At 40.9% G+C, this 54,443-nt stretch overlaps 1 protein-coding gene across 1 annotated transcript; it reads left to right on the top strand.

Annotated features, from left to right (window-relative positions):
• Positions 1-11,561: 11,561 nt before the first annotated feature.
• On the top strand, positions 11,562-47,581 carry MTMR12 (myotubularin related protein 12). Its single transcript, XM_075725946.1, has 16 exons — positions 11,562-11,621; positions 20,771-20,825; positions 22,034-22,173; positions 24,001-24,073; positions 25,284-25,414; positions 26,033-26,126; positions 28,797-28,920; positions 30,136-30,211; positions 32,002-32,108; positions 34,286-34,410; positions 38,658-38,736; positions 40,395-40,465; positions 41,529-41,701; positions 42,461-42,628; positions 43,574-43,735; positions 44,767-47,581. The coding sequence occupies exons 1-16, from the start codon at positions 11,562-11,564 to the stop codon at positions 45,340-45,342; spliced, it is 2,214 nt and encodes a 737-aa protein (XP_075582061.1). The 3' UTR covers positions 45,343-47,581.
• Positions 47,582-54,443: the final 6,862 nt, after the last annotated feature.

The raw sequence follows: 54,443 nt of genomic DNA, 5'->3' as shown, positions 1-54,443 counted from the left end.
ATGTGCATATATATTCCTAGTACTAAGAGAATTTTGCTGTTGCTCATTGAACTGCTTTCTGATGTTTTACAATTTGCATTTTAAGAAATGCTGCCCCGATAATATTTGGCAAGCATGAAGTTCCTAACAGGGTAAAGGTAATTGTTTTTCATGGGTACATTGGCAGCTATTGCTGGGGATTTTTATCCTGCACAGTGCACACTTTCCCATTTAAAGTAGCCTTAACCTGTCTGCGTTGGCAAAGTTAATCATTGAGGGTTGTCTTCTTTAATAGGTGTGTTTTCTTAAACTGTTTTGCAAAGCCATGGCCATTAATATTTATTCTGAAGCCAGTGATTTATTTATTGCAGGGTAGTTTAAAGCCTATCAGGTTTTAGAGGCTCAGCCTTACTTAAATATTTTCATATATATTCTGGAACCTCTGTGGATTTTCAAAGTTTTCTATATTTAAAAATCTAAGATTGCAGAAATGGAATAGCTGACCATGAGAAAATAAATTGCTTTTTCTACAGTAAAAGGTTACTTTAACACTAAAAGGGAGACAAAAAGCCTCTTGTTTTTACATGGGAATCACAAACCTTGCTCCTTATGTAAGCTCTTTCCTTTTCTGCATGCTGCATTGTGTTTCTATTAATTGTATGTGCATATGACTAGGAAGTTCTGCCCAGGGTATGTAAGACAGCCTTATTGTCTGGCATACATTTAAATTTGCCAGTAATGTGCTGGTTATACAAGTTAATGTTTTCTTACTAAGACAGTAAGCTGAGCTGTATTGGTAACAATGCAAGTCAGAACAATATGGGAGAGATGAAGGTGCCTGAATATAGGGGTTTACTGTCATTTTACATGCTGCCAGGGTATGTCCTGCTCCAAAAGGGGACAGATGTCTCGGAGGTCCAGGCCCACAGCTGCCAGCCCCATATGGGTACTCCAGTATGCCTTATGACATCTAGAATGGCATTGTTTAGGTAACTACCATGTTTTTACATGTGTGAGAGAAAAGTGCAGGTACTTTTAAGAATTGGAGCCAGTGTGATCCAGAGTGTTGCCAATATAGTCACGTGAAACTGCAACTTCAAGAAGGTGGGATAATCATGAAGGAAGCATTGTGGTATCAGCAGCAGAGTGTGCTTGTCACAGTAAAGTGCCTGTGATAATTAAATGCCATCCCAATTTCTCCCAGTAACTTCAATAATTTTTTTAGTGTGTTTTGTAAGTGGTGCAGGAATGGAATAGAATATTTTCAGTTGGAAGGGACCTACAACGATCACCTAGTCCGACTGCCTGACCGCTTCAGGGCTGACCAAAAGTTAAATCATGTTATTAAGGGCACCGTCCAAATGACTCTTAAGCACTGACAGGCCTGGGGCATCGACCATCTCTCTAGGAAGCCTGTTCTAGCGTTTGACCACCCTCTTGGGAAAGAAATGCTTCCTAATGCCCACTGTAACCCTCCCCTTGTGCAGCTTTGAACCATTCCCATGTGTCCTATCACTGGATACCAGGGAGAAGAGACCACCACCTCCCTCTCCACATCCCCTCCTCAAAAAAGCCTCCTTTTCTCCCAACCAGACAAGCCCCAAGCCCTCAGCCGCTCCTCACAGGACATGCCCTCCAGCCCTTCCACCAGCTTTGCTGCCCTCCTCTGGAAGCGTTCAAGGACCTTCACATCCTCCTTAAATTGTGGGGCCCAGACCTGCACACAGCGCCCAAGCTGGGGCCGCACCAGTGCTGAATACAGCGGGATGATCACCTCTCTTGACCGGCTGGGCATGCTGTGTCGGATGCACCCCAGGACGCGGTTTGCCCTCTGGGCTGCCAGGGCACGCTGCCGACTCACATTGAGCCTGCTGTCGACCAGCACCCCCAGATCCCTTCCCGCAGGGCTGCTCTCCAGCCACTCCTCTCCCAGTCTATACTTATGTCTGGCATTATTCCACCCCAGGTGCAGAATCCAGCGTTTGTTGTTAAATGTCACGCCATTAATCACTGCCCAATGCTCCAATCTATAGATCCCCCTGCAAGGCCTCTTGTCCCGCAAGAGTCAACAGCACCTTCCAGTTTGGATCAGCAGCAACCTTGCTAACAGTGCATTCAACTCCTGCATCCAGATCACTGATAAATACATTGAACATTACAGTATGTACATGCCTTTCCTCTTATTTCTCGTATGGAGCAACGAGCTTTCTACCCCCATAAGTACCAAGAATGTCACCCAACACATTTTCAGTCCCAAATGTATTGTTGCTGATACAGTATCATTATGTTTCGAGTTCGTTATAATTTTGGTGGTCTTTCACAGAACCAAAGGCACACACATTTTAGCAGGAAAATGTCTCTTCCTAGCCTTTTTCCCTTTGGTGGTCAATCACCTCAATAGCTGCATTTTTCCAGTGAAAAGAAGTAGTCTTTGGGTGAATTATGACTTTGAGAAGAGAGAAGAAAGGGAAAAAAAAAAAAGAAAAATGGTATCAGAAAGAAGAACAGAACTGATCAAATGGATCCAACTGAAGAAATAAAATGAGGAAGGCCGTTAGAGAGCTACAAATCAAAGGTAAATTAAAAATGAAAGAAAAGTTACATCAAGTAATGAAACAGTCAACTACAAACTACAAAAATAGTGTGGGAAAATGAAGAGAAAGGCTCTGTTTTGTGCAGAGAGAGGGCCTAGTCCAGTACGTGATTTGCCACCCATGTGGCAACAGCAGTGCTCCACAAAAACATAGCAGAAAAAAAGAAATGCCAGGTGATTGAGGAGGTTGAGACTGAAATGGTTTAGGCCAGCCAAGCTGAGGTGTTAATAAGCGTTACATGAGATGTCACTGCAAATGAGAAAAGGTGAAGGGAAAAATGAGGAGGAGGGACTGATCTTTCATGCGTCTACCCTACTTCACAGACAAAACTACATCCAGTGTCCACGCCTTGCTCCCTTACAGGCCAATGAAGAGGAGAGTGTTGGGGATTGTGTGAGCACACTTCTCCAAACACTTGGAGAACAAAATGAATGCTGCACAGCCAACAAAATATATGCAGTGTTATGCAGCAAATCAACAGGCTCAGCTGGACTCAGTTGCAACGTCCCTGTGTGCTTAGAGCAGCAGAGAGCGCTGTGTTGTTAGCAGCAGCTTCCGTTTGGAAAGGCAGAGTTGATTTTCACCTTGCTGTGACAAGCGCAAGGCGAAAACTGTGAGGTTTCACCTACTCCAGCATTCCTCGCTATTGCCAAAGAATGCATTTTTAAAAAATTTAAAAATAAATTAAAACCAAGATCCGGCAAAGTTTCCATAGCAGCAAAATCCCATATAAAATCTCTGCTTAGTGCGTAAGAAGAGAGCAGTGGTTAGAAACACAATCAGGACTATCTCATGAATAAATTAGAAGAGAATACTTTTGGGGGTAAAGAAATGAACCATTTCAGAGTAGGCACAGGAGAGGGGAGAAGAGATATTCAATTTGTCCAGAGTTACTGGAGGGCTGCAAAGAAGAAATGAGCTGTAGAAGTTCTCCCAGGTAAGGATTCCCACTGAGGCGACCTGAGAAAGAGTTTATAAAGGAATACTTGAGAGAATATGTGTCAGAAGAGTATATCTGGCAAATCATTGAGAATAGGAGGAGAGGGACATTTCAGATGCAATTCTTGTGTGAGGAGATAGTGTGCATTTTTGCTTTCTTGCATCCATTTCTTAAGAAACTTCTTGCAGCTGCTGCCAGGGGAGATTTCAGGGCAATAGATTCAGAATAAGCATTCCTCATGTGGCAGTGGTAAATCATAAACCAGGATTCTGGATGCTTTAACTAATGTCCCCAGCACGTTCTCCAGCATGTCCAAAGCATAAGATGTGTGAATTTACAAGCTGTGTGACCGGTTCAGAGCTGCAATTACAGGGATAGCCAGGACTGAAGTGTTTCCCAAGGAGCAGCGAAGCACAGTGAGAGAAAACAGACCTGAAAGCCAAGGGCTTGGAACAAAGTCCACGCAAGAAACTTCCACCGACGTTCTGCTGGTTTATATATTCTCCCTGAGGAACAGTCCCTCTACAAATGTCACCCATGCATCAGAAAAGAATAGAAGATTTAAAATAACTTATTCCCTTGGAAAAACCTTCTGGACTTCTGGAAGTGCAGGTGGGTTCTGGAGTCCCTGAGACAAATGTTTCCAAATACCCAGCTGACATTCAGGCATGCCAAACTCCCATGCAGACATCAGCATGAATATGTTTCAATTCCAGAAAGTTTGGTCAAGAAACTTTCCAAAGGCCCAGAGCTGAAAACCACAGCAATTCTGGAGAAAAATGTTCTAGCAAATCAAAGACAGTTGCTAGCAGGGAGAAATACGTAGTTTTATGAGATTTCTTTTACAAGATTTGCTGCTTCTACAATGTTTGCAGCTTCAGAGAGTGGTTTGTCTTAGCCAAATAAAGGCTTACCTTGCTTGGACAAAAGCCTTTTCAGAGCCTTTGGGAAGCTAGAGCCAGCCTCTACACTCACGTTTGTGTTTTACCATTAGTTTCTGCTTAAAAGCATGTAGCTTTCCTTAAGGGGTAGGTTTGTCCCTGTTTCTTAAATTATCTGGGCTGGAATTTTTAGTTACAGCAGCTGTACGGGAGCTGGGGACGACAGCATGAACATTTAGCTGGATGGCTTCTGTCAATACCCGACATCCATGATTAGTGACTCACACATGCATTTTTCATTAGGAAATCAAAGCCAGGAGTATGTCAAGGGCCTAGTAGGTAAAATAAAGCAAGCACATTTACTGCAGTCACGTGCTAGATAAAATTTTCACTGCTAAAGGAAAGACCAGAAGAGACAGGACACAGCTAGCAAAAGCTTCAAGTCTCTATGTGTGCTTCACAAAGAGAAGAGGCTTCTGCCTCTGCCTAATACCGGGTATTTCTCCCTATGGATATGCTGGAACCTGCCTGTCCCGTACCCTGTGACTTGGATTCTGGACAGTTCTCACTAGCTTCTCTTCTCACAGAGCAGGAGTCCTCATGCCCAGCAGGAAGAGTTATAGGAACAGTTATTTAACTAGATGGACCAGATGCTCAGCTGGTGATGGATAGCTGGAAATCTTCCCCAAGGACTTTCCATCTGCATTGTGTTTGGAGAAGTTACTTGGGCAGAAAGAAGTGGGACCACCCAGTAACTCCAGCAAGGACCCCTTGGCAGCTTTCTCCACCACCCAGCTCAGAGACTGGCATCCAAACTGGGAGCTGAATGTTGCTCTTTTCTTTCCTGGGGTTCATTCCAAGACAAAAGAGTCAGTTCAAGCTCTTTGATATCAGGAGGACCATATAGCTATCATTCTTGTTTTCTAAGAGCTCATGATCCTTAGCACCTCCCTTTGGACTGCAGGTTGAGAAGAACTGAGGGGGAGAGGTGAGGCCGGATTTAATTCTGTCTCGCATCCAGCCGTGGTGTAGGCTTTCTCCTGATATGGATGGGCTTTGGCTCACGCTATGGGTACTGTTAAGGAGAAGAAGTCTCCAGCTGAAGTAATTTGGATTCACAGCCTTTTGGAGAATAAAAGGAAGACATTCGCCACAAAACAAAGCAGCCTGTGTGTGCCCATGAACAAGTAATTGTGCTTGCTTTCAAGAGAGCTAAAATAAGGTGGGGAACTTGCCTAGCTCCTGTGTTCTTGTTTCTGATACCCATGCTTCCTTGGGTAAGTAGAGTTATTAGTTACTCACTTCCTCTTCTGCCACCTCTAGCTGAGAAAGGGAGGTGGTTATGCTATTAGATGTGAGGTGCTTTGTTTCCTCAATTTTCACAGCTCTCATAGCAATACTTTGTTTTCCATCCTCAAGTTTAAAACATGTAATTCCCAGCTGCGTCTCTATGACTAACATAAACACTCTGGTCCAGGGTGTGTTCACAGCAGTTAATGCCTTTGTCCTACTTTTCATTATCTACTTATTAATTTAGTTTTGCACTCTCCTGCATTCATGTTTTGGCACTATATGCCCCAAATGGCAAATGAACCTTTCTGCTAAGTGGTGGGATGCCCCCACAGCTCGTCTTTACAGCCTTTTACTGTCTAGATTATCACTTGACCAAGCCTTAAAATTTCAGTTTGCTCGTCAGCTCTGGAAGGCCCTTGTAGAACAAAATCATTCAGTATTTAGGGGATGGACACAAAATTGCAATGGTCTGTATTGCTACCGCTGAAGGAACTGCTGTTCGCTGTCTGAGTCATGAACTGGCCATATGGGACCTCCATCCTAAAGATGGCTTTACTTAAGAAATAAAATGCATCTCTTCAACCACCTTCAGGGAGGCACTGGGCGCATTGTTTCCCAGGACTGAGACACAGGATGGTGCAGGAGTCAGAGCTGGAGGTTTCAGCTGATGAAAGCAGGTACAGAGCTGCTTTCCCTTTACTAGGGGAGATTCACACAAAACCTCACCAAAGAAATTATGTACTCACAACAATGAATAGAAAATGCTTAAAAAATTGAAACACAGAGTACAGTCAGTAAAGAAAGAACACTGCAACAAAGGTAAAAGATAAAGAATTCATATAGGACAGCATTACACAATCTCTGACCATATACTTAGTAAATGAGAATGGAAACAAATGGTTATATTCCACAGCTCTAAACATTACCTTGGAGTTCACCATGAAGGTGTCAGACTGTAAAGGATGAAATCTGAACCAAGTTTGGAAACTATCTCCCAAAGGACACCTGAAAGTACCGGCAGATGAAAATGTCAGTGTGAATCCAGTGCTAAAAGTGTGATCTTAGAGTACAACCCTTCTTTTATCTTCTTCTTTTTTTTATAGAATTGTCTTAATTTGCATAAAGCTAACATACATGACTTTTAGTAGGAAATTATCTTAACCTGTGTAAAGCAGAGATAGCTGCTGGCTGTTTATAGGCAGGCTAATTTGCTGACTGTTCCCCAAAGGACATCACAGTACATTCCTCATTTCCAATTTTTTCTTTGATAGTTTCCAGTAATCTGACTTCCAGCTTAGTCTTAACTGTTCTACATTTCTTGAATACTGATTTCAGCTACTTTAATGTGGTCTCATGCTGTTTAATATACTAAGCCCTAAACTGAGTTATTTAATCGAACAATACAAATAGGGAGTATCAGACCCAGCATGCACGGTCAACCTCTGTATACTCAGGGTAAATCCAACACTTTGGGGACACCTCCTGCCTTCTGAGCATGTACAGCCATATGTGAGGCTCTGGGAAGTGTCAGACTAATTATGCATATACTACAGAAATTTCCAGATTTCTACACCTGAAGGGCAATTGTTCTGGTAATGCCCAGGCAAGTGTAAAGCAAGAAAAATCTTCAAATTCTACCCAGGTAGCTTTTCTGGATAGAAAAAGAGGATCAGGAAGCCTTGACAAATGGTAACTATGGAATTTTCTTTCCAGCTGCTACTTCAAAATCTTTACCGATGTCACCATTGGCAGTGCATTTACTAAAAGCAGCCTCCAGACCTGGATCCAGCTGTGGTGTGGGGTCAAAGGGGGAGCACAACTGCAGAGTCCTGCCAGTGATTTACCACTCTGAATGGAAACTCTGCATGCAGCTGTGCCTTTGCAGATCTATGGCAGGGCAAAGCCTCCCTTTATTTTCTTCAAAATGAGGAAATAGGGAGTAGAAATTCAGATGTAATCATGCCAGTTTGCTCAACACTCAGGAATGTCTTTTAACACTTAATTAGTTACACCTGCCCAACCTACACCAAAGCGCTCACAACACACAGTGATTTGCACCCCTGCCATCCAGCACCCTTGGGACTCCCCAAGGCACTGAGGTTTACAAAGCCCCAGGCTCAGGAAAGCTGAAATGCGGTATAGCGCCATATTCAGTGATCTTTGCCAACTGCACTCCAGATATTGCTGAGGATAATGCCTCATCCAGGCTACTCATTTCCCAGAGCCAACGCAATCCTGATGAGAAGGACTGCGACAAAGGAAAATATGAGATACAACTTGTTGTAGTTAAGAGGATCGCTGAAAGAAAACTGATAGGAAAGCTGCAAACAGCTCCTTTGTAGCTCCCCTTTATCAGCTGTTCCCACCGAGCCTGGGCACAGCTGAGAATTCAGCCCAAAGAATTACTCAAATTTATGGCATGTAAGATTTTTAAACAAAGCAATCTCTGTTCATGGGAAGAGCAGAGCTGGTCTGTGAGTTTCCCTCCTGCAGACAGCTTTAAAGGTAAATAACACGATTATATTTTTAGAAAGAATGCAAAATATCAGGATAAAATGGGGGCAGTGAAATGCCATATGTTCTTCACTCACCACAGGAAAACTAGAGCTTGACTTTTTTAAAGAGTTTTACTCTTCTACATTTGCACGACTGTCATTGACATACATCTAAAATGGAACAAAATTAAATGGCAGGATTTTATAAGCTTTTTTTTTTTTTTTTAATGGACAGAAAGTCATTGGCAGCATGGAACAAGACTTCCCATTTAGAAGTAATGTGGGAAGACAGATCCTCTTAATACACCATCCCAGGAACTTCAGTTTGTTGCAGAAATTACTTTTTAAAAAGTCTTCCCTAGTGATGAGAACAATCCTGAATGATACAACACTGAACCATCTTATTTCTGCATGGGGAGGGAGTGATACAGAAAAACACTACAGAGTGAAAATGCTGGAGGGAGGGGACACATGAAAATGACAGAGAAGTTAATATACAAATACATAAATGAGAGGCAGTAGATGACTACAGGGGGAGCATAAAGACGAGGTGGGGAAGGGGGATGCTCAGAAAAGCCAACTTCAGCCTGCCCAAGCTGATTTCCTGAGGTACCCTGAGCACTGGACAGTCTCGAGGGGCTGTTTCTGAACAAGGAGTTTATTTAGTTACCCCCACTGCCTTCGGAAGGAGCCTATTTCCCTCCACTCTCTGCAGGAGAAACCTACAGAGATTAGGTGGCTGGGCTGAAGTTGGCTTTTGTGAGTACTCCTCACAGGCACTCAGGATTTTGAAAGAGGAAGGAGACTGCACAGAGGTCTTTCTGGGGAAAGGGAAGATAAGCAAAGTCCTTGGTGCTCTGTAATCTGTTGGGGCACAGTGTCTGTGGGTCACAGCTGGCCTTTCCAGATGCAAATGTACTTTTCGGAGGTAAGTTGTGTGTGTGATAGCTTTGTTTCGTCCTTTCCAGAAAAGATGAACACACTGACTGAGTAAGTGGGGATCCGAATCTGGCCCTCAATTCCAGTAAAAGGGCTTCAATCCCTTCTGCAATGGGATCAGCCTGGCACATTTGGCAGCCTGGGGAGCAAACGCCAGGAAGGAGCACTCCCTGTCCATTACCAGGGACAGGACATGGGACTATGTGGGTATTTTGCTGATGCAGAATAGCTATTACATTATGATTTTTGGGATGTAGGGCTTTTTTTTGATGAGATTTTGGAGAATGAATTCCCATGTGCTATGTGGGAATTAAAGGTCCTTTTGCACTTCCCATCAGAGCTAAGACTCTGGCCTGGTGTCAAAACATCCCTTCCTCTCTGATGTGTGCTATGCCAGCAAGTAGCTGCTTTTTGCCTTACTCTGCTGTAAACTTCAGGGCATGCTTGGAGGTAATACTACTGTTGCCACTGTAGATTCAGTTGCTTATAGTGCTGTTCTCTTTCTTTGTGTATTTTAATACACTAGAGAGCATGGAAGTGCTGTCCCAGTTTTCCCCTCACCCTAGATTTACACCAATGTAATCTCATGGGCTGTACTTTTGACCTACACAGCTGAGGTCAGATGCAATGTAAAGGAATGATGTGGAAGCAGCTGTGGAGTGAAACGTGAGAGCTGTTCTGCGTGGGATCCCACACCAGAATAGCCTCTGTTGTAAAATTATTAATGAAACCTAATCTCTGAGTTTTTTTTGTTTGTTTTTTTGTTTTTTTTTCAGGCAGAAGATGATTAAATCCAAAAGACTTCTTGTTCCTTGAGTTTGAGACTGAAAACAGGGAAATTAATTTACTTCTGAATCAAAACAGTCACTCTGTTTTATTTTTATAAATGCTGTTTTACCACTCCGTATACCTCTTTTACCTTTCTCCTTTAGTTTTCCTAAGTCTGGGTTTGGAGCAAGGTAAATAAAGTGAAGTATTACAACAAAAAGAGGGAGAGCAATAGGGAAAGTGCTTATCATTAATATCTGAAGGAGCTATTGATTTTCACATCCAATGGTCTACTGAAGTTTGTAAAGCATGTTTTATTTTTGTAAAAATATTTCCTGAAAGTCTACTCTGTATGCAAATTTTCGCCTGGGTTATCATTCATCATTTAAATTGCTGGGTAGTCCTGCTGCATTACCACGGGCAGTTCACAGTATTTGTATTGTTCTGTATCTGCACAAAAGTTAAGCTTTTAAAAGTAACCTAGACACCTGGTAAACCTGGTGTTTATTTACAGCTCTGATTATACAGTGCCCAAAGATGACATTCCAGGGAGGCTGTGGCTGTAACACTTAATAGACTGTAACACTTAATAGTCATTGGGCAGAGGACTTCTTGGGGTCTAGCAGCAGTCAGGTTTTAGAGGATTGCTAAAAAACTCAGAGGATTTTTAGAGGATTATTGTAATGGAGAGCCCGTTTAATGCCATTTTTCTTGCACGTCTCCTGCCGTAAGTAAAACTCAGCATCTCAAGGCTTTGCTTATTAACACCGAGTTTCCCTACGAGCGCGCATGGATGCAACACGGGCATTCCGCAGCTGAGCGCGCGACAGCGCGATGGGCAATTCAGACAAAGGGACAACTCGCCCAAAGAACGGGCAAGCGCGGGCGGTTCTGGCAGCGTTGCAAAAAGGTCGCGCTTACCCTGAAATGGGAAAAACTCAGCGGGAGCCGCGGGCCAGAGGAAGCGGCCGCACGCAGGCAGCCGGCGGCAGGCAAAGCGGCGGGGCTGCGTCCCCCCCCCCCGTCCCCCCCGCCCGCTCACGTTGCGGCGGCCACCCTGCGCGGGCAGGAAGCGCCGAGGAGCGGGTGGCTCACCACCTGCGCAGGCACGGGCGCTTGCAGCAGCAGCCGATGCCGCGGGGCGCTGCTCCCGGGCCTGCGGCAGCCGCCCCGGCCCGCTGCCGGCTCCAGGCCCGGCTCCAGGCCCGGCTCCAGGCCCGGCTCCCCGGGACGCGACGCGCCCCGCCCCGCCCCGCCGCACTGCGGGCCGCAGGAACAGCGCCCCCCGGCGGCCGGGGCCGCGCCCCCGTTGGCCTCCCCCTCCTCCGGCAGCCCCCCCGCCTCCGCCATGCACGCCCCCTCGCGGCCAATGAGAGGAGGGCGCGCCCACGACTGACAGCGGCTATGCCCAATGAGAACGGGCGCGGCGGGGGAGGTGGTGCCCTAGAAATGGCCGGCGGCGGGGCGGGCGGGCAGCGGGCTGGGCGCGGAGATGGGCGGGGTGAATTACGTGTGCCGGATACCGCGGCCCGCGCTGCTGCCGCCGCCGCCTCCTCCGTCTCGCCGCGGCCGCCCCGAGGAGGGGCCCTGGCAGGCGGAGTCCTGGGAGGTGGTGCCGCCGCCGGCCGGTGCTGCCGCGGGCTCCAGGGGCAGACGGGAGGCGGCCGGAGCCATGTTGGGCAGCGGGGCCAAGGCGGCCAAGCCCTCCTTCGTCTCCTACATCAGCCCGGAGGTGCGGGGCGGGCGCGGCCGCCCGGTCGGAGGGGCGGCGGGAGGGGCGGGCGGGGGAAGCTGTCAGGCTGCCGCAGCCCCGGCCCGGAGGGCGGCGGGGGGAGCGCTCCGCGCCCCGGAGCGGGCCCGGCCGGGGGTCTCCTCAGGGAGCCGCCGTGCGCGGCCGGGGCGGGCGGGGCTGCGCGGCTCCTGCCGAGCTGCCGTTCCCCTCGCACCGCTCTCGGGTTTCGCAGCGGGAGCTTTCCGCGGGGAGGGAGTTGTGGAGAGCTTCGTGGTGCGCCTGTGGGACGGGGACGGGGACGGGGATGCGGCTGGAGCAGGGCTGGTGCGGGCGCTGCTAGGTGCGCGGTTTCGGGGGCTGCGAGCGGGAGGGGAAGCATCTCGCTTGTTCCTTCTCGAGAAAGCTTAAAAAATGTCGTTGGCCGGTCAGCTTTAAGCTGATTGATTGTTTTTTTCTGCTGCTTCACTTGACTTCTTTTTTGGAAGCAGTGACCAGATGTCAGGCTGTCACTGTGACTGTTCAGCTTCTAAGGTGGGACTTTCCCAGCCTGTTTTTCTTAACATCGCTCCCAGTGTGTGTGCTCTGTCTTTGCAAACTCCTTGTTTGCAGTTCTGTCGCTGTAAAGCCCTGGGTCTCGTTCCCTAACAGCTCGATGTTGAACTCTTGGCCGTGCATATCTTTCATATGGTTTTTCCTGTTGTCCTTTCACTTATTTATTGAAACTTCTGTTGGCAGTTTGACTGCAGTGGCTTTAGACTCAGTTACTGAGGTCATGTTGTTAGTGGATGGTATTAGATCAGTATTGTTATTAAGTATTCCTTAATTCTTACTCTTGGTGAACAGCTGTTTTGTAGGAAGACCAATCTTCATGAAAACTAGCCATTTGTGGATTTTTTTTTTTTCTTTCCCTCTCCACAGGTCTTTGTAAGCTGTGTCAAACTGATAGTTCTTAATTGTTCAATTCTCTTGATAGCCTCTTAAGGAAGAGGTTTTTTTGTCTATCTGGCTAATTAGTACAGAGTTTGTCACTGATAGGACCTTGGAGAATCCACTGTTTTCATTTTTCACTGAATCTGAAATAACAATGTAGGGTTTTTATGGCTTAAGGCAGCTGTGCTGTTTAAAACTTATGTCCTTATTTTGTAGTAGCAACACTGTTTTTATATGTTGTTTAGCCCTGATGACTTGTAGTTTCATCAGTTTACTTTAAAAGCTTTCTATCTTCCTTGTATTTCCCAGTGAAAATGGAGGTATTTTATTGGCCAGAGAGGTGGTTGATGCCTCGTTCCTGGAAACATTCAAGGTCAGGCTGGATGGGGCTCTGAGCAGCCTGATCTAGTTGAAGATGTCCCTGCTCACTGCAGGGGGTTGGACTATGTGACCTTTAAAGGTCCCTTCCAACCCAAACTATTCTATGATTTTTGTGATCTCTGTGTGAAGTCAGTCTTTCACCTTAGGAAAGTACAAACAGAAAAAAGCATGCTCTCAAGGAACTGAATTTTGTGAAGGTAAGAACTTCACTTACTGAAAAAAGCTTCACCATTTAAACAAGCATGCTGGATTACTGAAGCTTGCTGGAAACAATGGCAAGTGGGAAAAGATACAAGTCAAATATATGTAGGACAGTAAGATACCAAATAATAGAGTCCTTTAACTTGATTATAACTACAGTAACGTAACACTTCAAATACGATCCTGATGGCTGCAGGAAGAATGACAAAGGTATTTAATATTGGAAGATGAAGCTGTTAATGAAATATGCTGATGCACCAGAGCTTGCAGTCATTTACTCTTTATTTATTCATGCTGCTTTTAACCACCTCCTTGCTGCACTTAAATTTCAGAATTTCATGGGCTCTTGCAGCAGAAGCTTTGAAATATAAACCTGACTTCTGCCATAGAATTGGTATCTCTTTTGCAGTTTCAAAAGCTCAGTGAAACCCAGGTCTGATTCCAGTAGCAAGTAAAGCAAGTTTAACTCTTTGCTCTGTTGGGTATTGCTGTCTTTTTGACGGCCTATGACTGCCTTAATGGGGTGGTTACACAGGAAGCTGAAGACTTTAGTGGTTTTTATAAGGATTTAAAATACAACTTCAGATATATGATGAAAAGTGTGAGGCTATTTGGGGATCTGGAAGAAGCATGTTGATTAGATATTCTAAAACAAGTAGAAGTGAGCATGTCTCAAGGAACTATATTCTATCTGTATGTGAGAAAAATAACATTCTGAACACAAATTTCCTGTACCTGGTAACTTTCATGTAGTTGAGTTTTAAAATTGGGGCTAGACTGATAGAACAGTGGAAATACTTCGATCCCTCTTACATGGAAAATGGTTTGGTCAACTGGGAACTTTCCTTTCAACGAGACAGTGTAACTGCCATACTAGGGTGGACTAAGATTCTGTCTCTTTCAGTAGCAGATGCTTGGGGAAGAGCATAGGCAACAGGTATGTTCAGTGTGATGCTTCCTCTGGTAGACCCTGTCAAAAGGTGTGCAACAGCAGTTCAGGGACTTCAGGAGCTTGAGGTTACATTTAGATAGCATTTGAGTTAATGACGGACTTGTCTGTGAACTTACAGAGCCTTGCCTTGAATCTGTGCTTGTCCTTGTTTGCCTGGAAAGTTGGTTGAGACCTTAAGCTGCTGCTTCTATGTTAGGGGAGCCCTACAATAAGAAAAACAATAGGCAGAGCTGAGTTTTGTTCAAGCCCCAGCTTGTTTAGTCCATCCTCAAATACCTGAGTGACACACTAGGTAATGTTCAGAAAAATAAAATGAAGTTAGCTTTAAACTGCTTTTGGAATTTGTTTGTTTGAATATGAAAAGAAACAGGAACTCTTTTCATGTTAGTATATGGCAAGATAGAAGTAAGGAGTGAACAGAAAATGCTGTTTATTAAAGGAACAGAAGTTATTTCCGCTGTGAAACCCCAGAATGTCTGGAAAAGCAGTGTTTTTGACATCTGACATATAACCTAGTTATGCTCTGCTATATGGAACCACAGATCAATCAATGGTCTGTTGAGAGCGAGACTGTAGGATGTTGATATTAATGACACACTTCCCCTCAGGACAGACTTGGCTACCCTGCAGGAAGTGGGGTGAATACTAGGGTATAAAGTCAATGTTTTGACATGTCTGATTGTAGACTAGCAGTATTTGTCTATGGAGACATAGAAACAAGAACCAGTGAACTATTTCATGATTTCTAACTACAATATTTCAAAACTGAAAGCATTTACAAGGCTAACAAGCTGGATCATGTTTTCCTTAAAAATCTTAACTTGTATAAGAATGTAGATACTAAACTTGATTTGAAGCTTAATGTTACTTTTTGTGCATGCATTCTTAAAAGTGAAATCCTTCATGTTAATCCCTGTAGGATATTAGTTCTTGTATTAGTCCTTATCAGAGAGTTTGTTCTGCTTTATCCTGCTTGTCCCTGAAATCTGGAGTGCACCTCAGGCTGCTGAGTGTGAGGGTAACTTTCATACCTCTTGTGCTTTGTCTCTTAAATCATACACTGCTGTTAGCTCATAACCACTACAAAAACTTATTGCTTTTAAATCTTGGGACAATATTGTGTGTTCTGTAGTGATCGCTTCTAAAATAGGATGGTGCTCCTTCTAAATTGTAGTGATGGAATTGAAGAGTGGCATAAGGAACAGGAGTTACAAAAGTGGACAGCTGGGTTCTGGGCTGACGTGGGGGAAGCTGGGCATTGAAGTCAGAGGAGACGAACAGGACAATGTGAGGAAAGAGGAAAGGATAGAAGATGAAATGGACGTGGAAAACATGCGCTATGATCTAATGGACTATAGGATAATGGAGCTGTGAAAGGAAGGAAAACAGGCATTTAGAGATTATTTTCAGCACTGTCATATAATTAAAGTCTAGTAAGTATCTCCTCTTGACTGTATGACATACAACATGGGATTAGGCTTGTTTGACCAAGAAATAGTATTTCAGAAAGTACCAGGTATGTATTCTGGTTCATTTCGGAACACAAAGTATATGCTAAGCATGCGCACAGGTATTTCCTCTTTTGCGTGAAATTCCAGTGGAACCATTAGACATAAGTTTGATTTATTTTACTCAGGAATACTGTATTCAGTTGTTGGAGCACCACAATTAACTTGCAAATATTTTGGTATACAGTTTGACTTTTACAGTAAAACAGATAAAGATAAATGCATAGTTAAGAAAGCTATCTCAGCCCTCTGTTAGTCTTTTAGTGAAGTATAAGTAAATAGGAAAAAATGGACATTCACAGCAAGCCTAACCATGATGTAGAGCTTTCCTGTGGAGAGATTACTTGTGGAAAACTATATAACAACATTAAAATAGCCTGTGTTCTAACAGTGCTGCTATTTGCTGTCAGCCTTGCAAGAATGTATGTTTCAGCCAGTGCTCTTGAAACCCTGGAAGTGATAACTGGTTCCTTCATTCCTTGAATCTAAACAGCAATGTTTTTCCCGGTATGTTTACTAAAAATCTTGTTTTCCATTGCTGGGATTACCTCTAGCACAAATGTTCTGGTATGGATAAATGGAAACATTACCATGGGGTAAGGTAGGTTCAGAGTTTACAACATATAATTTGCAGCAGCAGACTGTACGCACGGTCTCTCTACTGAGAGTGATGAGCAACATCCACTATCAATAGGTCTATCTACATATTTTGCAATAGCGATTAAAAAAAAAAAAAAATTCTCTGACGAGATCAGGGTAATCTGGATTCTAGCATGCAGGGCATGTTTTTCACTTTTTACTCATTTTCTCTCCTCCCTTGTGGGGTGGGAGGCGAGGAATTGCTCTCAATTGTGGTCAGGCTCTAGGACAAGGAGCAGGCATCATTTTGGACCCTGCCCTGTTAGGGCTCTGTTAATATAGCATAACTGCTACTTGACTTTGCTGCCTTAAACTCAGTGTTGCCTCACATGTGGTGGCTCTTTTATGCTTCAGCACTTGGGGAAGACATGTCTCCCCAGGCAGACTTGGGGAATATATTTTAGCTCCTTTAAATATATTTTGGGTGAGGGCTGAATGTAGTTGCTGGCTAGTGCAAACTGTGCAGTTTTTCCCTATACTTGGGTAAAAAACAAGAAGAGCATAAGAAGAAGAGGTGAGACTTTCCTTAAAAAAGCCAGTTTCTCTATTGTGTTGTTTTCCCCTCTATTGAAGCAGAGAATCTGCAAGGAGCGTGGTGTTTCCTTTCCCTGGCACTTCATGGTTTCATAGTTTTATCGGCTGAAGTCAGTTTGAACTAACAAGAAGGATAGAATCATAAAATCATTTAGGTTGAAAAAGACCTTTAAGATCATCCAGTCCAACCATTAACCTAACATTACCGAGTCCACACTAAACCAATTAAGGGTAGACTAGACTAAGCCTTGTCCCAAAGTGCCACGTCTACCAATTTTTTTGAACGCTTCCAGGGATGATGACTCCACCACCTCCCTGGGCAGCCTCTTCCAATGCTTGACTACCCTTTCTGTAAAGAAATTTTTCCTAATATCCAGCCTAAAGCTCCCCTGGCACAGCTTGAGCCCATTTCCTCTTGTCCTATCGCTAACTACATGGGAGAAGAGCCCAACACCCACCTCACTACAACCTCCTTTCAGGTAGTTGTAGAGAGCGATAAGGTCTCCCCTCAGCCTCCTCTTCTCCAGGCTAAACAACCCCAGTTCCCTCAGCCGCTCCTCATAAGGCCTGTGCTCCAGACCCTTCACCAGCTGTGTTGCCCTTCTCTGAACACGCTCCAGCACCTCAATGTCTTTCTTGTAGCGAGGGGCCCAAAACTGGACACAGCATTCCAGGTGCAGCCTCACCAGTGCCAAGTACAGAGGGACAATCACCTCCCTGCTCCTGCTGGCCACGCTATTCCTGACACAAGCCAGGATGCTCTTGGCCTTCTTGGCCACCTGGGCACACTGCTGGCTCATGTTCAGCCAGCTGTCGACCAACACCCCCAGGTCCTTTTCAGCCAGGCAGCTTTCCAGCCACTCTTCCCCAAGCCTGTAGCGTTGCATGGGGTTGTTGTGACCGAAGTTATATCACGGTGTGACATGTCAGCCTGCAGTTTTGGTATGGTTTGGTACTCTGAACTGGTATAATTGATGATTTTGAGGTGTTGCTGTATTGTCTACCAGTGTTTACTCTGATAACCTGGAAGAAAGGAATGTAGCACAAGGTAAGTGCACAGGTGGGAAGCATCTCTGATTAGAAGTTTCTAAAACCCTCAGCAAAGTTGAGGTCTTTGTTTCTATCATTTCTGAGGTAATCCAAAGTTAATTTTCCTCATTTGCAGGGTGTCCTATGGGTATCTGCTTTTAGCTGTTGCTGCTAGTAGTCTTTCTTGTGTTGCATCTTGAGTAGGAAGTGCCAAGATGCTGCTTGGCGTGTTCAGAACAGGGAAGCTACAGATGAAGAAGTGACTGTCAAGAGGTGTGCATGGCTTTCAGTGGTCATATGTGGAAACTGCTTGCATGCTTAACTTCAACAAATGGTCAGAGGGTGAAGTTTCCTGAGGTCTGAGTAGATTTAGTAGCTTGTGGAAAGGGAGAGACTTGCCTCTGCTGCTTCCCTTTCTTTTGTTTCTGTGCATCTGACCTGTTGATGAGCCAGTTCTGCTAACAATAGGCAGTAACAACAAAACCAAATGTAGCACAAGTACAGACTTTCCAGCTGATCTTATGAACCAAATTAGCTCACCATGTAGTCAGACAAACCCAGGGATAAAAGGAGTGGGTGGATGAGTAGGAACTGTGACTGATTAAAGGGGTGGTGAGGAGCATGCATTTTAGTGTCAGCAGGCTCTTAAGTTAGTCCTAAGACTGTGTTGCCCCAAAATTGAAATCCATTAGAAAAATAAAGTTGAAACAGAGTGGAGATACTAGTTAAACTTATGTGTTCTTACACAACTTGCACTGACTCATGGTGAGTTAACCACTTTTCTACATAAACATCTTTGCCTTCTCTCCTAAAAGAGCAAATACAAAATGTGACATTAGTAGAATTTAATGTATTTTAATATCATCCCTTAGAAAATGAACGCAGCAGCATGGATTCAGCGATGTTCATCACTTGGATTCTAGCTATACCTAGTGCATATGTATGAAAACTGTCTTTAAAATATTTATGATTTTATTATGGGAATATAAATGTTGACTTTCAAACAGAACTCTTCTGGAGGCTCAGCTCTTGGAAGCTGTTGTATGTTATAGGAATTCTGCCTATAGTAAGCACTTCAGTGTTTGGGGTTTTGTCAACAAAGAGTGAAACTGGATTTTAGAAGCCAATCTCAGTGTTTGACTGAGGTCTCTCTTCTGCTGTGGTGCATTTAATTAAAATTCTAATTCCTTTCAGAAGAAAACCAATTTAACTTGTAACCAAAACCCAAACAACTTGTTCAAAATTATTTGCCTCTATGATACCTGTTGTAAAAGCTTGATTGCATTTTAACAAATGGGTGTAAGCTCAAAGAACTTCTTTGGGGTCAAATGGGTTTTTTTGCTCAGGTCTTACCTGCCAACACTAGCATAAATAGGTACTTATAGCACTAAGTACAAACATTCAAGCAGTGTGTTTACATAAACAGTAGTTATTACATGTCTTATGATATCTCCCAAAGAAAAAGTTACTGGGAAAACACCTAGTTAGTATACTGCTTTACTGTTCTGCAGCCGTGATTGTTGGCATATAGTTTATGAGCAAACAGTGTTGCGTTTAGTTGCACACAAATAGTCATAGTAAAAGGCATAGCTATAAAGGCACTAGTAAAGCCAAAATTTAGCTTAGAGCTACCAGTGGTGAAGAGACAACATTGGGAAAACATGCATGCATTTCTTCTCTGAATGCGGCAGTGTTCAGCTTGAGCCATTTTGCATAGTAACTTATTTACCTGACAGGTGTGAACTTTGGTTAAAATTTACTTGTACAACATCCAGACTTAGTCAAAGGCAGCAAATTGTGTTTTGTTTTCCACATTATAGGTTTCTTTCTTCATACCACCACCACTTTCATTTTATAACCTTTGCCTCTTTTTAACCTGTCTTGAATGTCTCTGCTGTTCTCATGACGTGGTTTCCTGGTGGTTTTAGTTTTGCTATGTAGTCTTCAAGCTTTGTTTTGGGTCTTCTGAGTGTTGAGAGCAAGTGTTTATATGAATGGCAAAGGGGGATTGTTTTTATGCTCTCAGGGGCTTTTGTTTCTCAGTATTTAATCCAGCAAAACTGTTACTGTTTATTTTTCTTTTTTTTTTGCTTGCCTTTATTTCCAATATCTGACTCTGGATACTGGTGACAAACTAAAATTAGCTTGCTTACTGCCATGGGGGTCCAATTAACTAATAGTTTTCCAGAAAGACTGCAATGCATGTGAACTGATTTGGACTCGGAGGAGGAAGTTCTGAACTCGCTGAGCAGGAAGGGTGTAGCATGTCCTCTAGTTTAATAGTCTTTTGGCTGGAGATTTTAGCCCAACTGTCAGTGCTTCAAAGCTAGAATAAGTGATACTGAGAATTTAATAGGTTTGTTTTGTGTAATTTGGGTCCAAACTGAAGGATATCCTGTGATTGGTTTTACCTCTTGGCTTTGAGATTCTGAAATCCCTTTCCCTATAATCTTGGTAGTGCTGTTTAAGGACCTTTTGTACTTTGGTTGCAATAATACATTTAAGAAAATCAGGAACGGATAGTGAAGGATGAAGCTTGAAAAAATGTGAAGAGTACATTGGAAGCAAATATTAAGTCATATGTGGAAAAGCTTATGAATGAACTCTGGGAGATGGTGGTGTAATACTAAATTTATGCTTATCCATTTACATGTGCTGAGAGAACTTAAAGTATTGGTAATGCTTTATTTGTGTCTTATACAAATAATGAATTTCCTTTTTTGTGTTCACAGCTGCATGTAACTGATACTGTGGGTGTTAAACCACTGACTTAATTATTTAGCTAGTACACTACTGACCTTCTTTACCGGGAGCACATTGCAAACTTATTCTCCTTAATTTAGGAAGTTTTTTCATTAATTTTAATTTGCCTATTTGCTAGAATGTGAGGAATTTAAGAGGGAGGGTGCTGTTGTTTACAGCATGTGTTGAAGGTATGATCTTTGCAACGTAATAATTACTCTTTCTCTCTTTAGGAAATACACATAAAGGAACCCATAGAAAAGGAAGTAAATCCTCACTTATTACCAGGTAACTGTTGTGTATTGAATCATTATAATTAAATAATAAAAAATTAATCATATAAACAATATTTAAATATTCACATGTCTGCAGCAAACACTCATGTGACATCAGTGTCCCAAGTAGTAAATAGAGGGCTTGGTGTAACAACCTGCACAGGCTGAAAAGTTTTAAATAGCTGTATCTGCATGGGTTGTTTTTATAGAGTACAGTATCTTCAGGTAAGCTGCATATGGAGAACTGTCTACACTTCAGTTTGCCCTGTTTCTTAAAAGATAAAAGTTGGGTAGTTTTTTGCTTGTTTAGGAACTGAAGACCGAGAACTAGTGCAAACTTACTTTCTAGTTGCTTTGCTTCTACAATGAGGCTTCTACTATGTAGGCCTTTTGATGCCTCATTTGCTGTTAAGATTTTTTTTTTTTGATTTACAAGTCTTCCTTTTTAAAAAATGTTTTTCAAGATCAGGAAAGATGATGTTAGCAAGATAAAATACAGGTAAAAGCTTAGAGTAAACTAGTACAGTTCTGTTGGGTTTTCTGCACTTTATAGGAAAGACCAAGAGTATGGCTGATTATACCTATTAATACCTGTTTTACTTTCTTAAGCTTGAAGTTCAGTTCCTGCTAATTTTAAGATTAGAACTTCATTGACCATTATTTGTGCAAAGTTGTGTTTGAGAACTTTAAAATAGCCCAGGGACCTGTAAAATAAGTAACATCTCCAGTTAAAGCTATGAAAAATTAACTACGATGAACTTGTAATAATCAACTCAAGTGTTTCAGCATTCTTGGAGTTTAGCAGTAAGGAAAATTGGAACAGTTTTCAACTTACTTATTGACTGTATTAACTACTCTTCAGTGGGCTTTGGGTGGTGGTTTTTTTTTTTTTGAGTACACACTCATATGGTTGCTCTTTGCAATACCACATGTTGTTCTCCTACTGTGTAGAGCAGGCCATGCTTCTGGTTACAGAACTCATAAATGCATGCAGCTGAACAGTGTTCAGTCCATCTTGAGAATTGTTAATAACCTGGAATACTTTCAGTGCACTGATTCCAGGAGCTGCCTCTTAATCTTTTTGTATAACAGTGATGAAATACCTTCAGGCATACAGTTATGAATAGTTGTCAGGAAGTTAATCCTGAGTTTAAGATAACAATTGAAATAATTAAATTACAAATGTCAGTTATGTTGCAAGTCAGTGTTTCTTTTATGCAGGTGAACTGCTGCTTTGTGAGGCAAGCACGGTATACAAGTATATACAAGAAGATGGGTCAAATCGTGGCACCTATGGGAAACTTGTGTGCACAAACTTCAAGATTGCTTTCCTTGACGATGATTCTACTTCAGATGATAATGTAGGAAGACAAGTCTTCTAATTATAACCAAACAGGATCTGAAGACATATAGTGTCTCTGACTAAATAATCATGTCTTTCCATTTTATATAAGGATACAGGATGAATATAGATTTATAAGTTTTAATGGCTGCAAACTAATCAGTCTGCATCTGCTTGGTCTATGCAGATCCTTCCTCAAGCTCTAATGACTATTTAAGTAAAAATGGTGCAAGCCTGTATGTGGATGCTTACATTAGACATATTTTATAACTCTGTGTCTTGTGAGTTAGTAATTTTTTGAAGCTTAAGTTAAAAGAATGAATTGTTTTGAAAAGTAAATCAACAGTTTGTTTAAACCTTATTTCTGACTGCCGCCTGGTAGCAATTGCAAAAGTGCGAATGTCAAATGTACTTGTAATGCTGTATAACATCTGTCTGACTAGACTTTAGGCTACCTCTGCAGAACCATTTCAGGGCTGCACAAGACTGAGCAAGCTGATATTCAGTGGAAATGCTCTAGATAATTGTTTGTGTACCTCAGTAAAGCTCAGAATTATTCCATGCAAAGTCAGATGTTGACTGCAAAGATTTAAAAATCTGGCAAAACGTTTAAAAAGCTGGCAAACATTAAAAAAAGCTAAGAAATCCCCAAATCTTAGAAATTAGTTGAATCTTGTTTCCTTTGTTTTAGGTGCTCAAATGTAGCTGTCAAAGGGGAATGGTAATGGCACACCTTTTTCTGTGCTTGAGCATCTGAAACAATCTGGTCCATTTAGGTGATAAAAGTGAAGGAGAGCCTACTATATGGCGCTCAAGTGCAAGGTGATCTTGACAGTGAAGAAGAATGAGAATAATATGATTAACACACCTTGATTGTAGTCAGAAGTTTCTTGGGGTGAAATTTCAGGGAGTTTAAATGTTAAACTAAGACTTCTGCAGCCAAATGTGCATTTTTGGACCTTCTAGAATTAATTGGGACAAAGCTGCAGAGCCCTTTCCACAGGCGCATGAGATCTATGCTGAAGTTGGTAGTGACCATGCTAATTTCTGTTGCATCACTAACTTTTAAGTCTGGGGTTTGTAACATGCCAAGTCAACTATATTTCTCTTAACAAAAATTCAGTAGTAGCCATCTGATTCTGAGTAGTGCAGACCTGGAAGTAATTTGAATGAGGTTAACTCTGTTCACAGCTGTCTTCATGTAAAATGCAATTTGCTGATTACATCAGCCTTCTGGTAATAATATCTGATGTAACAATGTTTAATTGTGGCATCACTCAAATGTAATTTTTAACTCTGAACTCATGGAATGATAAGTGAAGGGCCCCAAATCACTTCAAGTTTGGCAAAACAGTAGATAAGAGAATTGGGTTGTGTGTGTCTTCATTTTACCCAGTGATAAATCTGGCTGTTATGTTGGAGTATTCTTGGGATGCTTGTTCTTTTAAGAGACTTTCTATTTCCTGCCAGATTCCCATAGCAAGGAAACTTGTCATAAAAGGGCTTGGATTACATCAAGCTACTGTATTTCCTGTTTACTGCAATAATTCTAGTTGGAAAAGTGACTCTCAATAGAAATGCATGCTTTGAAGCTATTTGAAAAGTAAAAACTCTACATTAAAAGCATGGCTGAGACTTAAATAAAACTGGATCTGCAGTTTATAAACTATGCCTGTGTAACCTGCATCTGTCTGTATTTTAGTAACTTCAGTGTTCTGCCTTACACAGCTTATAAGAATAATAAGTAATGCTGATATTAGAATAGGTACTGAATACATCCTTTACTTGTGAGAAGGTGCTACTGCTTAGCAGTGTGAGATTTCTAAGAATTTTTTTCATGTTCTAGGAGCCACAATTTAAGAATAAGATTGTAGGAGAAAACGACATAACCCTGCAATGTGTAGATCAAATCTATGGAGGTAGGTCAGCTTTCTACTCTTCCTTTAACATACCTCACACTTCTGCATGGACATCCGTTTTAGAAAACTGTTAAGAGTTGTCACTTTGGAAACTATGATTGGGTAGTCTGGAAAAAAACAGCTGCAGTTATATTTAATGATGAAATGACAGATAGGGGATCTATCAGAATCCAGTCTTATTCCTCAACCTTGTCAAAGCTACATTTTGAGTAATTATTTTGCTGGGACAGATGAAACAATTCCTTTGAAATGCCATGATTCAGAGCAAAGAAGACTGTACTGTGAAAAGTTTGATTAAGATTGGTGCACAAGGATCTTCCAGTGTTACCAACTATTTCTATAAATATGGAGGTATTCACTTGAGCAATGTGCACTGCAGAGCAGTACAGGTACCAAATTCCCAAACAGTACCTTTTGTTTGTGTAAGAGAACTTTGTTTTGTGAGATTCATGATGTCTTCAAAATATCAAAGGAGATGGAAAATGAGGTTTTAATTTACAAGTAAATCAATGAGTGTCTTGCAGGGCTTACAAGTATGCCTATATTGCAAAAAAGGTAAATGAGAACAGGGCTGGTAGTTTGTAAGTAGTGGGGAAGGCTTTATTGAGAAGCCTGACTTTGGGCTATCATTAGAGTATTCAGAGTATTTATGAGTGGTGGTATGCCTTCATGAAGGAGTGGACTAGGGGGAGACTAGTGGAGTCTGGTTATGAAACACTATTTAGTTTCATGTAAAACGGCTTAGCTGGCAGCACTTGAAGTTGTGAAATGATACATTCTCAAACAGAAGTGAACAAAGGGCTCTCGTGGGGGATTTATGGTGGTTAAAAAAAAATATTCTTTTTTTTAGGAACTTAAAATTATCTGAGTTGTTCGGGGACTTTCCCTTAGGCAAAACTACTAAATTGTGTTCTTTATGCATCTCAAAACTTTGAACTTACTATGCAGTCAGAATGTGAACAGAAATAATCACTGAGCAGCTGGCTTGCTGCAAGTTTGGTTTCTACCTTGCAGGAAGTAGTTTGGGTTTAAAAAAAAGTTGAGTGTATTAGCACAAGAGCTTGCCAGTCTGTTGTAGGATCCTTGTTTTGACTTGCTAAAACTTGGGCTTGAATTAGTTTCTTGAATTTTGAAAAGTCAAGCAGGGATAGCCTTATCAACTGATGGCAAAGTTCTCTTTGATATTTACGTAGACTTTTTAATTTTGCAGTTTATGATGAGAAAAAGAAACGCCTAACTGGACAACTGAGAAAATACCCGGAGAAGCTAATTATCTACTGTAAAGACCTTAGAGTATTTCAGTTCTGCCTGAGATACACAAAAGAAGAGGAAGTGAAAAGAGTAAGTATAGTAATGTAATTTGTTTTTCTTTTTTAAGCTTAGTGTTGGGTGTTTAGTTGTGGGAATGAGGGAAGGATGAAATTTACTCTGAGAGATCCCTTAAACTTGGATCGTTCCCAATTGAATGAGAAAGTGAGACTTGATTTCTCACTAACCTTATTCATTAAACATCGTTATGTATAGCACTGGCTGTTTGAAGAAGACTGGAGCTTGAGAGTACTATATGAAATCAGCTTCAGCTCAGGCAGACTTGTAAAGCTGTTCTGTTTGTGATACAATTCTATTGCATTTTAGACTTCAGCCTTTTTCATATGAAAGCAGTTATTTTCCTGATAACTTGGCTTCTTTTGACGGGTTAATCTGAACTCCAAACTAGGAGTGTAATACCTCTACTTAAATAGTAAGAGTCATTCTGGAAGTTAAACAGATATAATACTTTTCATTAAGCCAAGTAGGTATAGTGTCTTGCAGACAATGGAGAAGGGTTTCTAAAAGTCAGTTTCAGCTGTTGGGGATAGAACCCATTGAACAGTTTTGTTTTACAACCTGGAGAAATCATGTTTTTTACACTGACAGTCTTAGTCTGTGTTTGGGTGTTAATTTTTGGTCCTTTCCTAGATCGTCAGTGGTATAGTTCACCATAGCCAGACTCCTAAGCTGCTAAAACGCTTGTTTCTGTTCTCTTATGCATCAGCTGCCCCGAACAACACAGGTAATGTTTTTCTATTTTTGAGTTGTATTTGTTGCATACTGTTAGTTCCTTAAGTAATCTGGGACACTTCATATCTGAGTTTGTGCTTGGCATGTGACTCTACCCTGCTGGCAGATAGCCTCAGAAGATTCATTTTTTCTCTTGTTACACACTGTTAGACTCGTTGGTAAAAATCTGTCTGCTGCTGGTTTCTGTGTCCCTCAATGTAGTTGCACTCAAATTTTCCAAGCAAGAGTAGCCTCACTGGATTGAAAACTTACGGTGATCAATATGTGCAAATGCTTTCATGTGCTTCTGACTAGAGTGCTCTCATCTAGAAAATATTTTGCTTATTTTATCAATGTGTTTTTTCTGTACTATTGAAGTGAACCAAACTTCCTGCTCTTAATTCTTAAATTATTACATTTTCAGTGGCATCTGACAGAAAGTATTTCCCTTTTTGCTCTTATTTGCAAGTGATTTTCTTCTCCTAGGCAACTGCAAAAAAAAAAGCATAGATTTGCATAGCAAGTTTCCAGTGGACACTGACTTCCTCTTATAGCTAACTTATTACATAATCTTTCCACTTGATTGAACTTGGCTGAATAATGTAGTAAGCTGCAAAATTCAAGATAAAAGGTTGTCATTGCACTTTCTAGCATTTCGTAATTCGGACTTCAGCTGAAGTAATAGCACTGTTCTGAATTAGGAACCTGATTCTTAGTACATCAGGAAAAACCTCTTCTTTCACAGAGGGAAATTTTGATGTACCCAAGGTATTAATCGGACATTTATCAAAATATGTCATGGAACTACAGAATCACTGAGATTAGAAGAAACCTCTGGAGTTTTAGTTGTGTTCTGGTCCATCTCCCCATGTTTAGAGTAGGATTATCTGCAGGAAGCTTACCAGGGTTTTGTCCAGTTGGGTTTTGAATATCGCCAAGGATTGAGACTCCATAACCTTTCTGGACAGCCTGTTTCACTATTTGACCATCCTCAGAGTGAAAAAGTTTATCGTTACATTTAAATGGGATTTGCTGTAGTTCAGCTTGTGCGTACTGCCTCTTGTCATATCACTGGATACCATTGAGTCTAGATCCGTATTCCTTACTCTCCTCCCCTGCTTCTGCTCCCAGTCAGGTGTTTATAGACACTGGAAAGATTTCTTGCCTCTCTGCACCCCCGCCAAGCTTTCTCTTCTCCAGGCTGAATGATCCCAGCTCTGTCTCTCCTCATATCAGGTGCTTCAAGCCCCTCATGATGTTAACATGTCTTCACTGGACTTGGTCCAGCAGGCCTGTGCCTGTGTTGTATGGGGGAGCCCAGCACCGGACACAGCACTCCAGGCATGGCCTCACCAGTGCTGAGCTGTGAGCAAGTCACCTCATTCAACCTGCAGGCAATGTTTTTTCTAATGCAGTCCAAGGATACATTGGCTGCTTTTGCTGCAAGGGCACATTGCTGGCTCAGGTAGTTTCTGCAGGCTTCATCTGTAATTCATCTGTAACTGCGTTCAGTTTGAACTACAGACATCAGAAAGACTGTAAGCTTTTCCAGGTAGAGACTAAACAAATGTGGGAGAAGCCTAGTCTTTGCTGCAACTTTGAAGTGTTGTGCCAGAATTCTTCCATATTTTAATAACTATCTTCAATAATAAATGCCTAGGTCTCACTCTTTATGAAGTTGCTACTGGACAAACCAAGTAGACTTCAGAAATTGGGTTTTATACCTCTTACAGTCTGATACTCTTAAAATCTTAACTTGTTCTTTAGAGCTCATTACTAATGTTCTGTTTCTAGCTGTAAATATTTCATCCATTTTATCTTCTTACAATGGCAAGTTGAAACTTTCCACTATATCTGGGGATTGTGGGTTAATGGTGGGACTTGATGATCTTAAAGGTCTTTTCCAGCCTAAACAATTCTATGATCTTCTGTGGAAATTCTAGCTCTGTTTGGTATTTCACTGTTAGCTGATGTTGCAGGATACTTAATTATGAAGGGTGTCAAAAACAATTGACCTTACTGCATAAATTATGTGGTGGTTATAAAGGATCTGAGGCTAAATCAACTTGCTGTCATAACTGTTGCTGAGGTGGCTAAATAGAAATACAGGAAAAGTTCTCAGTTGAAATGATTACGACTGAATTGCTTTACTCAATTCTCTGCTGTAATCCATTTTCTGCTCTTAGCAAGTGCCTGAAATGTTCTATTCAGTGCAAAACTTCTATCCATGGTGAAGGAATGAACTTTAAATGAAATGCAGTATCTGAATTGCAGAAGGGTTTTTGGTATGATTGTTAATTCTGCATTTAAGTCTGTCTATTATTATCTATATCAGCCAGTCAGCTGCACTTGTATACCGTGGTATTTGCTGCACAGAATCCTGGGTTTTAGGCTGGATATGAGGACAGCCTCAACTGTATGGAGGTCCTGTAAGAACTGATTAGTTTCTGTGAGAGAAACTATTCCTGAAGTTATCAGTTAAAGCAGTATTTGACAGAAGATTTGTTCAAGATCAGACAGAAGCAGTGTGTTGTACAAAGGCATTTTACCTTTGACTCGAGGCTTTCTGTACACAAGAGGTTTTGCTTGCTTACCTTAATGAAAACTAACTACTTGATTTAGGAATGCTTTCATGTTAGAATTCCTGATAGTCTGCAAAGTTAACATTATTGATGTCTGACAGATGGAAGAAACCAAACTGTGATGTTTGATACTCTTGAGGACTGGCGTGATGAGTTGGAGCGGACCAAAGGGAATGTGAAATACAAAGCAGTGACTACCAATGAAGGCTACAGAGTCTCTGAAAAGTAAGTGTGACCTGGTTAATAGTGACCTTTGGAAATACATCTCATCAAGACTTGCAAAAATCAATGCTACCTTTGATGCTGAGCATTACACAGTTGTTTAGGATTTTTTTAAGATCTGGTTTCCGGTTTGATTTATGGGATACTTTGATTTGGGACCTCAGGAGGTTATCTTACATAACCCCTGCTCAAGCAGGATTAACTTCAACATTAGGTCAGGCTACTCAGGATGTTGGTCAGTCAGGCTTTAAATAGCTCTAGGGGTGGAGAATACCACCTTAAAATGGAATAGAAAATATGTCAGTCTGGTACCTACACTTTTGTCATACTTACTGGTTAGGATGATGCTTTCTTAACTTCTGTACCTTTATTTCAAGTTAGATGCACTTGAGATTTTATGTTGTTTTGGCTGGGGGGCTGAGTGAGGAAAGAGTAACTGGTTTAAGGTATATCTGCAAAATGGGCTGATGGAAGTCAAGTTGTATTGCCTTTAGTGGAAGGTTAGAGATGTATACTTCTATCAGCTTAGCTAAGTAGTATCTATTGGTGAATCCTTTAGGATGTATATGTATACATCCTATACCTACATGCTTTGTGTAATATTGTTGTTTAATGGTCGGATCCTGAAGGGTTTTACAGACCTTGGAAACAAACACCGATTTTTTTTTTTTTTTTTTTTTTAAAGAAGTCTTACCTATTTATTGTAGAACTCTGACTTGAGAGACCCAAGCTGAGGTTAAGTACTTATCTTTGTTGCTTCTGTGGGCCTTGAACACAAATAGTATTGGCTGATATTGGAAATTGATGATCTATTAAATGACGTGCTTGGATTGTGATGCAAACTGCTTACAAGGCATGAAAACAGAACTAGTTAGATACAAGGGTATCTTTTGAAACAACAGTGAGAGAACCAAGGCAGTCTTACCAATCAGTCTTAGATGTTACAACTAAATGTTAGTATGTAATTGTAGCCTTGGAAAGGTAGGGGAATGTTGCAGTGAAAATAATGAACAGCTCAAGATTGGAAGAAAATACCTTATCCAGCTGAAAATAAAGGGAGGGTGTTGAGGACAATGTAATTCTCTAGTAGGAAGGATTATTGTAGCTGTAAGAGTGAATATATAATTAGCGTGTGGGCTAGAACGCTCCTCATCACTAAAAGGAGCTTGGAGATTGTTCAGCTTTTAAATACAAGAAACTTTTTTTTTGTTATCTTAGGCTGCCTTTGTATTTTGTTGTTCCCATATGCGTTTCTGAAGAGAGTATCTTGAAGTATGAAGGCAGAGGCATTCCTGTAAGTACATATGCACAACAGAGTAAGAGATCTTATTGAGAAGGCATAATTTCAACAAGCATTTCAGATGTTACTGCATATTATTTTTAGAACTTGGCTCACACACCTAGTCATCTATAGAAGGGGAAATAGGTGCTGGAAGGAGAGGTGCTTGAAGTATTCTGTATTCCCTTTAAACAGTGTAAAGCAAAATGGGGGTTCACAGTGCCCGTTTACTTATCAGCTGTCTAATGTCCTATAGTCTTCATATACTACTAGTCTGTCTATCCACCAGCCTGTTTTTCATGAGACGGAGTACTGACTGGCATCTAGCTGGGGCAGGATGTAGGCTTGAAATACTATTTGGATATTGGAGTGAAGACCATGAATGTGTGGATATAGATGAATACCTTCAGTTGCCTAGCTTGGGTACTGGTAAGTAGTATGGCTGTGATGAGGCAGCGTTTTTACAAAGCCAGGTAGCCTAGCTGAAAAACTAGTTCTACCAGTCTCAACAGAAAATGAAGTTAGATATACTGTTTTGCACCCTGTAGCAAGCTGGCTTTGGCTTCCTACCTCATACCAGAGTTTAAGAACCAGTAAGACAGAGTAGATAGAAACAAGGAGCCAAGTAACCTCACTTATGAGGTCTTACCTTAGTTGCTGCACGTCCATCGAGTTTACCAGAGAAATCCATATTCACTTCAAGCTCTTAATTTAATCTGTCCATGGAGAAGACAGTGCTGTACTGTGCTGCCCAATTTGTCCTTTCAGTTAGTTAGTGAAGTTCAAAATAGTTTCTTTCACTTTTTCTCAGATAGTCAACCAGACAAATTATAGTGGCTGTGACACAAACAGAAGTGTGTGGTGTTTGGTTTTTTGCATCTTGCATTGTGCAGAGGCCTTGTATAACTCTTCTAATTACTTCCAAATCCTTTTGGGGGAGCTACTGTCAAAATAGCTTGATTGTATTAAATCAGTTTGACATGGCAGTAAAAGGACAATATAGTCAATCTTGATGATGGTGGGGTTTCTGCATCCTTCTGAGGTGCACCTCCTGACTACTGTAAATTGGTAGCAGAACTCTGACTTCTGATTTGACTTGTGTAATATTTGTGATGAAAATTATTCTGACTCGCAGTTTCAAAGCAAGTTTAAAGATCGACTTCAGAGCTTCAGGCAGTAGGTGTGAGTCAGAAATTACATGTAAAGGGAAGTAAGAAGCTTTGAGGACTGACTTGCTACAAGGAATACCTGTAACTACACAATCTGATTTAGTTGTGGAGTTCTTGTTTAATATCATGTATATGCCTAGGTGACCCTTCATGTGTAGCTCACATGGAAAGGCATGACGGTGTATCTATTGTGAGTTATCTCAAGGCTGAAATACAAAAAAACCACCACTACACCTGTGTGGAGAAACTGAAAGCTAATATATATGTTACTTATAAGAGCCATCTTGCTGTGGCTTATTTTCCAATGTAATTTGGCCACAGACACTTTGATCAATTTTTTTTCAACTATGAGCACAGTTGAGAAAGTAATGTTCTGCTATAATCTGACATTTTATATTTCCCTGTGCTTGTATAAACCTTAACTTAAAACTTGCAAGCAATAATACAGAGTACTGAGGCATGTAGTTTTGGTGCAGATGTGGAAGTTTGCTTCTACTGGTGAGTTCGTTGAATACACCAGAAAAATCAATAAAACACAGCATGGACAAATTTCTTGTAATCACTCAGTCACTTGAGTAAATAATTTGTATGGGACAATTTACCAATTTTTATCACCTGGTAAATGTCTTTCTGCAGATCTGGTGTTGGTCTTGCCATAATGGTGCCGCGCTTCTCAAAATGTCTGCATTTCCCAAAGAACAGGATGACAGCACTTCACAAATGCAAAAAGCCTTCTTGGATGGGTCAGTAATAGCTATTCTGTCCACAACACTTTGCTTGGTATGGACCTTGCTTCTCTTTTTCCATATATGCTGTATCTTTTTAAGCTTGCACGCATCAGGAAACGAGTTGTAGATCTAAAAGTAGTTTTCTGAGGTGGAATAGGTTTAAGCCCTTGGCCTAACAGCATCTGTCAATTGTGCAGGACTGTAACATCACTGAAGGCTTACTTGTGGAAGTACTGACATATGTATCAGATGAAACTTTGTACAAACTGTGGCTTGTTATTAGGTAAAGCAGCACTAAAGCCTGTAGGTCTTAAGTACAGTTGAAGTATCAGCAGCTGATGGTCTCAACTGTGTTTGCAAGTAAGTGGAGTCTAGACTCCATCCCTAAACATGAATTTGCAAGATGAGTTTTAAATCTCTCTGAACTCTATTGTCTTCTCAGAACTAGATTTGTGTTCTTCAATAACTTTAGATAAAATGACCTAAAATCACTGAGACAATCTAGCAGTTCACTACTGCTACTTTCAGATGTGATGGCAGACAGCCCTTCGCTTCAGCTGAGTTAGCCGAATTAGCTCAGCAGTCTGAAAAATGCCAAAGTTAACATAAGGAAAGAGCACAGCTGCCTGGCTGAGAGTAACAGCAATGACTTGTGGTCTTTTTCTGACTTCTTTTTAACCTGTTGGGTGTCCTGGAGGGAACATCTCTCTTAGCAGCAAGCTATTAGATCAGGCTAGTATGTACTGTTTGTACTGCTTCACTGCCAGCTCCTTTCTCCTCATAGATGGAGAACTTGTTAATTACACAGAACTAACAGAAAATAGCTTGATAAGGCTCTTAAAACCTCTTCTGTTTTTAAAGATAATTATACTTGCATGGGAAAGGCTTTTGACCCTTTCTGCACATCCTCTAATGTTTCTCCCCTAAAATGCGGAAGTTTACATGACTTGTAGCCCTTTGTAATGCTGTTTGTGAAAGTAAGTAAAAGTAGCAGTAAGCTGTAACGAGGTATCAGCTGATATTTTGATCTCTTGTCTGTGGCCCTCTGGAATTGGGGCAGTATTGGTGGTTTTCTTTGCTATGGAGTACTGGTGGTTAACCACCAGTATTTAAAAATATATCTACAAATTGTCCATAAGGGTGTGTTAACATGCCATTGTAATAGTAATCTGAACTCAAGCACACAGCAGATGTTTACAATTAACAGCTTTTATTGAAATAGTTGTTTGAAGCCAGATCTTCTACCACATTGTTTACTTCAATTTGGAAGAAGTATTGTAATTGACACATGATCGCTTTTCCTGAATTATCTTATCTGATGCATCTTCCGGTAGGTCTAGTAACCTGCATTTCTGACGTGGACTCCGGTAGTTCTCACTTTAAGCAGGCTTCTCTGCTAGAACACAAAGTAAACAAAGTACTTGTCCTGTCTGGGCAAGTGCCTGCGAGGCTTCACTTCTGAAGTATGAGCTAGAGCAGCTTTTCCCAAATCTTCACAATACAAAGCCAGCATGACAACAGAGGTTTTTACTTAAGCTGATGTCCATCTGAGCTCTGGAGCCTGAATGAAAGGGGACGTTCTGGGTCCAAACCAAAGCTTCATCTGGCCTGGTATTTTTTCCTCTCCTCCTAGGGAAAAAATTAGCAGATATGTAGGGAAGTACAAGGCAGGTATACTGTCTTGTTTGAGTCCAAATTGTTTCTTCTTTCTTTTACTCATTTGTTTCATTATCAGACCAGGCAGCTAGGTATCAGAATGTAATTTCGTTGGTAAAAGTCAAGAAAAATTTTAAGTGTCTGCTGGGAGGTTTGGGTGTTCTATCCATCTCCTCTTTCTGGATTCACCTCTAAATAGCCTGCTAGTAAAGTAATTTTGGTGTGTCTAGTGAAGACAATACTAAAGAAGCAAAAATCAAGTGGTGGTTGTAATATTCATAACTGCACAAATATGCACGAATATAATTTTATCAGTGTAACAGTTAAGAGCAGCAAAACTTGTCATAACTTGTAGGCAAGCTTCCAGACAATGTTTAAAAATGCATGGAGGCCATTAGCTTTCTAGGGTGTGTACCTCTTCACCTTACAGCTGTTTCCCAAACCATACCTATTAACTTTGTCTTCGGTAATAATGGTTGGTGCATTATTTGACTTGTGAAGCAGAAGGGCTTTAATCTCTTGATGATTTGATTTAGAATCTATAAGACAATTAGCAAACCTCCCTATGAACTCCTGAAGACGGATGACTTGTCAAGCAGCCTTCCATCTCTGCAAGATATCCAGACTGCATACATGAAATTTAAACAGCTGTTTTTGATAGGTAAGTCAAACTTTAGTCTTTTGTCTCTAAAGTGACTGAGATGCAAAGCATAACAGTGCTGTTTTATGTCTCATGAGTACAGCCCTTGCCTTGATTCGTGTCTAGCTTTTGACAGTGGTTAAAAGCAGACTTTTAAATATGTAACTGAAGACTGTGCTTATGACTGGAATGTTAATGGAGACTCCTAGTTCTTAGACTTACTACCTCTTGCTAAGCAGTCACAATATCTGAAAATTACTTTTAAAGAGAGTGACTATGAAGTTTAAATGTTAGTGGGATTCACATTTATGGGAGGGATTTTTCAATCTTCTGTGGTCCATTGAAATTGAATATTAAGTGTTAACCTTTTAAGCCTTTGTGCTATGTCAAGAGCTGAGTCTAAATGCTAATAAATTTTTGCCCTAGCTGTTGTTACAAACTAGTCACATCTCAAAACATATTAAGTGTGAGCTTGTTTAAAATTCTGTCTTAGAAGGCTGTAGGGCTAAACATGACTACTGTAAATACTAAGTCCACTTGAAAGGAGTAAAAATGGGAGCCATGTGGAAGTATAATCTAGGCTTTCAGACTGTTTTCTGGAACTCTTACGTATTTTGCTGTTATGAAACAGTACTTTGCCCTCACGTCTTGGCATGACAAAAGCTCCACACCACCTTGTAACTGTGCAATGTGCCATTGGGCCATTTTGGACAGTGGGTCTTTGTCGCAACCCAGGGTCGCTGAGGTTTTGTGATTCTCTTGGGCTAAATTAAGGTGAAATGACACCAGACAATCGGTTAAACACTTTAGTGGTGGTAGAAACAACCTGAACTGGGAAAGCATAATGGTAGGCAACGGGGGTTCTAATTGGAATACTTACAAGAAGAAAAGGAAAAGAGGAAAAAGAGGGGGAGAGAGTGTGAGTGTTAAAACCACCCTTGGATCGCGCAGTATTGGTGGTAGGTGTGACAATCCTCTGGTAGCGCATGTGTGCACAGCTCCTTGGATTTGTGTCTTTTGTAGACCAGTCCCTGTAGAGCAGTCCCTGCCTCTCAGTTGCACTGATCCCACCCCCTTGAGGACTTACATGGTTCTTGTTCCAGAATGTTCTTGATCGTCTGTGCAGGTGCCATTGTGGTCGCAAGGGGTCTTTCAGGTGGTCATGAACCCCTTCCTCAAATGAACTCTGTATGATCTCTGGCCATATATGGTGAGTTGTAAGGTTGGACTGCGCATCTCCTGACACACCTTCCTGGCTCTGTGCCAATCGACTTCTCACCTGTGGTTTAGTGTTATTATGCAGATTTTAACTTGTCTCACCAAATGTTTGAGACATCAACATACATTAACTCTTTCAGTCCCTCACACTCTTCTACAAGCTAATGAAGGTAAATGTTGTAGTAACCTCTGTCTGGAGGCGTGCTGAACACTGGGGCAGTTCACCTGTGGCTGTTGATGTTGGACATAGCTGAACTGATCATCACTGAGGAACTGTGTGTTTGCAGTGTAGCCTACAGACAGTATCCAAGTCCTATTTGTTTTATACATGGAATTTCACTGGTAAGTTGATATTGATTGCAAATTAGTATGCATGGTTTCTGGTAAATATGTAGTAAAGGTTTTAGTGACACTCTGAAGAGAAGTCTTAACACATATGAGATATTTGGCAGTGTTTCACATTGAGGATTTTGTCCAGAATACACTGTCAAATCCACAGTGAATCTTAGGAGCTAAAACCAATTACCTATATTTTCATGCAGTTTCTGGTAACCTACCCTCCTATAGGAAAAAGGCCAAAGTTTGAATTTAACATCTCTCAGGAAATATTGCATATTTCCGTGGTGTAATTGTATCATTGTCTTATATTACTTGAAGCAAAAGGGAATATGTTAAAACTGCATTCCAGTGTTTTTGTCTTACAGCTTTTTAAATCAGCTTTGTTAGTAGGCTATAGCTCACTGAATATAGCATGATGCACTAGCAGTCTGAGAAAACCATTCAGGTAACTTCTTGCAGAGGTGTTAAGATCTTACAGGAATTGACTACGTTACTACTGTCTTTCAAAGTCTGAACACACTAACCATTATTTTTGTTCTAATTTGATTTAGGTAACTTCCAGTGTAACTTAAATTTCCTGAACACATGCCCAAACTGAAGTTTCAGTTATAAAAATTCTCATTAAGTAAAGCAGAAACCACAACAGTAGGTAGCTGCTTGAAAGAGAATTTTGATGGGGAAAGCTTGGATCCTCTTAAATTGTTCCTCTTATTTGAAATGTGGCAAAGGCAGATGCTGTTTCTGCTAGACTGCTCACAAGTCTCATTGTATGCCATTTCCCCACATACTTTAAATGAGGCTTTGAACACTTCAGTTCTCAAACCCTAGTGGAGTCTAGTTGAGTATTTCTTCATTGTCCTAGAAGTTAGGGAGGAAGGGAAAACTTGCTCTCTATTGTGATGCTATTAAGCAAAATACCTTGATTAAGGGGTATAACAAGCTGCAAGTATTTTGTTGTGCCTTTAAAAACAAGTTCCTATTTTGACTTGGAGATGACTTTGGCTGGGGAGAACTGCCAGACCAAGCAATTATTTGTAGAGGCCTGCATACAAGTGGCTGAGTCTAATTGCTGTTGAGTATGATTGAACAAAACAGCCACACTTAATGTTGCTACTCAACTTTTTAGAGTAATACTCTTCTATACTGTCCATAATGTAAGAAAACTAAAGAAAACTTCAGTATGAAATACAAATGTTATCACTATAGATAAAAGCCTGTTATTTCTATAGGAAAAAAGACACAAATCCCTTTTCCTTGGTATGGTTTTCGGGTGGTTTTGAAGGACTAGAAATTGGTACTATGATTTTGCCGTGATTCAGAACGGACAGAGGTTTTTCAAATAGTGATGGCAGGCTAAAATGGAACATGAGATTTGGGTGTAAGGGAGTATTCTAAGACTCGGATGGAAAGAAGGTGAACTGGAGAGTAAAGGGTATCTTTCTTGAAGTACTGTATTGTATGTACTTTAAAGGGTATCATACTTAAAGGTTTGAAGTTAATTTGAAGATGTTAGAAAAGATTGGAGAAAACTACATCTAATGTGAATGGAACTAATTAGGGACCTTTGAAGATGCATTCTAATGCTTATTTTGTGGAGAACTAGTTTCTGTGGCCAGGGTGAAATGAATCAGGGAAAGAAAGTTGGGGTTTGGGGGGGTTTTTTAATTTGTAATGAACAGAATGAGGGGCGTGAGCAGGCACGGAGGCAGAACAGCTACAGGAACAAAACAGATAAATGTCTGTACACTTGAGGGTCATAGATGCAAGCTGCAGAAAACAAGACAGAAGTGAGTATGTGTTGGAAGTAAACATGGGAAGTATATGGGGAGACTTTGGTAGGTGAAACGAAGTTACACAGAAACATACAGGGCTGAAGCTATTGGGGGGAGGGCAGGGAAGGAGGGAAGTATGGTGTATCTTAGTTGTTTCTCAGTAATAGAACTGTGTTGACCTTGGGCTTCACAGTTTGTGTCTGATGCAGGAAAGGTAATCGATTCTGGTTTTAATTGACTGTACCAGCTTGCAACACCTTTCCAGTTTCTGAATACTGGCTTTGATAGAAATAAAAGCAATAGAGATTTAGGTTGCATTTAACCAGCCACAAAAATCTGAGTGACATTCGTAAGAGTTTAGTGACTTTGTGGTATTGTCCTTGGCCTCCTGGTTTATCTTAGCTATTCCCTTTTGATGTATTTTAATGCCTCTTCAGTTGCAGTGAAAACTGTTTAAAACCTTTTTCACATAGTCTTACATCCCATAAATTTGTGTAACCCCCTTCTAAAACTCCTTCATGTTTCTGGCTCTAATGGTGATGACTTTCAAAATCCAGCTGTCTTATGTTAAGCTTTATACAGATCATGCTTTAGAGTCATGGCAACTGGAACTTGGAAGAACCATCTCCTCTGATTAAACTTCTTTTATTTCCTTTCGCATTTTGTCAACAGATTTATTTACTTGGTTTGGTTGCTATGAACCTACAGCATACTTTTTCTAAAAGCCTATGGTGCTATAAAACTTTACTGGTGTTTGTAGGACTACTTCACCTCCTCATTTAGTTACAGGGTGTTGACTTTAGCAGTGATTAAGATTTACTGATTCTTTAGTATTGGTTGGTTTATAACAGTTAACTACTGAAGAGTAATACAATGGATGGCTGCTAATTAGCACTACATATATGTGAACAAACCAATTTTTTGTTTTGTTTTTTGCAGATAACAGTACAGACTTCTGGGCAACTGATGTGAAATGGTTTTCATTACTGGAGAGCACAAACTGGCTAGAGATAATCAGGTTCGCTATATCCATAATGTTCTGGGTTTCAGATTGTTGTTAAATGCATTTGTTGTGGGTTTTCTAGCTATTTTCTTGAAATATGATGGCATTCTTCACCTCCAGTAGGAAAGAAAATTAAGACAGACTTATGCTCCCATTTATGTGTCTTATTTCTACAACTTGAGACAGTATTTTTACAGCACGGGCTTGTGTTAAGCCTCCCACATTAAAGGATGTGAAAAGCAGCAGATCATTCCAATTACAACTATTCCACCAAATCTGTTAGACTTGTAATTTCCCTCCTGCACTTAGTCACCGTCTTTCCAAACTGAAGAATCCTATTTGTTTCTTGCATGAAACCTATTCCGTGTCTCTGACTAGCCTTGCCGTTCTTCTCTGTACTCTCTACTTCTGTAATATCCTTTAGGACGGGATGAACTGCAGTATTCAAGATGTTAGCCCACCAAAGATTTATAAAATGACAGTTGTTCTCAGTTTTGTCCCCTTCCTCTCCTGATTGTTCCTCAAGTTCTTTTTTCTTCTCTCAGCAGTCCGCAGTGAGTAAGTGTTGGAATGGTGTTGGCTAACTTAAGGCTTGTTATAGTGGAATGTTGAGGGTTTTTATTTTTCAGAGTTACTTTGTGCTAGCTTTAGTGTCTGTCAGTTTATTCTGTGATCATTTGTTACCATGAAGTGCTTCTGCAGTATTCAGCAGTCAACTTTAGTTCTCTCTAGTCTTAATAACAATCAATAAATATTGATAGTTACTCTTTCCTTAATTCAGAATATAAATGTATATTGAATGAGAGGTTCTAGTGAAGATCATGTGTTGAAAAATGCATTGGCATAACCAATATTACAAGTAGTTTAAATGCCAGCCTAAGTTCTGTCCTTATGTTCTTTTGAGACTGGTCATTTCCATACTTGAATCCAATTGCTTCCTGGATCAGCCTGGTCTTGGCTCTTGCAGTTAGTAGGAATTGCTTCTCAGCTATTCTAGGTGCTAGAACAAAGCATCTGACAACTCCACACTTACAAAATAAACTGTCACCTTCTGTTAGTGACCTAAGCAGTTGCAAGAATCCTAATTTGTGTGCAAACTTTTGCTGAAATTAACCAACTTTATGAAGAGTTAGGTCTTGAAATGAACAGTGTTACATCTAGCTTTCTGTGATCTTTAATTCCACTCAGTCTTCCTTGTGTAATGATAATTTCTGAATAAATTTTGTCTGCATGTTTACAAGATCTGATTGCTGATCCTTCCCTCTGCCTCTTAAAACCAGATTATGGGAGAAATGTAGTATGCAGTAGATTAGAACATAAGTGTGGTGATTTTGACTCTTTCCAGGACAAAGATCTGGCTCTTAGCAATTGTAATACTTCCGTGTGTATGTGACGGCTGCTATTGATCCAGAATAAAGTATTGTATTACAAATGTACAAAGATAACTGCAAATTCATGACCAATGGGCAAATAAAGATACCTCTTGAGAGTTTGCTCTTGAGGCTAAACAGTTCTTCATTTACTCAAGTTGAGCATGGGTTTTGTTGTTTTAAAGGACTAGTCAAGTTTCAGTAGTATGATATTCTAACCCCTTTTAGGGGAAACTAATACAAGAAACTTAATTGTAAAAATGCTATGAAAATGTTCACTTACCTTTTCCTGTACCACAACAGGCGAGTCTTGAAGAAAGCAATAGAAGTTGCTGAGTATCTGGAAAGACAGCACACAAATGTTCTCCTTATAGGTAAGAATTTAATGAGATTGTCCTATATATGTTTTTTTCTTAAATTCCTCTTGAATTTCTTTAGATGTAGCTTAAGCTGTAAGTTTACAATGATGGTAGAGGCTGGTAAAATTCATAGAGTACTTGAAGTACCAGATACCTAAATCTTTCACACTCCTGGAAATGCTTCCTGTAGCTAAAAAAAACATGGTAAGCGTAGTTCCAGGCTAAGAGAAACATGTTGTGAATGAGAAAGCTGCTGATAAATTGGCAGGAGAATCACGCTACTTCTTGTTTATGCATTCCTCTTTCCTAACTTATTTTATTGAAGGTCTCCTAGACCTTTTGCTGTACTTTAAGAGGCTGGGGGGGACACACCTACACAAACAACACGGAACATGAAACCTTTCTAAAGGGATGGTTTTATATTCTACATACACACTGTACACTATTTAGTCTCTTTATTAAGAATACATGAAAGAATATACTTATTGTACACATCTTGAGCAGTTTGTTTTCCTAGATTGAATAAAGTAACCACATGGAAAACCAAACTCAATGTTAACCATTAAGCTATTTTTGGATTAGTAATTTAGTTGGGTTTTTTCCTACACACTGCCATTTGAGAAATGTAGTATGGGGAAGACATGTTTCTAGAAGGCACCTGAAGGGTGAAGAATGTATGTTGCATGAGGAGGCAATTTCACACTTTGTGAAAAGATGCATACAGGACAGGAGAGCAGATAGCTGTCCTGGTAGCATAGGGCAGGAAGGGCAGTATGTGCATTGTGGGAGACTGAAGGTCATAGGCATCAAAGTTATAGTAGTAAAAGCTTGTTTTGTGCAGGTTTTATTGTCAAAGTATTATCCTAGTGTAAGTGTACAAGAAACCTTACGTTTTTATAAAGGGAAGTATTGGAAATGTGGATTAATTTCTGTCTGATGCTAGAACACTTGCAAGAAACTGTATTTCTCTGATCTTGAAATACAATTTTGTTTATGTGAAGCTAGCGATACTTTGCTTTCTTATCCAAAGTTTTAGGAATGGCTTAGTGGACAATGTGGTTTCTGTTCTCTTCTGTAGAAGAGAGTGCTACTGATCTGTGCTGTGTGATCTCTAGTCTGGTTCAAGTGATGATGGATTCATACAGCAGAACAAAGTCAGGGTTTCAAAGCCTTATTCAGAAGGAGTGGGTGATTGGAGGACATGGCTTTTTGGATCGTTGTAACCACTTGCATAAAAGTGACAAAGAAGAGGTACCTTTTTTTTATTGCTTTCCTTACTTACTATTTAAAAGTTTACTTGGCATAAGGAGGGATTTAGATGTCCAGAAGTTCCAATCACTCTGAGGATATTTAATTTTATATTCTGTTTTATGGGTTGATGTTTTGTACAGTGTCACTATTTTTGCTGTTTAGAGTTCAGGAAAGTCTTTGTAACTAAAGAGAAAAAATGTAAAATTTCCCATTCAATCTAGGAGTCTTCTGAAAGACATGTATCTCACATCCTTTTAAACTGTGTTAAACGGCAGTAGTGTCCATAGAAATAACTGAAGTGAATTGCCTATTCTTGTCACATCTAGAGTTTGACTTTATACTGTTGCTCTATGTTGCAGTCTCACCTCTCCATTTTTGTTTATATTTTGGGAATAGATCAGATTGCTATACAGAATGGAAATAGTAAGTGTAAACTGACTAGTTCTGATCAAGAATTGCTATAAACTAGTTTTGCTTTGCCAGCTTTAAAAGGCTGCGGAGCAGCAGCTTTCATAGCAAGTTAATGTGTGCAAATTCAGGTTAGAAAGTGTTCGTCTCTTCTGTCAACAATTGGCCAAAGGTAGCTTGGGTTATAGCTCTTCAGAGTTCAGCCAAAGTTATATGCAGTAGTTCTGCAGTGAACCAGATTGCTTTCCTTAAGATTTGTGTTCGGAGACACTAAATAACTATAAAATAAATAGTCTGCATGGTGGAACATATTTTTTTTCCTGAAACTGATGCAATATTTTCTTTATGTAGGCTCCTGTTTTTCTGCTCCTGCTAAATTGTGTTTGGCAGTTGGTACAACAGTATCCTCCAGCATTTGAGTTCACAGAAACTTACTTAACTGTGTTGTCAGACAGCCTCTATGTGCCTATTTTTAGCACTTTCTTCTTCAACTCGCAACATCAAAAAGACACTAATACGGTAAAGGTTTGTTATTTTGTGGATGTAATGTGTTGGAGAACAGGTTTGACCAACAATCAAGGAACACTCAAAAAAATAATTCCCTAGCAGCATGTTTTTCCATACTTATTTGAAGGGTGAATAAGTGCAACTTTGGGTGTAAGGAGTCAAGTTTACAACTTGTTTATGATTTACATAAACATAAGTTTATAATGACAAAAGGAAAATAACTCAGGAATATATTACTTCTAATGTGTGGCTATAGGTTCATGTTTATTGCTCTTCAAGGAAAATTGAGCTCCTTAACCTAAGAGGAATATCCTGCTGTCCTGCAGAATAAGTTATCTACAAAACTCTTGTCTGGTATATTCTGTTGTATTCCAAAATCAACATTTCATGAATGCTGATTTACATTTGGTTCATGCTTTTCTCTAGCCCAAGAAGCTGGAAGCAATGGGGGTATCCTCTGCAAGGCTGCACAGAGACTAAAAAAAAAAGTGAAGAGCACTGTCTTGCATAAAAGTAAAGCGTTGATCACAAAACTTAAACTGGTAGCACTGCATAACTGCAGTTAACTTTTGAAGATTGGAGAGGTTTATTCCACAATCCTAACATGCCCCCTGTGTTTGAAGAATTCAAGTGTCCATCTCCTGCCCAATTTTCAAAGCTTTGTTGTTTTCCTTAGATTATTTAACCTTATTTTCAACTGTGAAAGGCATTCTTAGTGCTAATTGCACTGTTGAAATGAAATACTGTCTGAAGTTATAGAAAATAATATGTAGATAATCTTTGTCTGTGTACTGTCTTGGCATCTAATAATGTTGTTCAGCTATTGAATACATAGAAATCATGAGTGTTGTTGCAATTCTGTGGCCTCTTCTGTGAAAAGCAAATTTCTTAATTTCACCTTGACTTAGTCAGAATTCCTTTCTAGCAGCGTTAATTGTGACCTGTTTGTTTTGGCAGAGTGGTGAAAGCCTCAACACACAAAGCGGTCCTTTCAGATTTCTTACTGTGTGGGACTGGTCTGTGCAGTTTGACCCCAAGGCCCAGGCTTTCCTGAACAACCCTCTTTATGCAGAGAAGCCAAAACCAGATAAAAGTCAACGGAAAACTGCACGATTCAAGGTAAACTATGTGCTGCTGCTATGTGCTTTATATTTTTTTAAAATCATAAAAATATTTTGCACAACTCGTACTTCAAATGTACTCACAGTGGAAGTATTGGCACAAAGTTTTTTTTAATTGACAAATACATGTGCACCTCAGACTCACCTGGATCTTAAGAATACAATTTGAACCCACCTCAGTTATAAATCACTGTTTTGCAGTTACTGTGTATATCCACAAACTTAGGTGGGGTGTTTTTCCTCATGCTTTTGTGCAAGTGTAGTGATAACTCATGGGACTTAACATCCAGGTGAGTTGCACTGAAATGTTTAAAGTGAATTTATTTTGTTTTTCCACGGAGTACCTAACTGAAATACACAACAGGTTCATTAACTGCCTCCCTAATTTTGTCTGAGTGCAACTGGAGTGTGTGTGTGCACTTGGAGGGGGAGGGGGACCAACAACAAAAACTGTCTAGGGTGTGGAGGATTATGGGTGGACCACCTCCATTACTGGAAAGTAGCACAAATTCAGTAAGAAAAGTTTGTTTGGAATAGCCTCTTTTGATTGTAATATCCTCACTGGTTAAATTCTGTTTGATACAAAGTGTTCTCAAGTGAGACGCTGTCAGTATGGTCTACAGGATTAATTGGAGAACTCTTACACATTGCAGGGATGCAATGAGGAACCACTGGATAAAAACTTGCAAGCCAAGTGCTCTTTGATTTGTGTGGCTAGCTTAAACTACATGCAGAATGTATGCCAAGAATTCTCCTTTTTCAAAGAAATGCTTTATTCAGTGTTACTTCATTGCTATAGTTACAGTGCAGGGAAGGTATCTGCAAATACTAAGTATGCTGTGTGAAGTATTTGGCGTATTAGCCATTGAAGAGTAACAGTTTTAGACTATATAGCAAAGTGGCTGTGTTTAAGTGGTTTTGTTGCTTGTGTTTTCTGAATACAAGTTATGTTTTTCTTCCTCTTAATATGTTTTCTAAAGTCCCATCAATATTTATGTCAGTATATTTTTCTTTTCTTTCCTCTTAAAGCATCAGCGGCAACTTTCTTTGCCATTGACGCAAACAAAATCTTCCACGAAGAGAGGATTTTTCAGGGAGGAAACGGATCATTTAATTAAAAACATTCTGGGTAAAAGAATTGGCAAGTTCATAAATTCTTCAGATGAACCTTCTGATAGCTTCAGGGAATTTTATGATAGTTGGTGTAGTAAACCTGTTGACTATCACGGTCTTCTGTTACCTCGCATCGATGGCCCTGAAATCAAAGTCTGGGCACAAAGATATTTACGATGGATTCCTGAAGCGCAGCTTCATGGTGGTGGTACAATAGCCACAGCTGCCAAGATTTTGGACTTGATGGAAGAAGTGCAAAGCTTGCAGGTGAAAATGGATGAAGAACATTGTCAAGCTATTTCTGGAGATGTACATCCTGTTCCACTGCTGAGAAATTCTGCCCGTTTGTCATCCTTGTTTCCATTTGCTTTACTTCAGAGACAGTCTATCAAACCCGCTTTACCTACTAGCACCTGGAAAGACTTGGAAGATGAAGATGACTTGGTCAAGAGGGATGATGAATTTGTTGATCAAAGTGGCGATATGTCATAAAGTGTATATAAATTAAAGTATGCATTGTATGTGGCTAAGCTCTGAGTTGTAAATGTTGTGCTGTATCCTCATATAAGGAACTCACTCAAGCATCTACAGCCTGTTTAATGGGTTTGTGGGGTTAAAAAAAAAAACTTCGTTGGAAAGAACTATTTGCAATGATTAGCTGAGCATATTTTGAACTTCCATTTCACTTTAACAGTACTCATTGCAGAAAAACATTTTTAGCGTAGGTGTAATAAAAATGGAAGTCTAGCCTGAGGTAGCCACATGGCCAGTTCCTTTAAAAAAGAAAAACAAACACCACAAACCCATTATTTTTCTGATGTAAAGGTGGAATATTAAATACATACAGCAGCACTTGCTATCTTAATATAAAACCTCTTCCCCTTATGCTAAGAGTACTAGGATTGGAAGTACTGTGACTAGGAACTTAATACATTTGCATTTCCCCCCATGTAAAATAAACAAGGAAAGGTACAACTAAACGTGCATTCACAAATAAGCTTTCTACAGCTGGGGAATAAACTTCTAGTCACCAGGGGTTTTCTGTCTACTGTGTCATCAACTGAAATCGTGGTGCTTGTCAACCTTACCTTTTCTGACAGTGTTCATCTTTGGCTTGCAGCACTTCACCTTGTGTGGTATTACAGTAGCAGCTTGGCTGCTCTGAGCCTATGCATGCACTCAGCTTAAGGATCAGATGCAAGAGTTTAACTACACGTTTCATGTCTTATTGTGTGGCTGCTGTGCTATATGCCCTTGCTGCCTTGGAATATTAAGCCCCAAATGTTTGCTGTTAAATGTAAGAAATGGCCTGACTCTGACATTCTAATTTGCTATGAGTATTTTTTTTCTCCTTTTATATGAGCGAGACTTTCATTTTGACTTCCCCTTTTATGCCAGTTGCCTTTGAGGCTTTCTGTACCTTGCACTGAGACCCTCCACATAGAAGGGAAGACTTTTTCTGTAATCCTGCAGTGAAGCTGGATTTGGAGTCTGTGGCCACTTGTCATGAGTTGGTGGTACAGCTTATGAATGTGGCGTTCATACCGTATGAACACTTGCATCCTGTTGCTGGATGTTATAACAGTACCTCAGTGAAAAAAGCCATAAAGAAATGCCTGTTGACTTTGATCTACTGTGTGTATGTTTATATCTAAAGTATTTTTACTGCAAATAATTGTCCTTTGTAGAATATTATTTGACTGTCAAATCTATTTTGAGCCCTTAAATTCTAGAATACCCCAAGAATGGATGCAAGTCATAAAATCAGTTACACTGGGAGAGTAGACATTGACTAATTAGTCTATTCTCATACCAATGTAGTTTTCCAGCATGGATTTCTTAGGTAGTGAAGAAACTATTGCTAAAATTGGATCAACTCAGTGTAGTTGGGGATATTAAACTGGATTACTGATCCATCATTTCACACTGAGTTGTTTTAATATGTATAGCAAAAATTTATCAGCAGCCCTGTAAAAATACATTTATTTTAACATACTAAAACTTATTAAAGGGAGAGGGAGAGAACTTAATGCAACTATGCCAAACTGAAGCTTCCCAACTCTTGATTGCCTTAAGTCTTAGTAGTGCGAGGACAATACTTGAGTTTGTAGCATTTTATTTACAAATACACTAGCACTTATGCTTCCTTCTGGGATACATATGATCTTACAGCTGGCACTTGCTAGAATGTCCAGCACATGTCCTTCAGACTTCATTATTGTAGTTCAAGTGACTCATGTATGCAATAATACTTTGCATGTTGAATGAGCAATGCATTTTTATGGTGAAGAAATACCTGTCATTCAAAGGTCATTTCTGTTCAACGGGGATTTTTTTGTTTTAAACACTGCCATTAGAAGAAAATATTAAATAGATTTTTCTATACTTTTGATCAAACTGTTGTAATGTTTCAGTCATGAAGATTACATATTTATATTAAAGAACAGATGTTGGACATCTTATTTGTACATAAGTTATGAGAAGTTTATATAGAAGAGAAACATATATGTGGAATTGAACACGGGAACACTTATAATGTAGAGTGAATACCATTGTTACTGGTTTTCTGCACTGTGGGATTGGAAATGTACTTAATATTTTTACTCCAGGCTTCTGTTTATACCTCCAAGTTTTTACACTGAATGCAAGCTAGAAGCTTTACAGTTTTGGGGTTTTTTTTAATACTGTCATTTCTCTCTAGCGGGCTGTTTGGAGAATGTCAATAAAATATACTTTGATGTATCTGTCCTGAAATGAGAATGTATGTTTAAGGTCATATTTTGCAAATGATGCTTTAAATCATAACGAACTTGACAATCTGCAGTGACAAGGCTTTTCTGGTTATGTACTGGGTTTTTACAGACTGTTATAAGGAGGAAGCTGTGCAGTTTTGACCTGGTTATACTTACTGGAGAGGTGCTGTCGGCTCAGGTAAGAGGAGGGTTCAGCGCCATGTAGTAGGATGACTATGGGAAATTACTAAGGTGGTCTAGAAAGTGCCTGCTGAATGTCAGTGTTTGGGGGTTTATTAAACACTGTTTATTTCGGTCTCAGCAATGTACCTGTCTTCCCCCATTTCAAGGGGGAGCATTGTTCTTACAGTGTTAAACTAAGCAACTTCTTGAAATCGCTACAGCAGGATATTTCTCAAACCAGATGTGTACTGAGCATGAACTGGGAGGTGGTCACAGTGAGCTATAGCGTACAAATTTAAAACTTTTTTTTCCCCCCACAGATTACTAGCTTCTATATAAAAACAGCACTAGCGCAAATCATAGAATAGAATCATAGAATCGTTTAGGTTGGAAAAGACCTTTAAGATCATCCAGTCCAACCATTAACCTACACTACCAAGTCCACACTAAACCAATCAAGGGTAGACTAGACTAAACCATGTCCTGAAGTGCCACATCTACCCGTTTTTTGAACAACCTCCAGGGATGGTGACTCCACCACCTCTCTGGGCAGCCTCTTCCAATGCTTGACTACCCTTTCCGTAAAGAAATTTTTCCTAATATCCAACCTAAAGCTCCCCTGGCGCAGCTTGAGCCCATTTCCTCTTGTCCTATCATTATCTACTTGGGAGAAGAGCCCAACACCCACCTCACTACAACCTCCTTTCAGGCAGTTGTAGAGAGCGATAAGGTCTCCCCTCAGCCTCCTCTTCTCCAGGCTAAACAACCCCAGTTCCCTCAGCTGCTCCTCATAAGGCCTGTGCTCCAGACCCTTCACCAGCTTCGTTGCCCTTCTCTGAACATGCTCCAGCGCCTCAATGTCTTTCTTGTACTGAGGGGCCCAAAACTGGACACAGTATTCCAGGTGCGGCCTCACCAGCGCCGAGTCCAGGGGGACGATCACCTCCCTGCTCCTGCTGGCCGCACCATTCCTGACACAAGCCAGGATGCTGTTGGCCTTCTTGGCCACCTGGGCACACTGCTGGCTCATGTTCAGCCAACTGTCGACCAACACCCCCAGGTCCTTTTCAGCCAGGCAGCTTTCCAGCCACTCTTCCCCAAGCCTGTAGCATTGCATGGGGTTGTTGTGACCCAAGTGCAGGACCCGGCACTTGGCCTGTTGAGCCTCATACAACTGGCCTCAGCCCATCGCTCCAGCCTGTGAAGGTCCCTCTGCAGGGCCTTCCTACCCTTGAGCAGATCAACACTCCCACCCAGTTTGGTGTCATCTGCAAACTTACTGAGGGTGCACTCAATCCCCTCATCCAGATCATTGATAAAGATATTAAACAAGGCTGGCCCCAAATCACGCATTCACAAATCATGCCACTTTGGGTATTTCCTAAAGAGAATGTTACAAGACTGCAACAGATTTGTTCTTGAAGTCTCATACAGTAATGGCTTATGGAGCAGCTGTGAAGTCCCAGGTCACATTGTAACACGAGGTGTGCGTCTGCCTCACCCACATCTTCTGAAGATCGGTGCATGTACTTTGACTGCTTGGCTTTGATGGTAGACTGCGTTCCCTAGTGAAAATGTTCAGCTATTGATGTACACCATGTTGGAATGCTCCAGTTAAAGCTTTTTCCATTCATGCTCAAAGCATGGAAGCATAACTTCTTCATGAGGTAGTAGAATACTTTCTGCTGTAGATGTCTTATGATAGATTTGTTTTGTCACACCAGAGGTTACCTTCATTCTTATCTTTAGCTGGAAACTTCATATCCAGTATTTACTGCCTGGTACTCTCTTGAAAAGAGCTAGGTTTTGCGTAAAACTCTTATTTAGAAATCATGGGATGGACTCCATTTTCTGGGGCAGGGAGGAGCTGGATTACTGAACTCTTTTGAGTCTAAAGAGAGCATTCTATATACAGAATTATAAATACTCTTCCAGTATGCATTTGGGGGGGGGGGGGGGGCAAAACCCTTCATCTCATGGTCTCAGGTCCTTTATCTTGGTTTATAGTGAAGTTAACTTCTGACAAATGCTTGTCAGCATTTGCAGGATGGCAGAACTCTTACCCGGTGGGATAGTAAGAGTTATCTTGGAAAGGAGTGGACACAAAAGGTGAGGATAGCTGATTTTTCAGCTGGAGAAACAATTTTGTGGGGAGGGCACCTCCACGTTGAATACAAAGGGAGTAGAAATAGGCGTTGTTCAGGCTGTGTTAGAAGAACGTGGTAGAGACTACAAACAGTTCCGAGTCCCGGAGAGGCTTGCTTGGGAGGTAGGTTTGACTGCAAAGAGTATCAGCTTTAAACTTGTTATGGAGGCTGAGAAGATGTTAATAGAGGACTGCTAGCATCTTGGCAAGTGTTTGTATGGGTGAGTGATGCTTGATGCTGCCACATTGTGGACTACTGTGAAGCCTTGTCCTCATGTGGAAACCCTATGGAACAGTAAATGCTGTTGCTTGTTTGCAGCATGTTACTCCACTTCTAGCAAGCATGTCGCTTCCCAGGTTTTTATTTCAGCAATCCAGTAAAATGAAATAGGTACTTCCCTTAATGTTATGCCTGGATGCTTAAAGCAGGCAGATAACATATACCTAGGAAGTGCATTTGTTTATTTTGTGAACAGCAGAACTATGAACACTGATTTCTTGTGGTGGTGTCTTGTCTGGCCATACCACAGTTCCCTCAACTTTGTCCCTTCTTCTGGCATTTCCTGCCCTTGCTCATACCATAGCATCTTCAAGTCTTCCCTCCATCCATCTCCTCTCGGTTCTTAAGTCTTGTGCTGCATCAGCAGTTAATGAGTTTGTCATTGCTACTAACTTGCTGGACAAGCCAAATTCAGCATCTCGGCTCCTGGGGGACCAAGTAAATGGACATGACTTGGTGCAGCCAGGCCATATAATCTCCAGACTGTCTGTTGGAATCGAGTAAGTTTCTGTCAAATACAATCAAAATTGTCTACTGGTTTCCAAAGCTTTGGCGCAGGTGGGTGGAGAGGAGACTGATTAGCTGCCCTGTGTGGTTACTAAGGAAATCAGGGTGGGGTGAGATAATGAAAGTAAAGCCCCTGTACCTGCAGCATGGGCATGATTCAAACCTGCAGTTTTCAGGCTGAAAGCAAAACACCTCCCAGACAGGAAAATCTGCTTATTTACAGTTAGATCAGGTATCCCAGTTTTCTCTTAATGCAACATTTTTTTCCTTTATCTTGGCTAATGTCTGGTTTTATGTTCTGAAACGAACTTTTCATTATACCACAGGAGCCAAAATTCAGGCTAGGGAACCGTTGAGTTTCCTGGAAACGAACTGACATTTGTATGGCTTCTGAAAGGTCACTTATAATCCTTATTTTCTTTTTATTCCCATGTGAAGAAAGTTTCCAATTAAGAACAGCTAACACAGCTAGAATGAATGTACAGTTTTGCTAATTAAGAGTGTAAATCTTCAAGTATTTTGTAAATACTAGTAGGAGCTTTGTGGGCTCACTAGCTAGCTCACTTTGCAGTCAGTGGGATTCACTTTTGTGTTTCTACAGGCAATGATTTAAAGTATGTTTATGTATGAATGCAATGACAGAGAAGCAAATTTTATGCAGAGGGTGTAAGTGCTCATTGCTTCATTCATGTCTTGGTGATAACGCAAGAAGATATTTCAACTGTCACTATGACCCCAATTCACAAATCAAAACAGGATGCTCCTTACCAAGCTCCTTAAGTTCCCTACACAGATGAACCCAGTTTGTTTCCTACGAGCCACTTCCGGCATTTTCCAGTTTCCCATCCCAGACTTTTCACTGTAGGGTCACTCTTAAAAAAAAAATCTTTTTGACATGCTTTTCTGATGGCTGTTCGTTTAAGTTTGGAAAAGATTGGTTCTATATCTGCCATCTATACTTAGTTTTTCCTGTTGTGTTCTCCTGAGCTGGTGGGAATATCTGAAAGCCAGAAGTAGTACAGATGACTTAACCCATCTTTTCAAAGTACAAGGTCTCTCACTTCGCTGCCAATATGGAGCATGGCCAGTCTGAAAGCTGTCATATAATTAAAAAAATACAATAAGTAAAATCCTCCTGTGCAGCATTTTTCACAAACGAAAACTGCATCAAAACAAAAGCAGGGTGATAATCCCAAGCCACATTTTCTAATGCAGCACATCTCCTGTAGCTTTCAGTACTTTGCTGTACTGATGCCTGCAGCGGGGAGTCATGAGTGAACAAAGAACGATGGTCTGTTCTCCCAGCAGGGTTTGGGCTTGGGTTATACCTGATGTGGGGCAACCGCAGACAGGTGCCAATGGGTGTGCACTGCCCAGCGGTGCGCTCCCACCACCTTTGCTGTTAGGCTCAGCTGATTTTATGAAAATACATATTTGCTTGTGGATTAGTTTTCTGTCAGATCAGGTTGTTGAGCCAAATCACCCCACAGGGGTGCACAAGGAAGTAACAGGAGCAGATTGTTTGCGGATGCCCTTTTCAATAGGCAACTCCCAGTTAGAGCAGAAGAGGTGAAAGGTGGAACCACAAGTACAGTAAATCTAGCTCTTGAGCTGCCGTGTTGTTGAAAAAGAGATAAATCCTGGGAACCACATCTAATGCGTGGCTAGCTGAAATGCTGTGAATAACATGCACAGCTAACTCCGGCTATTTAACACTTCTGAGAGAAAAAAATAAATAGACAAAGAATTAAAAACCACAACCCAAACCAGCTTTGGTTTGAGGTTGCCTGTAGAAGACTTAAAGGGTGATATAAAGTATAGTTGCATTGGATCTGACCTGTTTGCTACAGTAAGAAAGTAAGGTAAACAAACCCAGTTAACGCAATCTACTGCTATCAAACACACTTTGACACTCTTCAGGTCCGTAGTTCCTTAGGCTGTGCTTTGGTTTGGACTGGCAGAGTTTTTAAATACCATCACGCTGCCTGGGCTGTGATTAAACAGTGATTGAGCACAGCTGTTGAAAGGCAAAAATCATGTTCTGACTTGTAATCTGAAAACAACCATCACTTGGAAAGTGATTTTGGATTCCTGATGCATTCCTGTTTTTCTCTTCTAAGCTTCAGCCACGCATAGCTAAGCTGATTGGTTACTCCTCTCCCACCCACCCCTGCCATCTTTTTAGCATGTTTTACTTATTTACTTCTCATTCTTACTTAGATTTAGTGCAGGTGATGCACTTTGTCCATATGCAGGCCATTATCTGTCTCAGGTGTAGGATGGACCTCTCTCCATTCTGATTGATAGACCATAATTTTCTAGGGATATTTATCCACCTAGTGTCATTCCTAAGGCAGTGGCCCTTTTTCTGATTCAAATTGCAGCTGAATAGCTATCTGGCAGAGATGATGACAAAATGGGCTAGTTATTGAAATGAAATGCAGTAATAGTAAAACCATTACTTAATGTCTTGGTATTAAGTAGAGGCTGCATGAATATGCAAAGTCTCTGGAGTTCTGCAGGTAATAATGGCTGCTGGAAACAGCTGAAATACAATTACCAGGGACTCAGACTCACTTAGGCAGCTGGGAATGACTGAACATAAACGTTTCTTCATAATCTTTGGATCTTACTAAAGTAATAATAGCCCTACTGGTGCTGGCTGCTGACATTGTCTGTAGGCTGGTAGACATCCTTCCCCGTCTTGAAGGTTTTCCCTCTCAGTTGTTAATATATGACCTGCTGCCTACCAGCTCCACCCTCACAAGGCAAATGTCTCTCCAGCTGAAAAGTGCACTCGGGGGGAAAAGTTGACTTACACCTTTGCGTTTGTCAGAGGAGCACTGTATACGGCTGTTACAACCACCAAGAAATTTCTTTTGAAAAGTTATATTGAGTTAGTTAAATAATATCTGAATGTGCCGAACTGGAATTGAAAAGGTAAATTTAATCACAGGACTGAAAAGGAATTCTTTAATGCACTTGAACTCTTTTAAGTGAGGAAACGAGGATTAGCTCTTCTTTCCATGGACATGTGGGGGAAAAGAAACACTGTATTGGGTCTGGCAGGCTGTGCTCCTTTAGCCCATTGAGGCCCACGGGGGAGCAGATAGCCACCTGCAGCCCAGGGAGGAGCCCACGCCGGAGCAGGGGGATGTGCCCGAAGGAGGCTGTGACCCCGTGGGAAGCCCACGCTGGAGCAGGCTCCTGGCAGGGCCTGTGGTCCCGTGGAGTACCCACGCTGGAGCAGTCTTCTTCCAAAGGACTGCACCCCATGGAAGGGACCCAGGCGGGAGCAGTTCGTGAAGAGTCCGTGGGAAGGATTCAGGTTGGAGAAGTTCATGGAGGGTTGTCTCCTGTGGGAGGGACCTCACACTGGAGCAGGGGCAGAGTGTGAGGAGCCCTCCCCTGAGGAGGAAGGAGCGGCAGAGACAAGGTGTGATGGACTGACCCCAACCCCCATTCCCCGTCCCCCTGTGCTGCCTGGGGGAGGAGGCAGAGGAATCAGGAGTGAAGTTGAGCCCGGGAAGAAGGGAGGGGTGGGGGAAGGTGTTTTCAGATATGTTCTTATTTCTTATTATCCTACTCTGATGTTAATTCAGATTTGTTCTTATTTCTCATTATCCTACTCTGATGTTAATTGGCAATGAATTAAATTAATATCCCCAAGTTGAGTCTGTTTTGCCCATGATGGCAATTGGTGAGTGATGTCCCCGTCCTTATCTTGACCCATGAGCCATACAGC

Source organism: Pelecanus crispus, chromosome Z, assembly GCF_030463565.1.
Source record: "Pelecanus crispus isolate bPelCri1 chromosome Z, bPelCri1.pri, whole genome shotgun sequence".
Taxonomy (NCBI): Eukaryota; Metazoa; Chordata; class Aves; order Pelecaniformes; family Pelecanidae; genus Pelecanus; species Pelecanus crispus.
Note: the sequence above shows the minus strand (reverse complement) of the source record. Positions and strands in the feature narration are given on the sequence as shown.

What these genes read in the sequence shown, in the direction of transcription:
- MTMR12 (XM_075725946.1), top strand. Translation starts at nt 11,562, where the DNA reads ATGTTGGGCAGCGGGGCCAAGGCGGCCAAGCCCTCCTTCGTCTCCTAC. An exon ending in CACAAATGTTCTCCTTATAG is followed by an intron (nt 40,466 to 41,528) that starts GTAAGAATTTAA and finishes TCTCTTCTGTAG; the next exon opens with AAGAGAGTGCTACTGATCTG. An exon ending in ATAAAAGTGACAAAGAAGAG is followed by an intron (nt 41,702 to 42,460) that starts GTACCTTTTTTT and finishes TTCTTTATGTAG; the next exon opens with GCTCCTGTTTTTCTGCTCCT.